At 36.9% G+C, this 72089-nt stretch overlaps 1 pseudogene; it reads left to right on the plus strand.

Annotated features, from left to right (window-relative positions):
* The first annotated feature begins 20241 nt into the window (after nt 1-20241).
* Nucleotides 20242-20885, plus strand: LOC114039671 (annotated as a pseudogene).
* The last annotated feature ends 51204 nt before the right edge of the window (nt 20886-72089 follow it).

Genomic DNA, 72089 nt, shown 5'->3' on the forward strand with positions numbered 1-72089 from the left:
ACTTAACCTCAACTGCCTCTTCGAAAGGAGTTACTCCAAAGTTTCAAGCTTGAGTGAACTTAACAATGGTAATTCCATCAACAGAAAAAAAAAGTTACACGGGAAATAAAAGTTTTGAGTGGTAGATTATTTGTTTTGCTCTGGAGACGTCGGTAGGACATCCAGATAGTAGCACCTTTTAGGCAACTGGAAATAGGGCACTAGTGCATAGGGAAGGAATCAGAGTTAGAAATACAAAATTGATCGTTCTTGGCATCGAGTTGAATAATTGACAGCTGATAGTTGAAGATACAGGAATGTGTGAAGTCAAGGTAGACAGTATAGAGAGATGTGAGAAGATGGCCAAGGATAGAATACTAGGCAATGCCTATACTTAACAAATTGGGAGAGGAAGCCAAACCAATGAAGGAGACCAAGCAGTAACAGTTAGAGATGTATGAGAAAAACTGGGGGAGAATAGTATCATAGAAACCAAAGAAAGAGAACCAAGCAGAAGTAGGCTAGAGGCTAGTGGGTTCAGTAATCAGTAGACTACTGGTGATCTTGGAAAGGGAAAGTAAAACAAAATCAAACAAATCTTTAGTATAGGGATAAAGAAGCTAAATTATGTTGTATCTCTCCAATCCCTGACTCCTCCACCCTCAGTAAAATATTGGCTCCTTGAGGACAGACATTATTTTTAGTTTTATTTTTATATCCCCAGCATTTAAAAGTGTCTTGCATGTTTTAAGCTATTAATGAACATTAGTTGTCCTGGATAAAATTGTCTTGGACTGCAGTACATGGGGCTGATTGGGTTATTCTAGGGGTAGAAAATGAAGCTAAAACTGATCTTTAGTCTATCTATCTATCTATCTATCTATCTATCTATCTATCTATCTATCTATCTATCATCTATCTATCTATCTATCTATCATCTATCTATCTATCTATCAATCTATCAGCACTTCAGTAGCAAAAGACAGGAAGAAAATAATGTGATAGCTTGAGGGGGCAGCAGAGTCAAAGAAAAGAAATATTAAGATAAGAGACTCAAGATTATTTGTAGGCAGAGGAGGATGGTCTAGTAGCAAGAGGTAAATTGAAGTCAGGGTTGGGGTGGGAATTGATGCATGGGGTCTCTTGTTGAAGCTAGATAGAATAAATGGTTTATAATAGACACTATGAGCATGGTTTTGTGACTTATTAAAGAAATAATCAACAACTTAGGGGTAGGAACAGAAAATTTGAATAAGAGGGTTATCCATAGAGGGGGATCATCAAGGTGGGATCTGGAGAAGAATAGGAGGATAAAGAATTCAAGGATGGCTGTGGACTCTGCAGGCAGGGAAATGAAACCAGGAAGGAAAAAAAAAAAAGACTGGGATATGAGAGTGAGGGTAGGGGAGCAGCTGGATGGGATAGGTAAAAGTAGGATTTTGAGTCAGGAAGATCTGAGTTCGAACACTTCCTTACACGTTTACTAACTGTATTACTCTGGGAAAATAACTTAAAAACTATCAGGCTCAGTTTTCTCATCAGTAAAGTGGGAATAATAGTAGCACTTACCTTCCATCCCTCAGAGATACTCTGGCTTCCTTGAAGATTCAGCTCAAATTCCTTTTGCAAGAGGCCTTTCCTGCTCCTTGTCCCCTCTCCAGTGCCTTCCCTCTAAAATTACCTGCCAATTGTTCTGCACATATCATGTATTATACATTAACTTACAAGTTATGTCCCCACTTAAACATGAGCTTCTTCAGGGCAGGGACAATTTTTGCCCTTCTTTGTCTCCCCAGCCTTTAGCATGGTACCTGCATATAGTGAATACTTAATAAATAGTTGCTGACTGACTATCTCACAGAATTGTTGTGAAAATGAAATGAGATCATTTTTACATATATACCTATATGTGCTTTACAAATCTCAGAGCACTAGATATATTATTGTTATTTTTATTATTAAGGAATAGGAGTCTTGATGAAGCCAAAGAGAAGGTTCTAGGAGAGGGAGGATAAGAAAGGGAATCTTCTGAAAATTCTAAAGTATAGATAACAAGGCAAAGGACATGTCAGAATTCAAGATCCTTAGTGATTTCAAGTTCAAAATTTGAATAAGATATGTCCACCTATAATGGAGTTGGACATCTTCATCCGCCCATTTTACTCCATTCTCCACCCTGTTGCCAATGTGATATTCCTAAGTGTGTATCTGACCACATCGTTCCTGTCCCAGGCAGCTTATATGGTGCAGAGGATATAATGCTGAGCTTGGAGCCAGAAAAGTAAGAGTTCAAATCAGGCCTCAGTGACTTACTAGCTGTGACATCCTGGATAATTCACTTAACTGATTTTTGCCTCAGTTTCCTCAACTGCGAAATGGGGATTATAACAATAGCACCTACTTCACATGGTTGTTCTGAGGCTCATATGAGATAATAATTGTAAAGTGGCCAGAACATAGTAAGTCCTTAATAAATGCTTGTTCCCTTCCTCTTTCTCATCTTCTCCCATTGCTGAGTTCCTCTTGGTGTCTTCATTTTGAGGAGGAGCCCAGACTGGCCAGTTTTCATTACTTTGCTGGCTATGCTTCTAGACTTCTGTACTTCAGTACTGTTGGCCAGCCTAGGTACCTATATCTCTGCCTCATTCCCTTTTTCGATTGCCTCCCTCCCCCTTTAAACTCACTTTGGTGTGGTCTTCCTCCAACACAATGTAAACTACTAGAGGCCAGGGACTGTCTTTCTTTTTGATTGTACTTGTATCCCCACCAGTTAGCACAGTGCCTGGCACATAACTAAATGTTTAATAAAGGTTTTGTTTTATTTTTTTTATTTTTTTTTTACTGTGTATCTACTCAATAAACTCTACTGGTTCCTAGTTCCTTTATGCTTTGCTTTTAAAGCCTATTACAACCTGACCATGACCTATCTTTCTGGCTCATTGAACATTATATCCTGTATTCTGCAATCCAGTCAAATTGTTTCTCTGGTCCTCAACACTTCATATCTGAGCTCTGGGCCTTTCCATTCACTAGCCCCCATGCCTGGGAAATCACAAGTGAAACCATCCTTGCCTTCAGAAAATTTAGATCTTAATGGGGAGGAAAAGACATGTACATCCATGAGTACATACAAAATATTTTGTAAAATCTTTCTACTATTCAATACTTAGTGAATTATATAATCTGAGTGCCTTGTGAATATATTACATAGAGGATCACAACAAAACAAAAAAAAAAGACAAATCTTTCTTCTCTAGAGACTAATATAAAATCAGGGAAAAGAGGCTAAAAATTGCATATTTAAACATAATATGGATTATGACTTACACCTGTATGTGGAGAAATAGGTTTTAGACTAAGTGACATCCAGTGTTTCTTACAACTCAAAGAACTTAGGGATGCCTTCTTTTTTGGAAGAAGTGGCTTACTGGGCTAGATGATGTGGAGGATATCAGGATTAATTAATTAATAGCCTCTGCCATCAAGAAGACTATAATCTAATTGTGGGGGTGATAAAGGGGAGCAAATAATTATAATATAAATTATAAAATTATTAGCTCCATCACACAGAGGGTGCTGAGGGATTCAAGGAGGGCTCACTTAATCAGTTTCTTAACTTTTTCTCTCTTCCCAGAAAAGAGAATGGCTTTTTTTGGCCTTGTTGTGCAACTAGTAGGCAATTGCATTTCTAAACTACTCATTTCCTTTTTTTTCTGAAGAGCAAAAAAAAACTTAATATAAAAATAAATTAAAATAAAATAAAATAAAAAATGAAATGAAATGAAAAAAGAGAAGATGGTGGAAGGAGAAATGCTAATAGATTTAGAAGTTTCAGAATTATTGTTGAAGAGTCAAGCAGCTTATTGGTAGAATCCATCTATCAACAAGCATTTATTAAGCCTCTTCTACAGGCTAGGTGCTAGGGATACAAAGACAGAAATGAAAGTCTCTGTTCTACAAACGAACTTCTGAAAGAAGGGCATCCAGGAGACTGCTCTCAGAATAGATTTTCCTGGTTCTGGTGAAATATCCAAGAGTTCCAAGGCTGCTTCTTGCCCTGCAGTGGGCAGAGCTGAAAGACCTTTGCATTTTAGTACTACGTGGTAAACCCTGAATGCTCTCTTAGTCATGGTTCTGACAGGTGAAGGTCGCTGGGAAGGGTCCTGCCTTATTTAAAAGAAGACAGCTTCCATTTGGGCCTCTCTCCTAGCTGCATCTCAACTCTGTGTCAGATAATGATCTCCACTCTCAGGAAAATGAGGCCAGATATGTTAATTGACTTTCATACTCAGATATAGCCATATCAAATATAGATTATACATAGATATAGTCATATCAAATATAGATTTGGTTTCGTCTTCTTATTCTGAACCCAATATTCTTTCTATAGTACTGACATGCATTTCAACATAATTCTTGAAAAGAAAATAGTTCTTAAACTTATCCATGCATGAGAACCAGTCTTATAAGAGAAGAGAATCTGAGTAAATAGAGATCATGATGACATATGTATGTACATACACACATTCACATATATGTATATGTAAATGTAACCAGATTTGTGATTTTATTGGTCTCAGTAGTGATGAAATTCTTTTACCAATGCTGATTAGCACCTTCTTTACAATTTGCACTCTTAATGATTTGCCTGGGGCACTGAGAAGTCAAGTCCCAGAATCACAAAACCTGATATACAGAAGAGACAGAATGTTAACCTGAGACATCCTTACTAGGAGGACAGCTCTCTCTCCACTAGGTCACACAATGATTTAAAAAAAAAAACAATTTTGAATTAACATATTATATAATGTTACTCACCCCTAATTTTTTTTATTAAAGTCTCTCATTTTAGTCTTACATAGAAAAGTCAGATTAAACACATGCTCATGATAACATAATTGGTTAAGAACAGAACCAAAATAAGATCCCAGGTCTTCTATGTTATAATTCTCTGGCAGTATATTGAGATATAAAGAATAGGCTGGGGTTCTCAGATGAAATGTACTGTCCAAATGATATCAAAGTAAAAGATCTAATAACTACCATGGTAAAATCACAAGCAATTAAGAAATTTACATTTACCAACCAAAGCCAATCTATGAAGAGAAATCATGGAGAGAGTTTATTGGATTTTGTGTTTAATGGGGGTATTTGTCTGCATTAGGGCGGGGAGGGGTGAGACAAGGAGGCAGTATTTGTTTGTTAGTAGAACTACCCTCCTAGCAAGCTTGATGTCAGAAATTCATTATCCTAACAGCTGGAAGTACACTTAAATTGGAGTTTGTCCAGAGTAAACATTCTATTCAGTAACAGAACACTCTTTTTCATCCAAGTGTGAGATCAGAAGAGGATCCAAACGTGACTATTTCTAATACTTTGATTAAGGAAGTTAAAAGGAAAAAGAAACTTCAATTAGTGCATACAAGCTATTATTTTTTTTTTCAAAACAAAAAGAACAGCTACCCTATTGCTTTTAATTGTCCTTGCACAGGTAAACTTGTTACTGGAAGACTCCATAAATTAATCAAAGTTTGAATTTAAAACTTTTTAAAAGGAACCATTTCTGGAAAAAGACAAGGAATATAATCTCTGTGTGTGTGTGTGTGTGTGTGTGTGTATGTGTATGTGTGTGTGTTTTCTTCAAATGAGGCAAATGAGGCCCAGATAGAATGAACTATTTGCCTATGGTCATATAGTTAACAATTATCAGAGGCAAGATTCAAACCCGGGTCTTCAGTCTCTGGATCCAGTGTTCCTTCTATTATACCAGGAAGCTAACAGATAAGACCATTTTAACATAAAGCTTCTTTAATTAAAACTCAAAGGAACCAAGATACTAAGATTTGTTTTCTGTGTCAAGCATCATTAGTTCTAGTTGAGACTTGCATTTATTTATTTATAATAATTTAAAATGTGCAGCCTACCCCCCCCCCCATTAAAATGAAGAGAGAATGTCATCATTTGATGACTTTTCCTTCCAATAGCTTGGTTAAGTGAGCAGAGTAGGCAATTTGCCTGGACCATGTCCTAGTTTATATTTGTCCTAGTTTGAATTTGGAAATGACTGTACCTACTTTTACACAGCAAAAATTACTGTCATTACTGTCATTTCAGTAAGCTAAAGGTGACTTATTGAGATGTAAACACAAGCCTCACATTTTTATATGGTTTTCTTTGAAAGGAGAAAATTTCAATCTGTTATTATCAATCAATTAATCAGCAAGTATACTATATGCCAGGTATTATAATAGACACTGGGGATATAAAATGAAAATGAAACAGAATGTGGCCATTCGCCAAGAGTTCCCTCTTCTCCCCTGCTCCTCATCTCATATCAAACAGATGCTCCAGTATCTCTTCCTTCACACCTGTCTCACACTAAGAGGTGGGCTTATTCTTTACCAAGGCAAACTCCTTGATTTGTGTGATCCCATTCCATCCAGTCTCCTACAGCAGATTGCTCCCTTTATTATCCCCATTCTCTCACTTATCTTCCATCTTTCGCTGTCTACTGGCTGCTTCTCTATTGCCTACAAATCCCTTGTATCTCTCTCAACCTCAAAAAAGCCCTCACTTGATCCTTCCATTCCTACTATCAACCCATCTCTCTTTTGCGTTTTGGTCTAGTCTTCTGGGAGACTGACATCTGTGATAAATGCTTCAACTTCTTCTCTCACCCTCTTCTGAACTTTCTGCAATCTGGCTTCCCACCTCCTCATTCCATCAAAACTGTTCTCTTCAAAGTTCCCAGTGATCTCCTAATTACCCAGTCCAATGGCCTTTTCTCCAATTTCATCCTTCTTGACCTCTCTATATTTTTGACACTATTGATCAGGCCATTCTCCTTGATACTCTCTAGATTTTCTGAGTATTACTCTCTCCTGATTCTCCTTCTATCTATCAAACTGCTCATTCTCAGTTTCCGCTATTGGATCTTCATTGAGGTCATGTCCTTTAACTGTGAGTGTCCCACAGGGATCTGTCCTAGGACCTCTTCTTCTTTTTTTTTTTCTTATATTATTTTACTTGTTTATTTCATCAGCTCCCATAGATTTAATCATATCTATGCTGATGATTCTCAAATCTACTAAAGTAGTACTGACCTCTGGTTTCATATGTCCCAATGTCCTTTAGACATCTCAAACTAGGTGTTTTTCAAACATCTTAAACTCAACATGTCCAAAACTAAACTCATTATAATTTCTTCAAAACCACCTCCCCCTTTTAAACTTTCCTATTACTGCACCATCCAAGGTGTCATACTCAACTCCTCACTTTCTCTCACCCACTATATCCAATTTGTTGTAAAAGTCTGTCAATTTCACCTTTGCAACATCTCTTGAACACACTGCTCTCTGTTGATACTGCCATCACATTGGTATAGGCCCTCATCTGCTCACACTTGGATAATTGCAATGGCTGGTTGCTTAGCCTGCCACAAGTATCTCTCCACTCCAGTCCATCCTCCACTCAGACACCAAAAGGATTTTCCCAAAGCCCAGTTCTGATCAGTTCACTCCAGGGAATCCCTATCACCTCCATGATCAAATACAAAGTCCTCTGTTTTGAGTTCAAAGCCCTTCATAAGCTAGTCCCACCTCTTGTAAGAATGGATTCTTACATCACATACTCCTCATTATTCAAGTACTCTTTTGTCCAGTAAAACTTGTCTTTGTGCTGTTCCCTGAACAAGATACTCCATCTCAGCTCTTGTAATCTGCTCTGGCTGCCTCCTGGGCCTAGAACACTCTCCCTGGTTTGCTTTAAGTCCCAGGTAAAAATCCACCTTTACATAAAGCCCTATCCAATTCCTTTAAATTTTTTAAATTCTTAAAATTAAAATTTTTACCTCTGTTGATGATTTCCCATTTATTCTGTTCGCAGCTTTTTTTTTTCAAATAGTTATTTACATGTCGTCTCCCCTCATTAGATTGGAGTTCCTCTAGGACAAGGATTATTTTTTACCTTCCTTTGCAACTCAGTGCGTGGCACAGTGCCTGATACATAGTAAGAGCTTAATAAATGAACACTTATAGCATGATTGTTGGGTGGAGCCAAGATGGCAGAGTGAAAGCAGAGACTCAAATGAGCTCTCCCCCAGATCTCTTCAAATACCTCTAAAAAGTGACTCTGAACAAACTCTAGAGTGGCAGAACCCACAAAGAGACAGAGTGCGGCAGATTTCTAGCCCAAGACAACCGGAAAGGTCCACAGGAAAGGTCTGTTGCAGGGCCTGAGAGAGGAGAGACCAGTGCACAGAATGCAGCGCATACCCGGCCTGAGCAAAGCCAGAGCAAGCTTCTGGGGACTGAATCAACAGCAATAGTGAGGCGTTCCAGTCTTCTCAGCCCACAGACACCAGAGACAACTTAGAAGGTCAGCTGGAAGGGTCTGTTGGAACTGAGTGAGAGAGAAATAGTCTAGTACAAAACTTCAGGGCGTGCAAGACTGCCCTGGCACCAGCAAAACAGGAACAGGCTTTGGGAGTGACTGAATCAGGAGCAGTAGCAGCGGCAGTGGCGGCAGCACTACTTCTGGAGTATTAACCCACAGACTGAATGTTTGAAAGTCACCTATTTCGACTTCCAGGAGCCAAGGTGGCAGAGTAAGCAGTAAGTAGCTCTCACTCTCCCTTAATGACATTGAGAATCCCAGAAAATACTGCCCCAGGAAAAATTCTGAAATAGTAGAGGCAACAGAAAGATTTGGTACACAGTCTTTTAGCTCCTGAGACCAGGGGGATTAATGGGAAAGGTCCCTCTTGCTGTGGCTGAAGGGGACCAATACTGGCAGGGAGGCATTCCAGCAAGCCAGTGGCAAGCTCCACCTCAGCATCCAGTAACCAGGGCTCTAGCCCCCAGCACATGAAGCCTGGGCCACCGCCCCCGTACTCCAGAAGCAGTGATCAACTTTAAAAGCCAGAAAAAAAGGCAAACAACATGATCAAGAAGCAACATAGAAAAACAATGACCTTAGAAAAGTATCTTGGTGACAGGGAAGATCAAAACACAAATTCAGGAGAGGATAACATTGTCAATATACCCACATGTGAAACCTCAGAGGGGAATATGAACTGGTCTCCAGCCCAAAAAGCCTTCTTGGAAGAGCTCAAGAAGGATTTTAAAAATCAAGTAAGAGAGATAGGAGAAAAATTGGGAAAAGAAATGAGAGATATGCAAGACAGAGTCAATAGCTTAGAGAAGGAAAGAGAAAAATTAACTGTAGAAAACAAGTCCTTAAAAAGTAGAATTGGCCAAATGGAGAAGGAGGTACAAAAGCTAACTAAAGAAAACAATTCATTGAAAATTAGAATTAGGCAATTGGAAGCTAATGACTCAATGAGATGTCAGGAATCAGTCAAACAAAATCAAAAGAATGAAAAAAATTGAAGAAAATGTAAAATACCTCATTGGAAAAAACAACTGACCTGGAAAATAGATCCAGGAGATATAAGCTAAGAATTATTTGTCTACCTGAAAGCCATGATGAAAAAAAGAGCCTGGAAAGCATCTTTCAGGAGATCATTAAGGAAAACTGCCTTGAGGCCATAGAACCAGAAGATAAAATGGTCATCTAAAGAATCCACTGATCACCTTCTGAAAGAGATCTCAAATCAAAAACTCCAAGGAATATTGTAGCCAAATTTCAGAATTATCAGGTCAAAGGGAAAATCCTGCAAGCAGCCAGGAAGAAACAATTCAAATATTATGTGACCATAGTCATGATTATGAGGACCCTGCAGCTTCTATATTAAAAGATCTTGGAGTATGATATTCTATAAGGCAAAGGAGCTTGAATTACAACCAAGGATCAACTACCCAGTGAAATTGAGCATAGTCTTAAGGGGGAGGAGATAGAAATTCAACAAAATAGAGGACTTCCAGACTTTCCTGATGAAAAGACCAGAGCTCAACAGAAAATTTGATCTTCAAATACAAGACTCACAAGAGGCATAAAAAGGTAAATAGAAAAGGGAAAAACAAAACAAAACAAAACATGTTATTCAATAAGGTTAAGCTGTTTACATCCCCACATGGGAGGATGATACTTATAACCCTTGAGAACTGTATCTTTATTACTCTTAGAAGGGATATACATGGACAGAGGGGGTGGGATTAATCTGACTTTGCTGTGATGAAAAAAAAACCTAATGAAGTGGTGAAAAGGAATTGTAATGGGAGAAAAGGAAAGGAGGAAGCAGAAAAGGCTTCACATGAAGAGGCATAAAGATATATTACAGTAGAGGGAAAGAAGGGAGGGAGATGAGCATTGTTTGAACTTTACTCTCATCAGATTTGGCTCAAGGAGGGAATAACATACTCAGGTATAAAAGGGGAAAGAAAAGGGAAGGGGGGATAAAAGGGAGGGAAGAAGTAGTAAGGGAAAAGGGAAAGAAAAGGGAGAGAGCTGATAGAAGGGAGGACAGATTGAAGGAGGTGGTGATCAAAAGCAAAATTCTAGTGAGGAGGGTAAGGGAGAAAAGGAGAAAGAAAAGCATAAGCAGGGAAGAGAGGAATAGGATGGAGAGAAAGACACAGAGAGCAATCATAACTGTGAATGGGAATGGGATGAACTCTCCTATAAAATGGAAATGGATAGCAGAATGGATTAGGAACCATAATCCTACAATATGTTGTTTATAGGAAACACATTTGAAATGGAGGGATACACACAGGGTAAAGGTAAAAGGCTGGACTGGAATGTATTATGTGTCAGCTGAAGTAAAAACAAGCAGGGGTAGCAATTCTGATCTCAGACAAAGCAAAAGCAAAAATAGATCTTATGAAAAGAGATAAGGAAGGAAACTACATCCTGCTAAAAGGCACCATCGACAATGAAGTAACATCATTACTAACGATATATGCACCAAGTGGTACAGCATTCACGTTCTTAGAGGAGAAGTTCAGGGAGTTACAGGAAGAAACAGACAGCAAAACTATACTAGTGGGGTACTTCAACCACCCCCTCTCTGGACTAGATAAATCTAACCAAAAAAATAAAAAAAACCAAGAAAGAAGTTAAGGAGGTGAATAGAATTTTAGAAAAGTTAGAAGTTAGATATGGTAGACCTCTGGAGAAAATTGAATGGGGACAGAAAGAAATATATTTTCTTCTCAGTGGTACATGACACTTACACAAAAATTGACCATGTACTAGGCCATAAAAAACCTCACAATCTAATGTAGAAAGGTAGAAATATTAAATGCATCCTTTTCAGATCATGATGCAATAAAAATTATATGTAATAAAGGGCCATGGAAAGATAGACTAAAAAGTAATTGGAAACTAAATAATGTAATACTAAAGAATGAATGGGTCAAACAACAAATCATAGAAACAATCAATAACCTCATCCAAGAGAATGACAATAAGGAGACAACACATCAAAACTTATGGGATGCAGCAAAAGCAGTTCTCAGGGGAAATTTTATATCTCTATGGAGTGACTGTTACAAATAAACTACTCTATTCAAAGGTATAGACACTGTTCAACACCTCCTTTGCCATCTGTATTGCATTAGATTCTGGGAAACATGCTCTCTACCCTCTAGGCATTTATACTCTAGCTGAGGTGAGAGAACATATGCTAAATTTATTTTAATTCAGTAAACTCAATTTTTTTAATTTTTAATTGATGCCATCATATTCTTATCCTTCTTGTGCTTCCCTATCAAGCCATCCCTTGTAACAAAAAAAAAAATTAGAAAGAAAATACAAAGCTATTCAGCAAAACCAGTCAGCATATCTACTATATTTGAAAATCTATACATTATTTGATATTTATGGACTTCTACCTGCAATGAAAGGAAGTAAGTACATTTTGTTGGGACTAAGCTTGGTCATTATAATTTCTCTCTCTCTCTCTGTCTCTCTGTCTCTCTCTCTCTGTCTCTTGTTTATATCTATATATATACAGCATATACATACAACATACATATATATATATATTTCCTTCTATATATGTATGTGTGTTTATACTTCTGTTAATAAACACTTGTTAAAAAAGATAACTGAGCTTGCTGACAGGACTTGGGTCCAAAAGCCATTCTAGCCATGTGCTCTGTGACCCTGAACAATTCACTTAATCTCTGTGTGCCTTAAGTAATTTCCTAAGATTTATCTTGGAGGGAGTTCTCCCGCTAGAGATTCTCTAAACTGATGAAATCATATATTTTTTATTTATTATTATTTCATAACTACCTGTAATGTGCAAAGCTCTGTTCTAGATGCCAAGGGAGCTATATAGAAAAATGATGTATGATTCCTGCCTTTAGGGAGCTTAATAATTTAGTGTTTATAATAAGATCATACATGAAACAGATACATGCATTCAACTATAATATGAAATAAAATAGTGAGTACATAAAAGTACAACTACAGTGTTCAGAGAATAAATGTAAACAATAACAATAATACCCTTCATAGACTTTCTCCTTTTTGATTCTCACAAAAATTCTGCAAGGTGAATATTGCATTACAATTTACCTTTTACAATCCATTTTATAGATGAGGAAATAAGTGGAGGCACAAAGAAACTCAGTGATTTCACTGAAGTCACAGGGTTATGAAATATTGGGTATAAAATTCCAACCTACTGCTTTTGACCCAAAGTGCAGCGTTTTCTCCAACACACCATGTTGGTTCAATGTTATCGCCACACTTAGAGTTAGATAACATTGATAAATACATAATATTATATGAAAGATTATATAAATAGATGTAGAAAGGGAAAGGAAGAAGGAAATAAGCATTTATATAGCATTTGCTATGTGCCAGCCACTGGGCTAAATACTTTCTACAAATATTATCTTATTTGTTCCTCACGGAAACTCTGCATGGCAAGTGCTTTTATTATCCTAATTTTACAGTTAAGAAGACTGAAGCAAACAGAGGTTAAATGACTTGCCCAGGGTCACACAGTTAAAAGGCTGAAGCTGAACTCAGGTTTTCTTGACTCCAGGCTCAGTACTCTATCCACTGTGCCACCTGGCTGTACATAGGGTAAAAAACAAAAACAAATACAATATATTTATGTTAAAAAAAAAGAGAGGGAATATATATGTCTATGTATGTATTGTGTCTATAAAATCGCTTTCATATGTATATACTATGTTGATTTGAGTACACATGTGTATTATACACATGCATATGTGCATTTATTACAAATAATCACACATATATATGTGCATATGCGTGCATATGTCTTCAATTAGCAAATTCCTCTGGAATAGGGCTTATTACAGGCATCTCTTTTATTGAGTTGCTTCTTGTAGTAAGGATCTTTTTGTTGTTGTTTTTTCAGTCATATTATGTCATGTCCAACTCTTCGTGACCCCATTTCAGTTTTCTAGGCAAAGATACTGGAGTGGTTTGCCATTTCCTTCTCCAGCTCCTTTTACAGATGAGGAAACTGAGGCAAACAGGGTTAAGTGACCTGCCCAGGGTCACACAGCAAGTAAGTATCAGAGGCCAAATTTGAACTTCGGAAAATGAATCTTTCTGACTTCAGGCCCGGCACTGTACCACCTAGCTACCTCAGCAGTAAGGATCTCAGGTTATGTCTCGATGTGGCTTTTCCTGTGCTTCTTCAAGCTCATAATTATTGTAGTTGTTTAACATTCATTATTAATATAAATACCTTTGGGAGGCAACACGGCCTAATGGATAGTGAAGTGACCTTGAAGATCTAGGTTCAAATCTTGTTTCTGACACATACCATTTGTGGGACTTTCAACAAATCACTTAATCTCTCAGTGTCCAAGGCAAATCCCTAAATGAGGGATTGCCAAACTGCAATAGTGAAAGGAATTTACATGTAGGGAGCTAGCTTCACTTAAAAATCATAGATCGATATGCCCATTCTGCACATATGAACTCAAGGGTAGTTATCTCTGTCTCATAAATTACTTCAAAAAATAATGGAATTCTTCTCAGATTAAACAGGATCAAATTAAAATGTGCTTTTGAAAGTAATGTATCAATCACAAAGGAGCCATAGGGTAAAGATGTTAGTCAAGCAGAGAAATCTTGATTTCAAAATGGTTTCCCTGAAGCCCTTTAATTTAATTTTTAAATTTTTTTTAATGGCAGTGCTGATATTCACCTTCAGTATCCCAGGCCTTGTTTACCCAACTTGTGAGAATTTTTCTCAGGAATGTCATTGCCACAGTTAAGGAAAACCTTCATTTTCTTTTGTTTTCCTACTGGATGCAAAGTTATTCAGTTGGAGAGGTTTGATTGAATTGCTAACATAGAAAGGTGGCTAAATCAAAACTGAAAATGCTTGAAAGAAAAATGAAGCTTTCTAACTTGTAATAAAGTCACTTCGCTGTGTGCATGCTAATTTAAACCTAAAAGTGTTGTTTTTCCTTCTCTTTTCTTGGCTTTTCTTTTAAGCTACCTTTTCACATTTGAAGTCACTGGGTTTCAGATTTGACTCAATAGGCCATTTTGTCTTTCAGTATAAAGTAAGCTCATTGAAAGAGGGTAGATTCATTTTTGTCTTTGTATACTCAGATCCTGACACAGTGCCTGATGCATAGTAGGTACTTGAATTGAATTAACAGAGAATAAAGTTCAACATTTTAGAAAGAGCTGCAATTTTGTCAGTATGTATTCTTCTTCTGCTACTGGAGACCGCTAATGAACCCTCCCTGGCCTCTATTAAGTCCCAGCTAAAATCCCACTTCCTATAGAAACCTTCCCTAACATCTCTTAATTCCAGTGTTTTCCTACTCAATTATTTCCTATCAATCCTATCTGTTAATTTGTATATATTTGTTTACATATTGTCTCCTTAATTAAATTGTAAGTTCCTTGAGGGCAGGGACTGACTTTTGCCTCTTTTTGTATCTCCAGCTTCTAGTATAATACATGGCACATAAGATTGATAAATATTTATTGAGTTGATTTGAATTGAATCCCTCTCCAACTCATTAGCTGGTCTTAAAGAATTATGGCTAAAATATTAATTGCCCTTCAGCCTACCTGGTAGTGTGTCTCTCCCAACTTAGTTTGACTGGTCCACATAAAATAACTCATACCTGGGACCATAGTCAAATCCTTTCTGGCTAGACTTTGCAGAAGTTGAGTATTGAAGACACAGTCTTCAAAGATCTAAGGAGTGGCACCTCTAAACTATAAGGAAGCATCAGAGTAAGGTTTTAATAAAGGTTCAGGGAAGAACTCAGATTATTTAAAAACATATATAATGCTTCAGATTTTGCATTTGTGTCAATATGAACATTAAAATTTACATGTATAATGCTGATATTCTATACATTTATAATTTGCTTTAATGTAAATCTATTCATTTTTCATTTTAAAGTCAAGGTTAGTACTAGTGCTTTTTATTTTTAATTTTTCTCACTTCCATCGACAGACAGATGTGTTCAAATACAAATAGAGCTAAACAAAAACAGTATAAGTAAAATCATAAGTAAATATCATAAGAAGCAAAGAAGAAGAGAGCTTCAGAAAAAATGGGAAGACTTATATGAACTAATACCAAGTAAAGAAAGCAGAAGCAGGAGCATAATATGCAGAATTTTATGGAAATGAAAGCAACACTCAAAACATGTCTTTGATTAAATGCAAGGACTAGTCTTGGTCTTGGGTACCAGTTGGTTAAATACACTTCTCTTCTTATTTGAGTTGGGAAATGATAGGGGACAATGTTTCATATGCTATCAGACACGAATCATTTTTTCTTAACAGTTTTTCTTCATTATGAGAAAAGATTTCATGTGGGGGGGAGGAGGTTAAGAAGATACATTGCTGAATGACTGGAGTGGGACAAGATATTAAGAAAACTTTACAAAAATGACAAGTGAAACAAAAATACTCAACTAAAATAACAAACTTTCCTCCCCAAACCAAATATAGAAGAAACAAAATATATAAAAAGCAAAATCCTAAAAATAAACCCCCAAACATTAAAAAAAAAAATCCCTACCTCTGAATAGCTCTAATTGTTAGAAGTTTTTCCTTCATATCTTGGCAAATTCCACCCCTTACTGTGACTTCTTCCTTATAGGGACAAATAGAACAGATATCATACTACTCCATGTGATAGCAATTCAATTCAAGTACTTGAAGAGAGCTATCATATCATATGCCCCTTGACTCCTCTCTTCCCTGGGCTAAATAGCCTCTGTTCTTTCAACTGATTCTCATATAGGCCTTTCTTTCCTATCCAACATAAAGTCAATATCCCATCTCACCTCTCTTTGTTCCATCTCTCTATCTTTTCTCAGAAAACCTTCTGCCTACAGGCTCCTACCACCACAGAGGAGCAAGCCTTCTCCCTAAATATGGATCAAATTTCAAGGTTTCTATAACACATTTTTTTAGGGAGCCCTTCATTAATTCTTTCTGTCATTCAATTGAACAAACATTTATTAAGTGCTTTACTAAAAGGATTATGGGCAATGGGAACTTAAATATCTAATGTGCTTACTTTTTTTCCTGAACCTATTAACAACTGTCTTGTCATAAAGCTCCAACTACTCTGCAAAATGGACTTTCCCTAGTTCTCCAACAGCCATTAGCCTGAATAGCACCATTTATGAGAAAGAAAAATAGGTAACATTCATGCTACAAATATTACCATTAACTCCATTCTGTAGGAGTATGATGAGAAAACTAAGGCATATGAGGTTATGATTTACAGAGGATCATATAGTAATAATAACAATAATAGCTAGCATTTGTATAGTGCTGTAAGGTTTGTAAATTGCTTTGCAAATATTTTATTTTATGCTTAGAGCAACCCTGGAAGGTAGATGCTAGTATTATCCCCATTTTATAGATGAGAAAAAGTGAGACAAAAAAAAATTTAAGTGACTTGTCCCGGGTTACATAACTACTATATCTCAGAGGTGGGATTTAAACTAACATCCTCCTGACTCCTTGTTCAACAGTCTATCCACTGTGCCACCTTGCTGTCTCAGTGATAAGGTATAGATTCTTGGGGTGCTGGGACCCTGAAGTCATGGCACGAAGGGTCCTGCCCAAATGAATTTGACCCAAATCTTCTTTTAGCCAGAGAAAAAGTTTTATTACAGATGGACCATACAGGCCAGACTCTTAAGGGATCTGAATATTGGTGACGTCCTTAAAGAAGAGAGGGCATGAGGAAATCTCACCGTTTAAATGGGGGCCAGGGTGGATTTTATATACACTCAAGTGATTTGGGCAAACAGAGAGGGGCTGGGAAGAGTATCTGGGTGACTGGAGGAGGAGTTTGGGGAAAATGGGAGTATCTGGATGGAGTAACCCGGAATAGACCATGAAAGGGTAGACTTTTATTAAGGTAGCAAAGAACTGGAAGGAAGAAGTTGATAAGATCAAAGGTGGGGTCAAAGACTAGGCTTTTTCAAAGAGAGATGGGGAGAGCCAGTCCTTCAGAATAAGAAAAAGCCAGTTGATTGGAGTATAGCCTCAGGCAACCATTTGAGACCAGAGTGAGGTCAAAGAAAGTTTAAGGGTTTTCTGGGGCCTGTAGACAAATGGGACCCAAATTCCTTTTGGGGCAAAGGGCAAAGGTCTCGGCTCAGGCCACACCCCATCATCATTAGTGCTCATAAATGTCAGAGGAGGATTTCAAACCCACTTCAAGTCTAGTACCCTACATGTTTATTAACAACATTGCTTCCCCATGAAAAGAGTCTAGTTGTGAAGAACAGAGGTAACACAATAGTAGTGGAAGATTTTTCTTTTTCTTTTTTTTCTTTTTTGTATGTGAAAAGTTGAACATTGTCCTACTTTTTTTTTATTAGAACCTTGTCATCTTTAAAATATAGGAAGCACTGCCAACCTTGTTGATTTTGCCCTGAGAGGAGAACATAAAGCTTTCTAATACTTAAGGTTAAGGATACAGTGTGGCAGTTTATGGAGTCACAGTCATCTCAGTTCCTTGACTGTTACAATAGCTTAAAGGTCATATTTGGTACCTCATAGTTGAGATCTTAAGGTTCAGTATAGCTAGGTGTATTGAAAGCCAGAATTAGCATCTCAAAGACCTGAGTGCAAGCTCTGACTCTTATACAGACTCTCTGACCCTCATCAAGTCATTTAACTTCTGAATGCTCTAGTCAGTTCCATAGGCTTAGAATTGCAAATGAGTCAATAGTGACCTCCTTAAGTGAAGGAAGTTTCCTAGCTTTTGAAAATATGAGTTTTGGCCTAATAAAACTTCAGATCATGGTTTAAAATACTAGCAAATGTTGCTGTTGTTGTTGACTTGTTCGTTTATTTTTTATGAGACTTGACAATGTTAGTCAATGTTGAGTGCAAAGAAGTTACTCAATATATGCTCATGAAATTGCATTGGATTATTTTGGTAAAATCCAAAGTTATCCACTTGAGAAGAATTGCAAAATAGTACTTATGACAGTTAAAATGGAAGGGTAAGGGATAGTAACTTCAGTGTTATTTTCTGTTCCTCTCTACCTACCTCCCTCTACATTTTCAAGGCAGTTAAAATATATTGCCATTTCTAACTATATAGCACCTCTTAACTGACCCCTTTTCTCCACTTACACAGCTACAAACTTAATTCAAGCCCCCATGATCTTTCTCTTGGGCTGTTGCAGTAATCTCTCAATTAATTTCCCTACCTCATCCTCTCCTGTCTCCAATGTATTTGTTTTATTGTTGATGAGTCATTTTTCAATTGTGTCTGATTCTTCATGAAGCCATTTGGGGTTTTCTTGGTAAAGACACTGGAGTGATTTACCATTTCCTTTCCCAGCTCGTTTTATAGATGAGGAAACTGAGGCAAACAGGGTTATGTGACTTGCTCAGGGTCACTCAGCTAGTAAGTGTTTGAGTCTTCCTGACTCTAGGCATCATCTACCTGCCCAATCAATTTGCTACAAAGTACTTTTCCTTAGGCACAGATTTGAATGTCACTGTCCTACTCAAAAGTGACTTAAATCCTTTAGCAGCAAATATAAAGCCTTCTGTTTTGCTTTTAAAGTCTTTCATGTCATGACCCTAATCTATCTTTACATTCTCTTCCTACACTAAACAGTCTTATCACACACAACATTCCATTTCCTATCTTCAAGTCATGGCAAGATGGAGACATAATATGAACAAAAAACTCCCATATTGCATATTTGCTGCTCTTCCCTAGAACTTTAATCCTCGTGTCCTGCTTCTTATGGTTTAACTAGGTCTTCACACCTCTACCCCTTAGCATCCTTATCTTCTTTTTGGCTCAGCTCAGGTCACTATTCTTCTTTGAAGCCTCTAACTGCCTCAAGGCTGTTGGGTATCTGGCCTCACTGGAACTTCTCTTAGGAAAGCACAATAGTTTGAATATATATACTTAGATTTTTTTCACCTTGGAAAAGCTATTACTACACATGAGTCAGAATCTAAACATTCAGACAGTTCAGAAAAGTAGATTGATGATTATTGAAGAACTGATCATGTTTAGCCTGGAGAAGAGGAGTGGGGTTGGGGAATAGACAAGGCTTTGAAAAGGTGCCACATGGAGAAGAGATTAGAAATGGTTTATTTGGCCCCAAAAGACAGCAACAGGAACAATGGAGAGAAGTTGCAAAACGTAAATATAAACCAAATAAAGGCAAATTTAAATATCAGGAAAATCTTCCTCACAATTAGAGCTATTGCAAGTGGGGTGGGCTGCCTCTAGCAGTTGTGGCTTTTACCTACTTGGAGGTCTCCAAGCAGAGACAAAAAGGTCATTTGTCTCGTGTGCTATTGAGCTAGATGGCAGCTGAAGTCCCTTTGAACTCTCTAATTCTGTGCTTCTGTTATGTGGTAGTGCACAATGCAATTTCAGAATAAATGTGGTGTAACTTAATCATTCTTGGAAATGAAATGGGGATATATAAGCTTGAATCTCAGTTCTAACACTTCCTAGATACCTTAGTCTGAACTTTCATCAGTAAAGTGGGCATAGCACCATTTGCTCAATTTATATTGCAGCGTTATTAGGAAGATCAGATGAGATTGTGCCTTTGAGAGGAACTATTGTATAACTTTTTTTGTTTGTTTGTTTTGTTTTGTTTTGTTTTAATTCGTGTTTCTACTCCTTTTACCATGAGCTACTGTAAGAAACCTAAGAGTTATTTGGGGTCTTGCGCATGGGCACGGGCAGCAGGGCTGAGCTGAGGTAAGTGCGGGCAAGGAGGCACCAGCGCCAGACGAGCTATGGACGAGACCCGACCAGATCTAGCGCCGCAGCACCTGTGGGACCACCCACCGCCGCCGCATCCCCCTCCCCCCATGGAGGCTGCCAAGGAAGGTCATGAGGGACAGGACACCTCCACAGAGAATGTAGATGACTCAAACCATGATCCGCAGATTGAGCCCATAGTGTCTCTTCCCGATCAGGAAGTTAAGACCCTTGAAGAAGGAAAGAGCTCTTTAAGGTGCGGGCCAAGCTGTTCTGATTTGCCTCTGAGAATGACCTTCCAGAATGGAAAGAGCGAGGAAAGGGTGGGAGAAAGGGACGATTCGCCTCCTCACAAGAAGGGACAAAACTCTGAAGATCTGTGCAAATCACTGTATAGCACCATTGATGGAGCTGAAGCCCAACGCAGGCAGTGACAGGGCCTGGGTCTGAAACGCACGCGCTGACTTTGCTGATGCAAGTCCCAAGCCTGAACTGCGAGCCATTCGATTAGTAAATGCAGAAAATGCGCGGAAGTTTAAGGCAAAATTTGAAGAATGCAGGAATGAGAAAGAAGAAAGAGAAAAGGGAGCAGGAACAGGCAAAGAAAACACCGACAAAGTGGTGGAGAAGTTGTTGGAGCTATCTGTGAAGGAGAAGGAGAAGGAGGAGGAGGAGGAGGAGGAGAAGGAAGGCGGCCTGAGAACCCAGAGGTGTCCGAGAAGGAGAGGAGGACCAGGACATGTTACTGCAATAAATCATGTCGTGGGCCCTACCTTCTTTTCTTTTCTTTTTTTTTTCTTTTTTTCTTTTTTGTTGTTGTTGATTCATTTCATTTTTTCCCTCTAGAGACTTTATAAAGAACTGAATTCCAGCCTCCAAGTTGTTTTCTAAGCTTTTACCCTTTCGAAGAAGTCTTCAGCAAATCCATTTCCAGTCACATGTACTGCACTCAAAACATTATTTTCCATAGTGAAAACATTCATAGTATATCCAAAAGAGTAAATAAAACATTAGAAAGCTGAAAAAAAGTCTTAAGTACAAACTATGTGCCAACCTCCATACCAAGCACTTCACAAATATCTCATTTGATCCTCACAATAACCCTGGGAAGTAAATGCCATTATTATCACTCCTATTTTGTTGTTGTTGTTTGTTATTCAGTCATTTCAGTTGTGCCCTATTCTTCACGACCCCACTTGGGGTTTTGTTGACAAAGATGCTGGGGTGGTTTGCCATTTCCTTCTCCAGCTCATTTTACTGATGAGAAAACTGAGGCAGGTAAAGTTTAAGTGACTTGCCTAGATTCACAGACCTAGTGAATGTCTGAGGTCAAATTTGAACTCAGGTCTTCCTGACTTCAGGTTCATTGTTTTATCCACTGTGCTACTTCACTTCTACAGCTAAAGGAAATATAGTTAAATTATGTTCATTCAGATTTTAGTTTTAAGAAAGGCTTTAGCTAGATCCTTTAGCTAAAGACTATAGGGAGACTTCTACCTATCTCTTGGTCCCAGAATTCTTTCAGTTTCCCTCCCCTTGTTTCTCCTCCTTTAGGTAGATGTTTCTCGACAGTCTCACAAGTGTAAGACATGGGCCAGTTCCTTTTAAACCAATAGATTGTTCCATGTTTGATTCTAACTGTTGCTTCTTGACCTGCATAGTTTCCTCAAGAGACAAGGAAAATGACCTGGTACTTCCATCTCTTTGAGGACTTGCCAAATTTTATTGCAATCCACACAGTCGAAGGCTTTAGTATAATCAATGAACTCCCTTGCTTTCTCCATAATCCGGTGAATGTTGGCAATTTGGTCTCTAGTTCCTCTGCCTCTTCTAAAACCAGCCTGCTTTTCTGGTAATTCTCAGTTCACATATTGCTGAACCCTAGCTTGCAGAATCTTAGGCAAAACCTTGTTGGCGTTTGAAATGAGCATAGTTGTTCAGTAATTTGAACATTCCTTGGCATTACCATTTTTAAAGATTGGGATGTAAACTAATATTTTCCACTCTAGTGGCCACTGTTGACTTTTCCAAATTTGATGGTATATTTAGTACAGCACTTTAGCAGCATTATCTTTTAGGATTTTAAATAGCTCAGCTGGAATTCCATCATTTCCACTACCCTTATTGTTAGCAATGCTTTCATAAGGCCCACTGGCTCTAGATCAGTGATCACATCATCTTGGTTATTGATCTTTCTTCTATAGTTCTTTTGTGTATTCTTGACACTTCCTCTTAATCTCTTCTGCTTCTGTTAAGTCCCTATAATTTTTGTCTTTTATCATGCCCATTTTTGCATGAACCATTACCTTGATATCTCTGATTTTCTTGAAGAGGTCTCTTGTTTTCCCATTCTATTGTTTTCTTTTATTTCTTTGCATCACTTATTTAAGAAAACCTTATCCCTCCTTGATATTCTCTGGAATTCTGTACTCAGTTGGGTATATCTTTCCCTTTCTCCTTTACCTTTCACTTTGATGAATAGATGTTAAGGATTAGATCTAGTAGACAGAGTACCTGAAGAGCTATGGAAAGAAGTTTATAATATCATAAAAGAGGCAGCAACAACAACAAAAAAATTCCAAAGAAAAAGAAGAGCAAGAAAGCAAAATGGCTATCTGACTAGGTTTTACAAATAGGTGAGGAAAGAAGGAAAGCTAATATTCCTAAGCCTTCCCAAAATGTTCTGTTTGGCCTTCAAAGTCCTTCATAACCCAACCTCCTTCTACCTTTCAAGTCTTTTTATACCTTACTCCCTGACATGTACTCTTTTATCCAGTGTTATTGGCTTCCTGGCTGTTCTGAAAACAATGCAATATTCAGGGGTGTATGGACTGTACAAAGAGGATTAGTCCCTCTTATGTGAGGGCTTGCCAAGCCTTTTTCAGGGTTGCTCATCCATTTTTGGAGTCCACCTTTCAACCAACTCTCACCTGTGCAAGAAGTTGTTGCATATGCTATACCATGATAAAAAGTGTCATGGCAGACAGGCTGAACCAGGTCAAAGGTAACCAACAGGCCTCAAACTCATCAGAGAGTTAGGGGGATGTCTACCCCAAACATGTGAAGACTTCCCTGCACAGAATGGGGTGATGAGAATAAGCTGTTCCAGGAGCCATGAAAGTGGCTAAAGCAGGCACTATGGAAAGCTTAGAGGTTGGTCAGACGTCAAACACAACAAGGTTATCCACTGCATCCTGGGCAATCATCAGTCATCTTGTCTTTTGCCTTGCCACTGGACTTCATTGACTCTGGAAGAGAGAATGAGGCTGATTACTTTGTGCAATTCTGCCTCATTGTTCATCTTTGAAACAAAGGATGATGCACAACAGAATTAGTGTATGAGCTGTTGTACAAAAGATGATTAGGGAAATTCCCTGACCAAATTGATTATCTTGCCACAGTGGTGTCAAACTCAAATAAAAATGGAACCACTAGACCATATATAAGACTCACTGTGGTCTACATATTGACTTTGTTTTAAAATATAATATTCTCTATGTTTTATTGTATTTTTATTTATGTTGTTAAATATTAGTCAATCAGATTTTAATCTGATTTGGGAGGCACTTGAGTGTTGTGGATGTGGACAGCCAGTCTGACATCTCTGGTTTACAGGAGAATGAGTCTTTCAGAATATATCTTTATATGGAGGAGGTGAATATATCCATTGACACCTCATTCAGAAAATTGAGGGATACCTACTACATGCTCAGAAACCTCTCATTTAGTGTTAAATGCTGTGGATTTCAGATGGTTTGGTTTTGGTTGTGTTGCAGAGCAGAACCATTCCTTTGTATAGGACATATGAAAAAGGGGATCATTAGTTACTTTTTTTTATCACTTTTTTCCCCTCCATCTCAGAGAGATCCAGAGAAGGCTGAGCACAGAGTCCAAATTCGATAAGAACAGGTTTTGGTCTCTTGTTAGGTAGGGTGGGATCTGCACAATGACACAGTCCTTGAAAGGATCCAACAAAAGAGACAATTAACAACCCCCATCCCCACTTCTTATTAACTTCATTACTGACAGAGCTATGGGGTGGTTTCAATCCACAACAGCCTAAACCAAGCATTTCTTCTTTAATCCATGAGACTTAAAGAGATGTCTCCATCCTTATTTAGTCAGTTTACTTGTCTTAAACAAAGTCTGTTTGCCCTCTCACTTTGATTCAAGGTCTATTTCAAAAGAGCTCTCAAGAATCATGCCTCTTATACCATATGTTATTGCAAGTGAAATAAAAGAGCCCAGAGAGGGGAAATTAGCTTCACCAAGGGCTATAAGGTGCTGGTGAGCAGACTCCTTGATCCATAATAATTTTGGAGATAAATGGCACAATGTTGGCTGATGCAACTTCTAGCTTCTAATGAAGCCTACTTTGATGCCCAGCATCAAAGCAGTATTTTTGGATAATAGTTTGTTCTGAAAGACAACAAAGCCAGATCCCATGAAGCCAAACAGTTTTCAAGAATATAGGCATTGTGAAGAGGGGTCAGGGAGTCTAGTCTCAGCCAAACTCTGTTCTTTTCTCAAAATAAACTCCAAGTCAGTCTGACAGTATTTATATCACACTGCTGAACCCAGGATTTTTTCCCCCTTGTCAATGTCAATTGTCATCAGTGATCAGCTGTTCCACGGGAAGAAAAAGAAGAATCATCTCCATCCTTCCTCCCACAGAGAACAGATTGCAGTGTGAGTTGGGAAATACTTATGCATCTTTACTTTTGAAGCTCTCTGAATGGGAAAAAAAGAATGAGAGAACAGGACTAAGATATATTTATTTTTTAATGGATGATAAAAATGAAATTTTCCCTTGGGGGAAAAAAAGAAAACTTCACTTGCCATTCTCAGGCAGATTCCCATTGTGAATTTTGTTGAACCTGTTTCCTTTTTGGCACTGTATTATAGGCTTTAGGAAACATTCACCATTTAAATCAGTCAACAGACTGAGGGTAGGCATGTTATTTTGAAATGTACTCAATTTGCCCTTCAAAAACACTACTGAAATTTTAATATCAGGAACACAGGATCATAAATTTGTAACTGAAAAGGACCTTGAAGGGGATCTAATCTGAAACTAATGACCTAGTGCAATGAGTCCAACAATACCTGACATTTCCTTCCATCTCTCTTATTTTGCACAAAAGGAAACTAAATTCCATGGTTAAGTAACTAGTCCAAAATACGCAGTGTCAGAATTGGGATTTGAATCCAGGTCCTCAAACTCTGAATCTAAAATTTCATACCTCCTCCAAAACAAGGATTTCATTATTGATGATCATTAGATCAAGCTCAAAGAGGCATTTAAAATAAACATCTTTATTCAGGTTTTTGCCTTTTTCTAAGAGAATTAGGGAAATCTATTTTTATATGGTTTTGTGGAAGCTAAGATATTCTCTTGTCTAGCACTCTGATTTTGTAGATAAAGCAATGGATCCCCAGTAATATTATGATTCATGTAGACACCCACAGTGGGAGTGCTAGTCATAAAGCCCATTTCTTATGACTCATAGTTCAATGTTCTTTCTAGAACACCAGAGGACCCGTGATATGATTTCTTTCAAAGGGAAAGGATATGAGAGTTGCCCTCTCTTAAACAAAAAAAAAAAAAGCAAACAAAAAAACTTAGGGAATTAATGCTTTTCCTGATCAGCTGTTCTCCATCTCTACCACAGATGGAATGGTAGGAAATAGGCTTACCTGGAGCATTATAGTCTGGGATTAGACATAAATGAAGAAAACTCCCGGTGTTATTGGAGGTGATTGCCCACTATAATGAGTTACTTCTATAAGCTTTGCAATTAGGAAAATCCACTCTGTTTTTAAGGCCTCTCATCAACATGATTTTGGCTCTGTAATGGTGGAATCTAAAGGATTGTCCAACATATAAGTGTATTCCAACTTCTGACCTAGCTGGGTGGAAGAGGGTAAGCTTAGTGCTGCATGCTGCCAGCAGAACATAATTCTGGCTGCTGTTTGTGGAACATGATTCTAGGTGAACTGAATGTTGCCTGACCATGAGAGGCGTAGAGTTGATATAAGGGGTTAGGAGAGGAAAGACACGTCTTTCTTCAAAAGAAAACATGAATGTTTCTCGACTCTGTTGGGGTCTTGAGACCCACATGGGGGGACAAAGATGGATTTGGGAAAGCAGAGATATAAGAGGAAATCTTTGATAAACTAATTGTATTAGTGACAAATAAATTAAAGACTTGGAAAATGAGATCATTGTGTTTTTTTTTTCCATAAAGGGGGATTGGACTAAATAAATGATCTAGTGCAAAGACCTTGAAAATAACTGCCATCTCCTCCATTACTTATTGCCTACCACTTCTTTTCAAAGGTAAGAGAGAAGTGGTCATTTTTCATGATACCAATAGTCTTATCCTCAACTTCTACTACCCTTTTTATCCAAACTGCCCTGTAGGGCTCTGAAAAGCCAATATACTTGTCACTCCACTTTCTAGACAACTTTTCATCTAATATCACTGTCTTTTTCCTCAGTTATCCTGTTACTAAGAGGTAACCTGACCATCAATGAAAGAGAACTTGCTTCAGTGCCAGGAATACATTGGTTTAAGTGACCTTTCTGACACATGTTGGTTGTGTTACACTAGGAAAATCCTTTAACCATTACTATGCTAGGCCACTCTACAAAATTATAAATTCCTGAGAAGATGCCATATGCATTAATTGGTAAAGGAAATTCTTCCACAGGTGCTTCTTATGCCATTGAAATCATGGGTCCAGTCTTTATCCATCAGTCCTATTAATACTATTTCCTTCATTCATCTATCCTCTGATTTATATATAAGAAGTGGTATAAACCACATTATCAAAAATGGGACCAGATAGAAAGGCCTGGTTGTGTAATCAGAGCAAGAATAGCAGATGAACAGTCAAAGGAGTGTATTGGTACTCAGGGAATGATAAGAGACCTAGAGGAAGGTCTATAACAGGTTAGGAGTTCTCTGTCTAGAAAATATATAAAAAGACATGGACAAGAATTTCCTAGAAATAGAAAGCATGGATAGGAGTACGTACATTACTGGAGTCATAGAGCAATTATCTTGTCACGTATTGAAGTATTTGACCTTTGGGTCAAGCAAGTATTCTGATGCCAATAATTCCTGTCAATAAAATAGGGAGATGTTTTGAGATTGATCATAATAAAATATATTGGGAAATAAATACCTTAGGCATTTCCTAAGTGGTCATAGAGGTATGGAATGTGAGAAGGGAAGGTATAATTGATTGATGAATTTTTGATGTATATAGTTCTTTTTTTCAAAATTATGAACTTAAATATAAACACAAACAATTCAATTAAATAGGAATTATTTTTAATATGAGATAAATATATAATATACCAGTATATTTAAAATAATATTAATATCTCTGAATTTTCAATGCCCTCTAAAGGGGAAGCAATGAAGAAACACAGCTGGTGGATTGTTTTTTTTTACCTTCATTAGAACTTGGCATTTGGATTGAATTTGGGCTTGAGAAGGATCATTGTTTTACCTTTACTCATCTCTAGTGCCATACCATTCACTGTATTTTTTTTAAATAAGGTCAGTATTACCCACAGAGCCAAAAGGAAATGAATGGTTTATTGAATCAGAAAGGAAGCCCTGAACTTTACTCAGAAATCTATAGTGGCTCTCTTCAGGGTGGTCAATCAGGCAGGACCTTGCTAGTGAAATTTGCAGAAGAACTTATGTCAAGAGAGGAAAGTACTTTTATGAAGTAGGCTTTAAATATTAACTTTCTATTCTCTCTGCTTTAAGTCTATCAAGAAAACAATGTTAACTTAAACAGTATTGAAGAATGTAGGAACTATAATATTCTCTCAGTCTCTTCTTTCTTTTCTCTCTGTCTGTCTCTGCCTCCGTCTCTGTCTCTGTCTTTTTTTCTCAATCTCCACTTGAAATATTTGGAAAAATATGCTAATTAATTGCCAGCTTCCAAACTCACTCCCAGACTTCTCTAATTTATTCTATTCTACTCTTTTTTCCAACCCAATTTCTCAGTTATCTCCTATATTACCTGTTCCTTTCATTCTCTCAATTTTTAAGTGCTTTTTTCTTTTATTTATTTCCTTCCTTAAAATAGTTACTAATATTCTTATTGTTTTTTTTAACTTCACCAGTACCATATCTATTTTTCTTGTCCATAAATTTATATCATAATGTTTGAGATATGCTTTTATATTTGAAATGAAATGTGAAATGAATATTCACCTATGTTTTATTTTCTAATAGAACGAAATGTCCTTTAAGAACACCTCCTATAAGGTTGCAGAATGAAAGTAAATAAGTATATATGATCATATTAAATACTTCTCTTGCATAGTTTTTTAATGACAATTAGGCTCACATTTCCCAATACATTAAGGGTCAGTTGTATTGGCTTTCAGTAATAGGTAAGGGACCAGGAGATATTCAATATATATGAACTTTATTCTTGAACAAGTACTATGGAAATGACTGAAACATCAGTTCTTAGCATTTAAATAATACATACCACTAAGTAAGTCAAAGATAACTCTGTAACTGCACCACCACCCCAAAAAAAGAAAGAAAATAAAATAAAAGTCTGCACACATATATACACATCATCTAGAATGTATTATGCATGTGATATGAAATGGTCATTAACACAAACAATATTTTCTCTAAGATATACACACACATATGAAATATATTCAAATGTTCCTACTGTAATTCAATCAATATACTTTTATTATAAACCTACTATATGCCAGGCACTTTGCTCAGTGATAGGTTAAAAAAAGGCATAAGATCGATCCTGCTCTCAAAAAGCTCAGTATAATGGAGAACACACAAATAATTATGTACAAAAAGAGATATATACATTAGAATTAGAGATAATCAAGAGAGGGAAAACACTAGCATCATGGGAGATCATGAATGGCTTTTCATGAAGGTGAGGTTTAAGGAAGCCAGGTAAGGCAGGAGGCAGAAATGAGGCCTGTGGTTATCCAGTGAAAATAAAAAGAGTAGGGAGATGGACTACCATGTTTATGGAAAAGTGAGGAGGCCAGTGTTGCCAGATCTTAAAGTCTGCGGGAGTAAGTAAAGCATAAAAAGACTGAAAAGGTAGAAAGGAGCCGGGTGATTAAGAACTTTGAATGCCAAACAGAGGATTTTATTTTTGATCCTGGAGATGATAGGGTACCACTGGATTTCACTGAATGGAGGAGGGATGACACAATCAGATCTGCATTTTAGGACAATCATTTGAACAGTTTAAATGGAAGATGGATTGTAGAGAGGAGAAACTTAAAGCAAGAGACCAATTACAATTACAAGCTATTACAATAGTGCAGGCTTGAGGTGATGAGGGCCTGTACATTGTTTATGGCACTGTCAGTGGAGAGAAGGGAACACACAGAAGAGATATTACAAAAATGAAGTTGACAGAACTTGGTAACAGATTGGTCCAGGGGAGTGAGAGACAGTGAAGAGTCTAGGATAACAGGTTGCAACACTGAGTATATGGGGATACTTTCAGCAATAATAGGGAAGTTCAGGGGATAGAGAGAGTTTTAGGGAAAAGAAGATGAGTTCAGTTTTGAACATGATGAGTTTAGGATATTTATAAGATATCCACTTTGAGAAGTCCAGTAATCATTTGGAGATGTGGGACTGGAAGTTAGGAGAGAAGTTAGGGCCAGGTTGGATTTGAGAAACATTAACATAGAGATGGTAATTGAATTCACAGAACTGATGATGTCACTGAGTGAAGTACCATAGAAAGAGAAGAGGGAGTGGGACAGAGCCTTGGGAGACACCCACAACTTGCAGGTTTGAGCTGGATGAAGATACAACAGAAAAGATTGAAAAGGAGCAGTCAGAGGTAGGAAGAAAATCAGGAGAGTGTAATATCACAAAAACCTAGAAGTCCAGGAGAAGAGGGTGATCAACTATGTCAAAGCCTTTAGAGTGGTTAAGAAAAATGAGGACTGGGGCAGCTAGGTGGCACAGTGGATAGAGCTCCAACCTTGGAGTCAGGAGGACATGAGTTCAAATCCAGTCTCAGACACATGACACTTACTAGCTGTGTGACCCTGGGCAAGTCACTTAACCCTGATTGCCTCACCAAAAAGCAAAAAAAAAATGATGACTGACAAAAGGCCATTAGATTTACTGATTAAGAGACCATTGGTACAGATTAGGAATATCAAGGGAATTAATGTAGGAAGGAAGGGGAACTAGCAGTTCCAGTTTGGCAAAACTGATGAAAAACAGAAAGGAGAAATGTTAAATGGGCTATGGGAAAACATATACATTAGCACAGTTTCATAAATTTTGCCAGCTTCTTCAAGCATTAAGTGAGTAGGAATGAAGGGACTTCCAAGCCATGATAAGCAATTAGATAGAGGAGTAATGACTCTAGAGAAGAAGACAATGTAGAGTTGAAATATATCACTGAGGAATCAAGATGGCGAAAGGAGGAGAGTATAGCTAGTGTAGGGGTGATGGCCTGGGAAAGAACTAAGCAGTTGCAGGATGGTGAGGGAGAATAACAGGCTTTGGGATCTCAAGATGAAGAGAGAGGTGGAATGACAACAGATTATGATCAGATAATAGAATGTCAGAGTTTATAAGCATGGAAGCTTTGCATGAATTTGTGGGTGATGTCATGATCAAGAGTATGAGCATCTTCCTGTGTAGCTGTGTTGGAGTGGAGGAATAGGTCATGGAAAGGGGTAAGTTGAGGAATTGGAGGTTAGGGTATTTGAAGGAGTACTAATGTGTGTGTGTGTGTGTGTGTGTGTGTGTGTGTGTGTGTGTGTGTGTGTGCTGAAGTCTCTTAGTAAGAAGGCAGAAGTTTGGCAAAGAGAGAAAGACTATTCTAGGCACTGAACTTATTGAGGAAAGAAGGGGAGTGTATTGAAGGTCAATAGATAATAGGCACTAGAATTGTAATTAGACAGTCAATAAGCATTTATTAACTGTCAAACACCGTGATAAGTACTAGAGATACGGATTGACAGTGTCATCAGGAGAGTGCTAGATTGCAGCGAGAACTAGAAGATGAAGGAACGGGAAAGGAAAAGTTTTAAGTTCAAAGTTTTTTTGTTTCATTTTGTTTTTTTGTTTTTTGTTTTTACTGATGAAGCAAGCATTACATAGAGCATATTAGAAGGGGACAGAGAAGGGGATGTAATAATTGTGGTCAGGATTCAGAATTACTGGGATGGGGAAAATACAGCCAAATAACATTTCTTAGTCATTGAGGAATGAGTTCAGGTGGATTATCAACATTCTTAGTGGTTTGGTTTCAGGATGGAGTCCTCTTAGGGTGTTAGACAGTTAGGACTAATGGGTGTAGACAATGGAATGGCATGGTGTTTTTCTTCTTACTGATTCGTGGGGAGTCTCTTGGCCCAGCAGAGCAGGCTAGACCGAGCCTGGAGACCAATAGATGGAATGTGATGGAATGCCATCATATATTTAAGAACAGACAAACTAAAATGACCAGTATGAAATGAAATCATGTCTTATTTATTTTAAAATAAGTCTCAGAGATGATCAATAACTAGAAATTTTGAGGTCCGGGACAAGTAGTATCAAATATATCTTGCAGTCAGCTTTTAATTAATGGTGTGAGTTTAGTGCAATCCTATGAAAAAATAATTTATTAAGAATCTACAATGTGCAAGGCCTTGTGCTTAGAATTGAAATATGAAAGACCAAAATGAAAAATATGCTGGTTCTCAAAAACATTACATTCTGCTAGGAGAGGGGATACAATTTTTAAATATATGCATATATGTGTATATGTGTGCATATATAAATATATGTGAATATGAAAAATAAATATAAATATGTACAACTTGCATCCAAGGGATCATGAAAGACTACCCGTGAGAAGTGACACATTAATTGAACTTTGAAAGGGAAAGAAAGAGGGAAGGGAAGGGGAAAGGAATAAGCATTTATTTAATACCTACTACATGCCAGGAACTTGAATGAAACAAAGGTACTGAGATTTTATTACAAAAGTGTGGGCTTGGTTCAGGCTCCACTTTCTTCACAGAACAGGACATTTGAAGCTAAAATAAATCTTAGAGATCTCATTTTACAGATGAGAAAATTGGTGATAAAAATGTTTTGACTTGCCCATTATTACATAGGTAATAAGTAAGAGGATTTGAAACCAAGTCTTCCTGCATTCTTAAAGATAGGAGCAATTTTGTTCTAAATAGGAATCATAGTTACTGGCTGAGTAAGAAGAAACTCTTTAACAGAGCCCAGAACAGTCATTTCCAGTACAGGTTGGTCTATATGGTATCCAGGGAGCAAATCATATTGAATTTTTACTGGCATATTGAAAATAGAATTATTCTGTCTTTAGTTGTCTAACTTTAAAAATATTCCATCCTTATCTCCAGAATATGTCTAGGTCACATATCCATGAGATAGAAAATGAGCTGATACTTTTAAAGTGCTTTGCAAACCATATGGCATAGTATAAGTGTTAACTATTATTAGCTATTATTATTGATAGGCAAGGGACAGATGTAAAGTAATACACGGATGATGTTGTAAATTCAAATTGCCCAAGACATAAGGTGCTCAGAGATCCTAGCATCAGCCTTATTGCATGGCAAAGACCCTTCAAATACACACTTACATAATAATACAAGACCATGTTCTCAGTAGTAGCTTTATGCTAAATGATCAAGGCACTTAAATCTGCAAATCTTTTGAATACTCATTATCCACAACATTCTCACTCACAAGCTCATAAATATGTTATATCAAGTAGCAAGATTTTAAAAATAAAATAAAATGTTAATATTATGCTTATTTATATTTGATGGTCTCATTCAAAAAGGATTTTTAGTACTATTTTTAAGATTTCAAAAATAATCATTTTTAAATACAGTAAGCCATTATTGTACAATAATAGATATTTTGTTAAAAATGAAAGACTTTGTAATTGAATCATCCTTCTCTGCTGTTTAACTTATTCTAAAATGAGTGAAAGGAAACAAACAAAAACATGTTTAAGGACTGAGCTTGATAAAGTGGAAAGGATTCTAAATTTTCAAGCAATATTTTAATCTCAGTTCTACCTTTTCTTACCTGTGTGTCCTTGGGTAAGTGACTTGAAGTCTTTGAGTCTCAGTTCCTTCATCTGTAAAATGAAAATATGGGGCAAAATGACCTCTAAGTTCCCTTCTAGCTCTATAATCCTATGATGATAAAAAAAATCCTAAAATAATAATCATATTGTCATCATTTGGGTAATAATAATAATGGCAGCTCACATTTATATACCACTTTATGGTCTGTAAAACACTTCACATACATTATATTGTTTGAGCCTCACAACAGCCCTGTGGAGGTACATACAAGAAACAGCATCATTTCCATTTTATGTATGATAAAACTATCATTGAGAATATAAGAAAGCCTAGATTTAGTCCCATGATTTTTTTTTCTATCCAGAGATTACCACTGGGAAAATGATGTACTCAAATTAAAATGCCTGTAGACATTCTTCTGCCATAAGTACAGTAATGACTAAGTAACAATAGTGTGAGTGAAGTGTAAATGGCATACTTATGGTACATATTTCTTGTAATTTACCTTCCCCTGACCCCATTTCTAAATCAGTTGACAAATCTGATTTGGAGTTTGTCTCTAAAATACCTCTTGCATCCACTCTTTTCTTTCTTTTTTTAATTTAATATTTTGTTTCCCCAATTATATGTAAAACAATTTTGACATTCTTTTTTTTTCAAATTTTATGTTCCAAATTCTTTTTCTCTCTCCCTCTGCATTGAGACGGCAAGCAATTTGACATAGATTATGTATGTGTAGTCATGCAAAACACATTTCCATGTAAGTCATGCTTTGAAAGAAAACACAGGAAAAAAAAACAACAAGAAAAATAAAGAAAAATATCTTCAATCTGAATTCAGCAATTCTTTCTTAGGAGATGGACCATACCTTTCCTCATATGTCCTTCAGAGTCATCTTGGATCATTGTATTGCTGAGAATGACTAAGTTATTCACAGTAGATCATCATACCACACTGCTGTTACTGTGTACAATGTTCTCCTGGTTCTGCTCATTTCATTTCACATTAGTTCACCTTAAATCTTTCTAGGTTTTTTTTAAGAGCATCGTGCTTGTCATTTCTTATAGCATAATAGTATTCCATCACAATCATATACAATAACTTGTTCAGTCATTCCCCAATTGATGGACATCCCCTCAATTTCTAATTCTTTGCCACCACTAAAAGAGATACTATAAATATTTTTGTACATGTAGATTCTTTTCCTTTTTTTTATCTCTTTGGGATACAGACCCAGTAGTGGTATTTCTGGGTCAAAGAGAATGCATGGTTTTATAGCCTTTGGACATAGTTCCAAATTGCTCTCCAGAATGGTTGAATCAGTATACTACTTCACCAACAGTGCATTAGTGTTTCAATTTTCCTACATCTCCTCTAACATTTGTCATTTTCCTTTTCTGTCATATTAACCAGTCTGATCACCCCTTCTTTTTACTCTCCCAGTAGAAAGCCCTCATAACCTCTTACCTAGATTATCAGTCTCCTTGTCTCTAGGCCTTCATCTCTCTAATCCATTCTTCACAATCCTACCAAGCACAATAAATTTCAAAATGTGCAGGTCTGACCCTACCATGCCTGTTCTTAAATACATTCAGTAGCTCCTCATTGTCTATATAGAATAAATTAAAATTTTCTTAGCCTGGATTTTAAGGTCATTGCTAACAAGGATCTAAGTTGCTTTTCCAGTTTTGTTGTGCAAAGTGTCCCCAAACTCTTGGTTCTATTATAAGCTAGAAAACTATTAAAGCTAAAAATGGCACTAAGATTTTGGGACTATGTTATACACTTCTGTTCTTCATTCACTTTACTTTCAAGCCGAGCAGACGACTCACTCTTTCATGATTTTTTATCCTAGTCTTTCCTATCCCTTGATGCTTTTGTATCAACACATACCTGAATTAATCTCCCCTACCCCCACCCCCAGCTTTTTTCCTACAGCAAACCGATGGCAATGTGCTCCATTGTCTTCTTAGAGCACTCTAATAAATACTATCCCTCCCTTTTTGAATCTCTCACAATACTCTGTTTGGATCTCACCTTTGTACACTTAATATATTATAATTTGTGTCACAATGTTTTTTTTTCACTTGTTTCATCCCACTACTAGTTTACACTGACTAATCAGTAGTTTTACTTATAGCTCTAAATACACTATGTAATCATGATGATAATAATAGCTAATATTTATTTAGCATTTAAAAGTTTGCCAAATGTATTATTTATATATTACCATTTCGATTGAGATATAGATCATTGCAAGTATCTTCTCCTCTTGACCAAATGGGAAAGGGGCCCATGGGCACTGCTGCTCTCTGTGTGTACTAGTACGAGCGCTGTATCTTGTTCTGGGGCCTAGTGATGCCCCCATGTGTCAGGATCTAGTACTGCTACTGTTCTATACCAGGGCCCAAAGACTTGAATTTATAGGAACATCTAATTTAGGAATGCTGTTCCTTCACCCATTCTCAGGGAAGAGACACAAAGCAGAAGAGACAGCCAGAGTCTAATAGGCCAGGACATGTGCTATAGCTGCCATGTGCAAAGTCACCATTTCTTGTCAGCATGTGGAATTATGCCTGGGGCCTACTATAATGGAAGGATGGGAAAAAGCCTGTGTCTAGGTCTTCCTATATGCCAGGCACTGTATTAGGTGGTTTACAAATATCTTGTTTGATCCTCACAACAACTCTAGGAGGTAGGTGCTATTATTACTCCCATTTTATAGTTGAGGAAGAAACTGAGGCAAACAGAGGTTACTAGCCCAGCGTCACACAGATAATAAGTACCTGAGGTTGGATTTGAATTCAGATCTTTCTGACACCAGGCCCAGGTTTACTGTCTACCAACTACCTCATTAGAGTGCTAGCAACAAAGAGAGCTATAGCCACAGTTTTAGAGGAAGAGAATAGCTCTTTCTCCTTTTAAACTGATGTAGCACCCTGGGCCTCAGAAAATGGGGGCCTTGGGTGCACTTGGAACATTTGTCTATACCGCTGATTTTGGAATGTACTCTGGGGTCCTGAGGAAATTCAAACACTGTTCCTCTAAGTGCTTCCTTCAGGTCTCTGCACCACAACATCTCAAGAACGTCTGCATGACTCAGCTCTCAATGGCCTCCTAAATGTTGTATTAAAGTCCCAAGTTATCCTTTAATCATAGTTACAAGACAATCTTTAAATTAATAGTCTTCAGGGAGAGCCCATACCCATCCCAGATAGTGTGCCCTGAATTAACCATAAGTCCCAATACATGGTTATGCAAATTTAACAAATAGTTTACAACTTTATAATCCTCAGGGCATGATTCTTACAAAAACAGGGAAGAATAAAATAATATCTCTTTTTAGTCATTGAATGTCCCTAGACAATTAATGTTCCAATATCACTGGATTATTGGGGCCCTCACTTGTTATTTGACTAGAAATATGACCATACTAGAGTATTCAAGGCATCAGGACATCCAACCATCTGGGTTTCCTTTTCCTCAACTTTGTTTCTCCCATATTTCAACCAAGAGATTATTCCTATCCAATTCTATCAAGTAATACCAAATGTTCAAGGTTAATCCTGACTCAGGTCAGTCCATTGACTCAAGTTTGAGATTGGAAATAAATTAAACATTGAGAACTCATCTAATAACAAAAAGGGAATTTACTTGGCAAAAGTATGGAAAGGATATTCTACTAGGATGTAGCATTGATTCAATCAGGCTCAGTTTTCTTGTCTACATATTTGTTATGGCAGCACAAGTCAGAAGGCTTTTTGTTTTTGTTTTTTTCCCATGCCTGACAGGAGATGACTTTTGTGCTTAGATGAGCAGGAAGCCACATCAATGTTTCAGTGTTTTTTATCTAATTTTTGAGGACCAATAAAGTCTCAAGAAGAGTTTTAATACCTGTTAAGGAAAAACTAGGCTAACCTTCATGGAATAGATTTTTTTCCTATGATACTGTGTCTTCATGTCCAAGGGTCTTCATAGTAGACTTTTTGTACCAAAAAGCAATTGTTTTAGAAAAACATGGGGGAAGCCCCTTTCAGAGACCTACATAGCTGCAAATTTCATTTCTATAAGGAAAATCATGATGAACAGGGATTCCAATTCGATAATGAAGGAAATAACCACAAGTGATACATCGACATTAAGCCCTCATTAACTCTGCCTTGCCTTAATACCTTCAAACTTACCTTGAGTTCTTTTTTTGTGTACTAGGGGTGGGGAAGATAGATGGGAGGATGGGTCACTTTCATTTGCTTTTCAGAAGTGATATTTCTAATCTTGGCTGAGTGGTTTTATTTTCCTGTGTTTTTCTTTAGATAATTATTTGAGCTTTGAATTTGCTTATGATCATTCATCTGAATTATGCAATTTGGGGGTAAATTGGCATGATGGCCTCATCATTAGCAGTTTCTAAGTGATGTGGTTATTGAGTCAGTCCCATTTCAGTTTTTATGTCAGCATTCATTATACTGTTTTCCCTGATTGGTGCTAATTTGTTTACACCCACAAGTTGGCATAACTATCATTTTCCAGGATGCAAAATATCAACACCAAATAATTTGGTATATTGCAGCTTCAAAATGGCATCAGTTTCTTCTATGCATGTGTGTTATGAGGATGATAACTCACCCATCACATAAATTATGTTAAAGAAAACAGACTAGTAAGTTTATTTTCCCTAGGTTTGGCATATATCAATCCTGTGTTTTTGTTTGTCTCCACAATTTAATTTAATTCAGCAAAAACTTACTAGACATTTCTTCAGTTGATCAGTCAGTGATCATTTATTAAGCACCCACTGTGTGCTAGACACTATGCTAAGTGCTAGTGATTCAGATTAAAAGCAAAAGATAGCCCCTGCTCAAGGAGCTTATAGTCTAATGGGAGAAACAACATGTGATCAATTATGTATAAACTAGAGAAATACAAGCTAAATTGGAAATAATCAACAGAAAGAGGGCACTACCATTAAGGGCAAACAAGAAAAGCTTCCTGTAGAAAAGTGGGATTTGGTACTAGAAGGAAGCTAGGAGGTGGAGTTGAAGAGGGAGAGAATTTCAGGCATAAGGGCAAGCTAGTAAAAATGCCCAGAGTAGGGAGATGGAGTATTATGTGCAAGGAACAGCAAGGAAGCCAGTGTCACTAGATCTCAGAGTACGTGGAGATGAGTAAGGTATAAAAATGGAGGAAGGATCTAGGTCCTGAAGGGCTTTTCATGCCAAAGGATTTTATACTTGATCATGCAGGTGATAGGGAGTCAATGGAATTTATTGAATGTGGTGGGAGGTGGCCAGAATTGTACTTTAGGAGTATTGATTTGATAACCGAATATTGTATCGAAGGGAATGAAAAGACTCAAGGCAGGGAGACCATGGAGTATACTATTGAAATATTCAAGTCTTGATGTGATGAGAGCCTTTATTGCATCAGTGACAGTGTCAGAGGAGAAAATGGAGCACAAGGAAGAGATGATCTGAAACTAAAAATGGCATAACTTGAGAATATATTGGATATTGGGAGTGATGTGGAGTGAGTATATGAAGAGGAATAACTTATGTCATAAGCCCGAATGACTAGGAGGATTTTGGTGGTCTTTTTGACAATAAGAGGGAGGTTTGGAGGAGGGGAGGGTTTTGGGAAAAATACATTAAGTTCAGTTTGGGATAAATTGGTTTTAAGATGTCTCTAGGACATACAATTTGAGAAGTCCAGTAATCAAATGAAGATGATAGACTGGAGGTCAGGGGAGAAGTTAAGGCTAGACGAGCAGATTTGAGAATTACCAGCATAGAAGTAATAATTGAATCCATGGGAACTGAGATCAACAAGCACAATGATATAGAGGGAGAAGAAAAGAGGGCCCAGGACAGAAACATCTGGGTGATATGAGATGAAGAGGAAGGGTAAAGAGGAAGGTCTCAGTTAATAGTGTTAACTTTTTTCAGTGAGATATGAGACAAGGATCTCAGTTGAGAAAATAGGAAGAAGGGCAACCTTCAGTGGTTTAAGGAGGGATGATAAGATTTGGAAAAGCTGCTCTGGTCAGTGGGATAATGACTCAAAAGATGTAAAAATATTGCCTTGCTGCAGTGTAACATAAATTTGTAGTTGATTCAATCAACACAATTTTGTGATTATTTCCACCTTTGTTCGACAGCACATGAGTAGGAGGAGCAAAGAAGATGGTGGGAGCTTGGCAGGGCAAGGCTGGTGATAGGATAAGGAGGAAATGGATTCAAGAGAAGAGGACAATGTAGCATTGAGCTGGTTCATCAAGGGGTCAAGACTGGGAAAGAAGGAAAGTAGAGTTAGTGTATTAGTGCTGGCCTAAGAAAGAACTGAGAGGTTGTAGGATTGGAGGTCACAATCAGGATGAATAACAAGATTTAGAGTTGCAAGGCCAAGAGAGAGGAGGGATGAGAAGAGACTCTGATCATAGAAATGAATTTAAGAGTTCATGAATATGCAAGTGGTGTATTTGTAGGTTATGGCAAGATGAAAGAGAGGGCTATCCCTTTGTGTAACTGATGTAGAGTAGAGGAGAGAGACATAGGAAATGAGTAAATTGTGGAACTGAGAGGTTAGGGTATATGAGACAATATCACTGTATCTAGTATGAGGGCTGGAATTGAGGAGAAAAGACTGTGAACCAGGCACTGAACTTGTTAAGAAAAAAGAGGAATGTCCTAAGTGTTGAAAGATTGGGCAGTAATTAGAGTTTGAGTAAACCTCAAAGGAGGAGAAGTTAATGAATGACTGTGGTAGATAGAAACATTGAAAATGGCAATGGAGAACAAGGAATATCTACTGAAAGGAAAATACAGTGTTAGACAATGAGAATATAAGAAAAAATATGTTTATATTTATAATAATTTTGTTAGTTGGAAAGCATATTAGAGATTATCTAGCCCAAACTCTAACTGTATGTGTCAACTAGACAGGAAATGGCCTCTAACTTGTGAATGGCCAGTGTCAAACTAAGCAGGCTAGAGATTGGAGAGTCAGGAATCAAACAGAAGTTTAACTTGTTTTAGAGTGAGGAAAACACTTGCAAGAGGAAGCTGCTCCTCCTGAGAAGGAAGGCTTATCAGGCTGGGGCAAAAACAAGGCTTATATACATGAAAGGACTGAACAACAACACAATCATTCTTAGGTCTTGAGTAAACAGTTCCCATGGTTGACATTTCTTGGGCATGAGTCCTGTGGGAATAGTCTCTCAAATCTTAAGGATCTTTGAGTCTTGTGATCATTCAGCAGGGTACAGGAACAAAGTTAGTGTGGTAGGAACAGTAGTGCAGTAACTGGTTCAGTTCATCTGGCAGTTACAAGAAACAGGGATTATGAGCATGTCAAGGGATGTGATGGATGGCTTTAGGCTTCAGCGAATTGGCTCTCAGGTCCCTAGGAAATAGGGGAAGCTCCAACAAATCTAAATAGTTATTGATTAATATGCAAATCATAAATCCCTCAGTGAATACTTGGTGCTGGTCAAGGCAATACAGTTTGCCAGAGGGTGAGATCATCGAGAGCACAAGGGATTGTTGTTATGCCAAGCTTAGGGCACAGGCTGTTTGCTAGGCCTTAGCTCTAGGAAACAGGGTGTGTCCAAATACCTTGACATTTCCTCCTTTTGGCCAAAGGGTTAGAAGGTCTGAAAGAACCGTTACTCTTATGGCCAATAAAGGAGAGGCAGATATAAGCCAAGATAGCATGAGAGATCAGTTGGGCTAGGATGAGATGTTGCACAAGGGGTTATTTCCTTAAGGGGACCTATTGGGGGGATGCATCAGGTATCATTGCTAGTCATGGTTTGATTGCAAGCAGAAAATACAGGGGGCCAAGAATGTAGAGGGAGAAAATGTCAATACATGTTTGAATCAGGGCCTTGGGCACATAAACTATACACCTATGTTTGGCATCTGTGGGAGTACCCAGAAAGACCTGATAGGGGCCCTTAAAAAGAATGATTGATTATCCATTTTTAGATAAGACATTTGGTTTGCTTGAGATGTACAGCTGTGATAAAAATCCTTGCATCAACCTTTGGATTTGAGTTTCTTGTTAGCATAACATAAGACCTGAAACAGCACATAGAGATAGTCCAGTTTCCCAGCCACACAGGACTAGGTTCAAAAAATGCAATAAAGTTTATATTTTTTCTCACAATTTCCATAATTACATAATTACATTAAGTCAGGTACAGATCAAAATACTTAGAGGGTTCACAATGAACTAGTTCTGAAAAGAGAGATTTATATGTCACCAAGGTAACCAAGAAAACTTAAACATAAACCATGCAAAGCAATATAATAATTACCACCAATATTAGCTAACATTATCTCTCCTTGTATCCTAGTAACCCATTCTCAATATCCATTTAACCAGCACATCTTGAGTCCCAGTTATCTCATGGAGTTACCTGGTTCCTAGATATCTTTTCTTTCGGACAATAGGCTTATCCTCAGGGCAGCTCTAAAAGGGGCTCTGCTTTTCTGGTTCCAAATCTACAGGTTCTGGCTTAGTAGAATCTAATACAGTCACTAAAATTTGGTTCTCCAATTTTGAAACTTCAGAGAATTTCAGTTTATATACCATTTGCTATTTCTATCCTTACCTAAACTTTATACCTGATAAAAGAATCTTTTAAAAATGTACAAGCTACTTTCCTATTTCTTAGCCAGCACCAGATAGTTTCGATACTTCTCTTATTGCTATTGCTAGGATTTCCAATACAATATTGAATAATATTGGTGACAGTGGGTATCCTTATTTCACATTTGAAAGGAAGATTTCTAGCTTATCCCCATTACAAAATGCTTGCTAATGGCTCTAGATAAACTTGCTTTTTATCAGTTTAAGGAAAAACACATTTATGCCTATATCTTCAAATGTTTTTTTTTTTTGTAGAAATGAGTGTTGTGCATTATCAAGAACTTTTTCTTTTCTCTGTTTTTACTCTTCTGATTTCAGGAATCATTATCATATTTGTATCATAAAAGGAGTTTGGTAGGATCCCTTCTTTGCCTATTATTTAAAATAATTTATTTAGTAGTGAAATTAGTTGATCTTAAAATGTTTGAAAGAATTCACTTGTAAATGTGTCTGGTCCTAGTGCTTTTATCTTAAGAGACTCATTTATGGCCTGTTCTTCTCCCTTTTAAAATTATCAGACAGATACTTTAAAAATGGGAAAAAAAATTTTACTTTCTTTACCATTATCAATACAATTTATGCGTAAAATCCAATTAATCCTCATTTAATAAATCCTTAATCTACTTTTGAGAACTTATTATGAAAACACACTCAAAATCTGAATTTCCATGACAGATAATTTGGAAGCCAGTCATATACATACGCATGTAATTCTTAAATTCTATAAAACAGTCTAGTCTTGTTGCTTTTCTCAAAATTTACTGTTTCATTTATTAAGAAAATGTTTATATTACATCTTTGTCTTTTTATCTTCTCTAATCATTTCCACCTTAGGATGATATCATCCTTATATTTTAATTTGACCCCAAATATAGGTTAGAATTGTAAGATGTTCATACTTGAATCCTATTATAGTAACTCAGAGGTGTTCCAGTTTCAATCTGTTATTTAGTAGCTTTAATATTGAACTTACAAAACTTCTCAGTTATAGAAATTTGCTATGAAAGAAAAAAGAGGGACAAAGTTATAGCAATGCCACGTATCATAACAGAGGGAAATACTCCCTCTGTTGGAGGGAAAAAAATCCCTGATTCCAGGCCTGAGTGATATTTGACAGCCAATCATGTTGTCACAGAGTGTTAAAGGCAAGACTTAGGATTAACCAGGTGAGGAATTTTCCTTGTCTGCAAGGAAATAACACAATAGGGAAATAGGGTCAGGAGGATCCTACCTAGGCTGTGTCCAAAGTTTTCTCCAAAAACTTTCCCAAGCCCAGATATCCATCTTTATCAGTTCCCAGACTGCAGCACATGCCATTTTCTACTATTGGCTTCATGACAATTCAGACAGCTATCCCCCTTAATAAAAGCTAAAAAATAGTGAATTACAGTCCCAGGAATTTTAACTTAAATAGCAAAATTTCACTAACCACAACTTAGGTATTAAATAACTTTCCTGATGTTTCCCTAATAATTAACATTTTCATTAATCCTTTACAAATAAGTTAAAACTACCCATATTCTGGGGCTTTAGACATACAGTGAATATCTGAAAGTTGACTCATTATAAATATGTTGAAGCTACATTTTTAAACCACCTTATACTTTCATAATAGCTAAGATTTTCAAATGAAAATTTGCTATTATAATAAATAGTAATAGTAGCAGCAGCAGCAGTAGCAGCATCACCTGTTTCACATAAAAAAGCCTCATTAAATATTTGACAGTTTTGAAATATCCATTTTTTTCACAGACTTTTTAAAACCCAATTCATGTATAACAACATCCAAATAAAAAGGGAAGTTTTGTCTAACAGCAATTCTGTTTTACAGTGGTCTCTAAAATCTCACAATTTTGATTTAGAAATACAATACAATTTAGAAACACAATAATAACACAAACAATAAATGTCAAATGACATCAGTTACATTTCCAAATTATCACATATAAAAATTGTTGCTCTTATTACTGTTGGCATTTTAAAAATCACTTTAGAGTTATCAGGTATAGAATAATTACATTCAGTTAAAGAAATAATGTAGTGCTTAGCATATGCCAGTTACTCTGTTAAGCACTTTATAGTCATTATATCATTTTGATTTTAAAACAACAACCCTAGCAGATGGGTATCATTATTTTTTTTTCTCTTTACAGATCAGGAAACCGGGGCAAATGGAGATAAGATAACTTGCCTAAGATTACACGGCTAATAAGTTTCTGTAACTGGAACAGAGAAGGGTGGGCTCAACAAGGGCAGAGCTGGCTGGTTCCCCCACCTGATACTACCACACTAGGCACTGCCTGCCAGGGGCACTCAGGCAACATCTGGGTGGGGCCTGCTGAGGGCAAGGTCCACCTTGGCTACTACCTGAGATTTGGGGGATGTGGCAGAGGGCACTGCCTAGGGGCTGGGGTGGCTGGGTTTTAGTTCCTGGTGGCTTGGCAAAGTGAATGATGGCCATGGGGCCTGACCCTCACCACATCCCTCCTTCCATGACAACTGCAGGCTCTGCTGGGGCTAGGGCCACTTGCAGCTGCTGGCCAGGGTGGGCAGGATGTGTTACACCCTGGGTGATGCCTCCAGGCTTGCCTAGAGGAATAGGTTGAAGGATGGCCAGGGGCACAGAGCTGTTTGGGCCCCTACCAGTGTGGGATCCTGTTGTAGCTGCTGTTCCCATTCTACCAGGTGGGATAGAATGTAATTCAAGTTTCCTTATAATTCTCCAGCATTCTCTTTTCTTATACTGGTTTGAGATGAGAGGGGTTAACAGAGAGACATGGGCTATAATGGTCTTATTAGTGATACACACATGACTCTGGGGGAAGGGAATGAGGAAGGCAGAAGGGTTTACCGAATATACCCCTCTTTGTGCAACCCCTCCCCTTGCTATCCCTCCCTGGAGCCACATCATGGGAAGTGATTGGGGCTGTGGGGAGGGTTCCTCAATACTTTCTGGGGTGCTTTCCTTTTTTTTAGCATCTACCCTAGCCTTTATTTTACATTTTCTCTTCCAGTGACCAGTTTTCTAAACAAACTCTTAACTTGTGTGTCTTGTTGATTAAAGGAACCTAACTTTTATTTCCTAATGGTACAGAAGGGACTCAGAGACTAGTTTCACCCTCTTCAGCTAGCTGCAGTCACAAGAAGGAATGCAATGTCAAAATGTTACTAATCAGACTTAGATTAATTTATTTAGAGATGGGGGTGAAGATTTAACAAAATAGTCAAGGAAGGGTTAACAAGAGGTTGCTATGAGGTACCAACCATTTGCCCATTTTTTTTTCTTTCACTCTCTTCTCTCTGGTATTACTACCAAACTAGCTTTCCTTCATTGCTCTAGAACAATGAAGCTATTAGTCTTGCCAGTTACTTTTAAAAAGTTTTATAAGATTTAATCCTTATTTTTTTCTTAAAACAAATTCTACAGAGTGATACCCCAAAACTTACTAAGATGTTTTTGAAGGGAGTAAGTTTTTGGAATTACTCCAAAGTCTCAAGAATTCTCTCTTGCAATCTTAAAATGATTAGTTTCCAAAGTCCTTAATGATTAATTTTCATACCTCCAGAATCTGCTAAGATATTTTTAGTGATTCTACTAACTTTGATTGTCTGCCTTTATCTCTGTAATTCCAACTTGACCAATGTTGAAATGACAGTTTAAAAAAATGTGCCATGCAGGTTCTCTCTCTCTCTCTCTCTCTCTCTCTCTCTCTCTTTATAACCTAATCTCCTGTGGAAAGCCTAAAGTGGGAATTAGTTATGCTTATTGCGAGAACTACTTCAGCTGCGAAAGTTCATTAATTTTTCCCAGTGTTCCAAATTCTCTGGCTACAGACCTTAGAAGTTTTTCTGACTGACTGCATTTCAAATCTTTCATGGTAACAGAATCTAGCTCATAACATAAATATGACATAGACATTCTACATTTTGCAAACACAGACAAAATGATGAGACAAATACAAACAGCAAAGCACATAAATCTAATTTTACCTGATTGACTCAAGACACACAGAGATGAGACATGCAGAAGAAAAAAAGCCAGAGGCACACACAGAACAAAGGCACACAGAGGCCAAATGCAGAGGTGTGCCATTAAACACCCAGAGCTAAAGTATATAGGAAAAAAAAAAAGCAACAACAACAAAAACAAAACAGAGAATCACAACAGAAAATTTACAGAGGTTTGCAGAGGGAAATCGAGATGTGCATAGGTTGTCCTTACCAGAACTGGGTCAAGGGAGAGGCCCCAGAGTTTTCCTCAGAAAGAAAGGTGAGTTCAACCAAAGGGTGGACCCAGAGATTAGACCAGGAACAAAGAGCAAAGGACTCACCAGATAAGGGGTGGGTTGGACTCCAGAGAAATAAATCTCCAGTGGTGCCTAGTTCATTCCCACTGGTACCAGAGTCCAGTGACCCAGTTCTGTGACCAATCTCAATTCTGACACCAATTAATGTCAACCAGACTGGAACTGGCCTCTAACCTTTGAGTGGTGAGAGCCAAACAAAGCAGTCTAGAGACTAGAGAGTCAGGGAATCAAAGAGAAGATTAATTTATTTCAGAGTGAGGAAAACACTTGCAAGTGGAAGCTGCCTCTCCTTGAAGGAGGGTTTAACAGGCTGGGACAAAGATATAGCTTATATACATGAAAGAGCTGGACCAAACATAATCATTCTTAGGTCTTAAATAAGTAGTTCCCATTTTTTGGGCTTGGGTCCTGTGAGAACAGTCAAGTCTTAAGGGTTGTCAAGCCTTGAGCCTTGTGATCATTCAGTGGGGTACATAACCAGAGTTTGTGTGGCAGGAATAGTAGTACAGTACCTAGTTTGGTTCACTTGGCAGTTATAAGAAACAGGAATTGTGAGCATGTCAAGAGATGTGATGGATGGCTTTAGGCTGTAGCATGTTGGCTCACAAGTCCTTGAGAAATAGGGGGAGTTTCAATAAATAAATTCCCCAGTGAACACCTGGTATTAGTCAAAGCAATATACTTTGCCATAGATTGAGATCATTCAGAGCACAAAAGATTATTGCTATGCCAAGCTCAGGGCTTTATTTCTGGGCCTTAGCTCTGGGAAATAGGATGTCTTGAAAACTCTTGATATATGAATGTTGAAACTCATGCTCCATTTTTAGTTGTTCCTTATTACCTATGGGATAAAACACATCAGATTGGCACATAAGCTATTTTCCTCATGTGACATTCCATTTTCTGTCACCATGTTTTTGAGCATGTGGTCCCCATCTCACCCATGTCTGAAATGTGCAGGGACTGCTTTGTTTTTGTAATTACATTCTCAGGGCCCACAACAGTATCTGACAACAATAGGTATTTAATAAATGCTTGTTGAATTGAATTAAAGTAACTTCCCTGATTTAGTGGGTAGTAAGTAGCAGAGCTGGGATTGATCTTCTGGCTTCAGATCCAGTGCTTTTTCTCCTATTCTGCTTGCATTTGCTCTCCAGAAATGTACTGTCTAATAGGAGAGATATGCCATCTATACAGATGTATAGACTACAAAGCAGGACATGAAAACATGCATGAGGACAACCTTCTCTGAGAGCGGATCATTTTTGTTTGAAGAGATAGAAAAAGTTAAATGGAATTTTTTTTTTTGAACAATCTTGTCTGATTTCATTAGAGCTACTTTTGTATCTCCAAACTTCCTGTAGCCTATGCTTCTTCAGGACTTTTTCCATCTCTGTGGACATCCTAGAACCCTGAAATTCATTGAAAGCAGGAGATAAATGAAGCAGAGTCTGTGTCACTCCACCAGATTAGAGACTGACATAACTCTCAGAAAAGACTAGAGTGGATGTTTTCTTACTGCAAGTGCACAATGGGACCAGATAAAGGAATGCTGTCTCTGTGTTTCAATATTCTCTTCTTCCTTCTTTTTCCTTTATAATTCAGACTTTCTGGGTGATGGTGATATGGGAGGCAGAGTGAGAAGCTTTGGTATCATGAGAGTTATGAATAAAATGCATGGAAGCCCATGTATCTGAAAGTGGCTCTCACCAAAGAGCAGAGATGGAACCTGGAGTCCTGAAATAAAAAAAAAAAAATCTAGAGATGCTGAGATTGCCAGCCATTATGAATCACAGAGAGTTGATGAGCCTTGGGATATTGGGGTTTTTTTTTTGTTTGTTTGTTTTTGTTTTTGTTTTTTTTTCTTCCATGAGAATGAGATAGAAATGACATGTTCCTTCCACCTTTTCCTGTCCACAAGCCTGAGATATGCATGAATTGCAAATGTTTCTTATTTACAAAGAAGATCCAAAGAAGATGGGAAAAGGGGATGGTTGATGAAGTAAGCTTACATATTCATTTTTAATGTATTTCAATGTTAACTATGTTACAGCTCTCCAGGTAGCTCATGAACTAATCTGTGAGAATATTTTAGAGGTATGTCAGTTTTGCTAACTGTGAAGTACAGTCATAGGGACTTTGGATCTTCTGAACTTACACGGTTGCCACCTGGACATGTCTACCCTGGAGGACTCATTCACCAAACATCAAGATAGAATAAAGAAAGAGACAGAGGCAGCAGGGTGAAAACCTGTAGGGCTGGTTTGCTGGAAAGCTGGCCTCATAGACAGGAAGACAAAGGTTCAAGTCTGGCTGTGTGGTCTGAGCAAATCACTTGAGGTCTCAGGCAGCTTCCTAAGGCTAAAAGTTATAGGAAAGGTGGCGAACTGCAATTAAATATTTAGTATGCATAACAAGGAGGGTTCTCTATACAAATTAAAGCATAGGTCCAGTTTTTATTCTTCCTTTCTCATGAATTTCTAGGATAATCAAATAAGTCAAATTTGCTAAATTTTAGTTAATGCAGACAGTGGCTTTATTCAGGAGGTTATTTCAATAAAAGTCAATGATCTTATCAGTGACATGAACTATTTTGTTCTTTCTTTCCTTTTTAATGTAGTACAATTTAAGATACTAGAGGATGGGATTTCCAGGTCACAATAGCAACATATCAAGTATATTTTCTCCAGTTCTCACAACCTTTCAAACATCTCTGAAGTAGGAATTAAGCAGAAAAGATAAAGCACTTTTATCTGTCTCCATGGTCTAAGACACCAAGAATGCTAAGGAGGCAAAAAGATGAATTAACAGCAGAGAAGACTAATCTTTAACCTGTAACAAGCAATTCAGCCTACCTTCCCTACCACCCACCACATTCTGATAGGGCTGCACAAGATGACCCATGAGCTTGCAATAATACTCAACTCTGTTTCCCCACCTTCTCCTAAGTACCAAACAAACAAACAAACAAATAAAGAAACTACAAGGCAGAGGGTTGTTCTGGGATGAAGTGAAGTGTGGCAGTATCCTCCATTACAACAGTACTTAGGAAAGAACTGAGAAATAGAAAGAACTGAGGAAGGATGCCAGTATGCATAGTATGTGTGGTATTCCACTAAGCCTGAGAAAAAGGGGAATATTCTTCAGCTCAAGCCAGTTATATTCCTTCAAAATTCATTTAAGGCAGAGACCTAAGCTGGTGAAATGTGAATTAATTTAGGTGAGAGAAGGCTTGGATAGCTTTGGTATGATGGTTAGAGTACTTAACCTAGAATCGGCTATGTGACCCTGGCCAAGTCACTTAACCTTGCTCAACCTAAGCTTCCTCATCTGTAAAACAGAGATAATAATAGCACCTAACTTCCCAGGGTTATGGTGAGGATCAAATAAGATACTGTTTATAAAACATTTAGTACAGTGCCTGGCATATAGTTGATGCTTCATAAATGCTCATTTCCTCCCTCTCATACTTCCTTGCTTCCCTTCTTGCTTTCCTCATTGCTTCTGTCCTTCTCTTCTTCCTTCCTTCCTTTCTTTCATCCTTCCTTCCTTCCTTCCTCTTTCCCTCTGCCTTCCTTCCTTTTTTATTTCCTTCTTTCCTTTCTCCCTCCCTTTTTTTCTCCCTCCCTCCCTTTCTTCTTTTCTTCCTTTCTTTCTTCCTCCCTTTCTTGTATAGCTTCCAGGAAATCATAATCAAAACAGAAGGAGTCAGAAACTAATCAATATAAGAATATAAATTTAAAAACAAGAACAAAATTACAAAAAATCTCAAGTAGAAAAAACTTATAAAAAGATACACCAACAGGGGAGATATGAATAATGGAAGGGAATATGGTCTCCAGATAAGCCAATTGAATCCATGGATCTGTGAACAAATATTATGTGACAAAGAAAAACTAATCAACACCTGATGAGGCAGAGGATGATGTGGATTCCCAAGAAAAAAACAGAACTACAGTAAGGTGTTCCTGTCAGGTTTAAAAGAGAAATAAAAATTATGACAGCAGGATTTGTGGCCTTCCTTGGGGAAATGAGGAGCACAATAAGGGGAAAATACCTTGAACCAGAGTAGCAAAATTCATCAATTGTATAAAAGAGAGAACAACTGATTGGGAATGCAAATACAACAGTCTAGAGGAAGAGAAGAGAAGGGAAGCAGTGTTAAAAGAATATGATTTCCATGCAAGCAACATTTTTTTTTTTATTTTAGAGCCAGGAAGTATAAAAATAACTTAAAGATTATAGGTCTCCCAGAGGAGCATGACAAGTCAAGAAACCTAAACACCATGAAGCAAGAAATAATGCAAGAATACTGCCCATAATTTCTGAACACAGAAAACAAAGTATCAAACAAAAGAACCTACAGATCATTTCCAGAATACAAAACAAAACAAAAAAAAAATGGAACCATAAAGGTTACCTAATAGAAAATGGGGGGAAATGATCACAGGAGGGTAAAATATAGTAATGAATCTTCATAATCAGGTACATAAGAATTCTTATCATTCCCCTCTATCAGCTGTAGGAATTGTAATTTCTAATAGTGAGACACAATAGAAAAAGGGGGTCAGAAGGCAAAATCCCCTAATATAGAAACTAGAAGAGGGAATCCAAAAGATGTACCTTATAAGCTTAAATTTAATGAGAAAGTCATAGACTAAAAAAAAGAATAAGTAAGTATGAGGATTATGATTCAAAGAATCAAAATCTAGAGGAGACAGAAAAGGACGACAATGATGAGAACAAGGGAAAGTCATAGAAAATGAAAATTGAAATGAAGAATCAAAATATATTGAAATGAGGAAGAGAGGAGTATTTGACTTGACTACTTAAGGGAGAGGATAAAAGGGTGGGGTAAGTAAGGTAACTGGATAACAAGAAGAAAGATAAAGGAACTTATAAGTTAAGCAAAACCCCAAAATGAAGGAATATGGTTACTCATGGGAGTTAGAGCTTTATGATAAAGGGAAGAGAGCCAGTGGGAATAGGTTGCCCTAAAGTACATTATTTAAAATAATTGAAGAAACAAAGTACTGTGCTTCCATAAGGAAAAAAAGAGAGAAAAATCCTAATTTGAAAAAAAAATAGAGACAAAAGGATGAAAATATAAAACTAACTCATAATTTTAAATGAGAATGAATTAAATAACTCAATAAAAAAGCATGAGTGACAGATTGGATAAGAAAAGAAATGCCATCTGTTGCTTATAAGAAGTTTACATAAAAATCAAAGATATATACAGAATAAAAATAATGGCATGGGGAAAAAATTATTATGCATTAAATGAATCCAAAATAAACAGAAGTTGCAATCATTCTATCAGACAAAGTAAAAACAAAAAATTACAACATAAAAAAGAGATAAACAACACAACCACGTTATCCTGAAAGGATCCATAAACAACAAACAAATATCAATATTAAGTTGATATACTCCAAATGTTTTATTTAGTATTTTAATTTATAAATGAAAAGTGAACTTAATTACAAAAAGACAGACAGTAATTCAATAGTGGTGAGAAATTTCAATATCTCTCCCTCAATGTTGGGCAAAAATATAACAGTAAGATAATCAAAAGGAAAAATATATAGAGAGAAAATTTAAGAAATTGTTGAACAAGCTTGAGCTAAAGACAAACAGAATCTTCTAAACAAAAGGCCTAAAGCATATATATTTTTCTCAGGAGGATACAGAACTTTTACAAAAATGGACAATGTATTAGAACACAGAAATATTAAAAACAAATATAAAATGATAGAAATATTAAACACATTTCTTATAGACCATAATGCAACAAAATAGTAATCAGTTCAGGAAACACAAATAAAAGACATAGAAACAATTGGAGAATGACTTTACAATGACATTCTCAATTGTGAGTTGGTCAAAGTATCAGTAACAAAAATCCTTACTATAGAAGAAAATGATAAAAATTAATGATATTAAATATTTTGGCATGTAGCTAAGATAGTCCTTAGGGAGAAAAATTATCTTTCTACAAACATATGTAAACAAAATAAAAATGAAATCAAAGAACTGAATGTATATTTAAAAATTAAAAAGGTAACAAATAAACAAACATAAAAGAAGCATAGAAGAGGTGTTAAAAATTAGAGGAGAATTAGACAAGCTGGAAACATCAACAATGACAGCAAAATACCTATGGAAATGATAAAACTAAAAACTGGTTCTTTCAAAAGACTAATAAAATTGATAAAACTTCAGTAAATATGATTAAAAAGAGTGCAGAAAATCAAATCAACAAAGGAATAAATAAACAAGGTGAAATCAAGACAAAGAAAAAATCAGAAGCTACCATATACAGTTAATTATATGCTAATTAAATAGACAACACAAAAGAAATAGAGGCATACTTGCAAAAATACAAACTACCCAAACTAATAAAACAACTAGAGATCTTACATAACTCAGTCTTAGACAAGGATATAAAACTCTTTGTAAAAGAACTTCCAAACCACAAAATTTATTAGATTTTATGAATTCAAATTCTATTAAACCTTTAAGGAACAATTAGTACCAATGCTAAACAAATTATTCTCAAAATCAAGAAAGAAGGCACCCTACCAAATACCTTTTGAGACAAATATATTTTTAATACCTAAACTAGGGAAGAATAAAACACAGAATTATGGACTAATTACATTATTTAATATTGATTTGAAATTTTTAAACAAAATGTTGTCAGATAACATTGATTCATTAAAGAAATTATTTTTTGTGACCCAAATCTGGCATATAAGTAATTATCATATATAAATATGCATATAAATATCTACCCTTGCTAAATATTTATATATCTTTAATGCTAAATTAGATCATGGCAAACTACATATATAGAAATACATGCATGTGTATATACATGCACACAAATGTGTCTATAGCTATATGTATATGCATGTACATTGGGATAGGTAAGTAGCACAATGGATAGAGCATTGGGCTTGGATTCAGGAAGACTCATTTTCATGAGTTCAAATCCAGCCTCAGACACTTACTGGCTGTGTGACTCTGGGCAAGTCACTTAACCCTGTTTGCCTCAGTTGCTCATCTGTAAAATGAGTTGGAGAAAGAAATGGCAGACCACTTCAGTATCTTTGCCAAGAAAACCTCAGATTGATGATGAGTTAGACACAACAGAAATGACTGAACAACAATAACAAAACACATGTATATAATATATGTGTTTACTAATTATCTGTGTATATATATACACATATATAATATGCTAATTGTTTATATCATGAAATAAAGTCAAATCAGAATATTGCTGCTGTTTCTCCTCACAGTCTACAATATTGGCAAAGATGACAGAAAATGAGAATAATCAACGTTGGAATGGTTGTGGAAAGATAGTCATACTAGTGTATTGCTAATGGGGCTATGAATCAAAATGGGACTGTCAATCAATTATTTGGAAAAGCAACTAAAATTCCCTTATTTTTTGATACATTGATACTACTACTAATACTTATACTCCAAGGAGACCAGTGATAGGAAGAAAATACCCATATCAACACACAAAAAAATATAGAAACATTTTTCATTATAGCAAAAAATTGAAAACAAGTAGATGCCTATCAATTGAGGAATAGTTAAACAAATTTTGGTACATGAATGAAATGGATTATTACTGTACTGTTAGAAATTCAAAAAAAATGATGAATATAGAGAAGTGTGGAAAGATCTACATGAACCGATATAGAATGAGGTAAGGAAACCCAATGACTACACCAATATAAACAGAAAGAACAAACACAAAAAATAAAATGTGAATTTTGCATGGTTATGAAAACAAGCAGAACTCCAAAGAGAAAACACTCTCATTCTACTTCTCCCAGAAGTGAGAAGTCCATGAACGTAGTACCTTGTACATATTTTCTGGATTTTTTTATGTCTTGATGAGTTATGCTCACTTTTCCTCTTTTTTTGTTTTAAAAATATTTGTTATGTGTAATGGTTCTTTGAAGTGGGGGAGAATATATAGGGAGAGGACATAGGGAAAAATTGTATTGATATAAAAAATGATCCTTAAGGGCAGACATTTCTGTTTTTATCTTTGAATCCCTAGCATCTAGTATGGTCTTGGTGAATAATATACACTTAGTCAATTCATGCTGAATTAATGTGATTCTTAAATGTTATATCTTAACCTTGGGGGCAGGACAGAGGGATAATGGGGGAACCTATGAATTTCTTGTCCTTAGCTTCTTTATTCTTCTTTCTTCATTTTTCATCACATGTGGTTCCTCCGTCCACATGAAAAGTCAGACCCTTACATATGGGTGCTCCGTCCAAAAGAATATAATTTTTGATCAGTTATGCTTTGTAAGATATCATGGGGTTTAGGGGCTAGAATTATTTTCTAATCTCCTACTTATTTTATGATTTTTCCCCCCAAAATCTGGGACAATTAACTCTTGGTCTTGTGTAGGTTTTTTTTTTAATTTCTTGACATATAGCTTGGAAAAAATAGGTTTTTAAAATAGTTACTTGACTACCTTTAAACTCAAATCACTTTAGCTTTCATTGAATGGCCAATAATAGGTCCCAGCCCAAGCCTTACTAGCTCAGTGTTTGGTTATGGTGGCTAGGAGTGTGTGTAAATAGCAATTATTTTCTGTTCTGGTCAGAAACTCTGAGGGTCTTACCCTCCCAGATTGATTCTTTTATGAGGGCTAACTAGGTCATCATTTGTCTCAATTCTTGCCTAGCCCTTGATTGCTGAATGGGCTTTGCCTCAGACAAACTGAAGGTGGGATAGAGCTTAGCTAAAAAAGCCAAAGTTTTGGCCTTATACAGCATCCTGGGCCATTGCCAGTTGTCTTGATTTTTGTCTTGCCACTGGATTCCAATGACTCTGGAGGAGAGAGTAAGGCTGATAGCTTTGTGCAGATCTTCCTAACTTAAACCTAATTCACTTCCAAGTCAGAACATCACTTTCATGATGTCATTGGTCCTCTTTGAAAATGAAGGATGAACAACAAAAAATGAACGAACAACAACAATGTTGTCCTTAAATGCTTGAGACAAAGTGAAATGATTACATATTTAAAAGAATATATAAAGACTTGAAAGCAGTCCACATTTAAATCTCTATTTTTTTGGACTTTCTAAGATGAATTTTGTATGCATTTTATTCTTCATGCAACAAAATGTATATGTATACATGCAAATATGATCATTAAAAGTAAGGACATCAAAAATGCAAATATTAATTTCACTTGAAATAGAGGAAACAAAACCACAATAAATGGCACTTTTATACCAGTAATTGTTAAAGATGCTTCATAAGATCATTTCAAATTAGACTATACCTTTTCATTTTAAAGTTTTATAGATTTTCAAGGGAGACCTTTTCCCCTTTCCCCACCATAAGTCACACTCAAGAAGCAGGATGCTGACAACACCGCAGCAGGCAGTCTCCACTTTTTTTATTTTGTTTTGTTTAATATCTTCATTAAAGCCATAAACAATGTTTCACTGATAACTTGCGACAGCCATGTGAATTTATTAGCATCCTTAATCAAACACAATGCAAAAGAGGAACATAGGGGCTTGGAGAAATTTATTGAAATTGGTCTTAATTATAATTCACTACATTCCTAGTCAATTTCACAGCAGGCCTCAGTCTTTTAAGAGAACAGGCCTCTTCCCTATCACTACTGTAGCCCAATAATGCACCATGGAGTAAATGTTTGGTCCAGTTATACTCTGGAGTTTGTGCTTAGAAAATAGGTTCTCTTCTCTTTGATTGTTTTTAAAATTGTGAATGAAGCCTAGAATTCTTGTTTATAAAGCTCCTTGAAACACTGAGGTTGTTTAATTAATGTGAGTTCATCATAATTCTTAAGATAGCAATGTGGTATTGAAAATTAGCTGATGTCACATTTCATTGAAGAATCTATTATCCTATTTTGACTAATAAAGAACATGACAACATTTTTAAAAATCACCCTTTTTCCCTACAATTCTTGAGGACGAGATCGTGGGATCATGTCGAAGGGACCTTAGAACACATCTAGCCCAGCTCTGTCATTTTAGATTATGCAAGAGCCAGCTTTTTTATGCAGAACCTCTGAATCTAAACCTAGCCGATATTCTCCTGTAACAATCTCCTGTAATATGTAGTGGCAAATGCTCCCCTGAACACTCTTCAGAGTGAGGACACCCGGAATTCTCAAAGGCTATGCCAATGGAACATACTTTTTGTTCTATTCTGGCCTGCTGGAAAGGCTTCAAAAGCTGGCCCATCATGCCAAAGATTATATCTGCACTGAGAAAACCAGCTGAACTATGTAAGCAACGGTTATCAGCAGTAGCGTATCATTTAATGAGGGAAAGGCAGGGAAAAATCAACAGTTCATTTATTTTTATTTTGAGGCAGGAACCTTACCTTCTTTCCTTGGAACTAGAGATTGAGAAGCATGTGGAAAAAAGTTGAGCCCGTTAGCAATGGAAACTCAAGTGGACTTACTGGAATGATGGCATCATGAAGTTAGTGCCCCCACACACACATACATACACATGCACACCCACTTTGCCCCATAGAAAGTGTGTGTAGCTTCATTTTAATTCTTTGGTCTCATTATAACCTCATTAGGTGAAATGAGGTTATAATAAGACCAAAGAATTAAAATGATTTTCTGACTGTAAGTCAGGTGGTGGTTAAACTTGGGAACCAATTTAGCTTTTAATAGGAAGTTCAGATGAGAAAGAGTTAACAGAGGAGTTCTAAGAAGAAATCAAAGGGCAAACCTGATATCACACCTTCTTGTGTAGATTGACTGAAGGAAAGAGCTTTTCAGTCTTTGAGAAAGCTAACTAAGAATGCCACAGAGGCCTTCAAAGCTTTTGGCTGGGAAGCCTGATTGAGACAGCTCATAAGGCCTCATCTTCCTTGCATGAAAATGCCTACTGAGGGGACCTGTGGTTCTCTGTACCAGAAAGGATTTATTATCCCAATACCTGATTTAGATAGAAGACTGAGCTCCAGGTGGATTTAAATATAGCACTTGAGGTAAGGACTGTAACTGAGACACAAAAAGTGGGTAAAAAATGTTTAGCCTTAATACTTGATTATAAGTCTTATTAGTCACAGTAGTTGAAAAAGGTAACTAAAAGACCTGATTGAAGAATTCTAAGGTGTCTAAAAGATCTGGTTAAAGAGCTGTGAGCTCAATATCCCCAAGTGAATGTTGCTTCAGGGTATTCAGTGGCCCTGAAAATAACTGGAGTTGATGACCAGCTAGAGTTGGGAGTAATACCTGACAGTAGCACTTGGTGGGAAGAGAGCAATGATTGACAGAGAAAAGATGAAAGCACAGCCTAGCAGGGGAAGCAGTGGTGTGGGGAGGAGGTCCAGCAGAAAGCAGCATATTCACAGCAGGAGACAGAAGCTTTGCACAGTTGGAGGCCGAGTTGCCTTCCATGTGTGTGCTTGGTTACATATTTCCCACACATGCATTCCATCATGCATGAATATCCATATGTTCTTTATATTTGGTGTCCCACACACAATTTCTGCAAAGATACACTCTTCTTACTGAATATGTGTGTTTGTGTAGGAGAGTAAGTTCAAAAATTTTCAAATGCTCAAATGTAGCCATGATTTCTCTGAGTTGGATGTTACTTTCAGTGACATAGATCATGTTGGTGGTAGATCTATTGGTGCCTGCTGCTCTGGTCAACTATTGTCCATTTTTTCCCATAAAATGCCCACAGAGCATCCACCCAATGTGCTAAAGGCCTTCCTTATTTCTCTTGACATTGCTGGGATATAAGGAGGACACTTGGGCCTGGATCCACTTTTTCTTTCTTTTCTTTTTTTCAAGGCAGTTGGGTTAAATGACTTCAGGATCACACATCTAGTAAGTGTCAAGTATCTGGTCTAAGACTGGGATTTGAACTCAGGTCCTCCTGTCTCCAGGGCCCGGTGCTCTCTCCACTGTACCACCTAGCTGACCCCTGCATTCACTTTTAACCTCTCCTTCTTCATCACCCATTTGGTTCCCTTGTTATGGCAATTGATTTACATGGGTTCAACTTCTATATAAAATTATTATAATTGTGGCAATGTCAATTATGCTGTCCATTACACATTTTTCACAATAAATTACTTTTTAAAAATAGTTTTTTTTAATTAAATTGCCTCAGTTGTAGGCCAGGTCCTTTTTTCCTAATTATTATTAATTTTTTTCTAACTTTTCTAATTTTTTTCTTTTTTCTAATTTTCTAATTTTTCTACTTTTTCTTTGCTCTAACAAGTCAATGACTTCGCTCTGTACTTGGACATTAACAAACAGAAAAAAGACTCGTGGATATGGGATTCATTTTTGAATCAGGTTTCTTTGTACAGAGGTAATGGTTCATGGGAAAAATATTTTATTGTTATTTTATTCCCAGTGCCATAGAAATAAAATGCCTTTGTTATAAACTGAGGGGGTCATTTTTTTTCTTGACTGGTTAAAAATAAAACATATCATTGGGTCTCATAGGTTATGCATTACAGGATTATAGATTTCAAGCTGGAAGGGACCTCAGAAGTCATCTCATTCAATTTTACAGGTGAGGAAACTGAGGCCCAGAGAGAACAAGTGACCTGCCTGAGGTCATTCACACAAGTAGTAAGTAGCAGACCTAGGATTTGAAACCAGGTCTTTTGGCACCAGATCAAACTCTTTCCTTTCTACCATAGGATTCTTAAAGAAAATACTCAGAAACTAGGGTGGGGAAAGGGAGACAGAAAAGGCCATTGAGTATAAGTCTATATTTTGTGACTTTATGTTAATTTCATAATATTATTAATTTTAAAATATTAGCATGGCTACTATGAGAATAACATAGTGGTGAGTGCTAAAAAGATGAAACATTTAGGTAAGAATACATTTATGCTATGATGTAGGAGGAGAATAAGACAAGAAAATTAATTATGGTATACAACATTACTTTATAAGAATAGGGTTTTTTAAAGGTATAGACCCTACAAAAAGAAACATTTAGGGAAGGCTTCATGGAACAACTAACATTTGAGTTAAACTTTTAAAGGATTGAGAATAGAGTCAATTGACAGAATAGATCCTAGAGTTTTAGTAGACTTTCAATGAGAGGAAGGCTCTTCCAAATTGTTCTTGAATATTTTTAAGACATATTTTCTTTGATTAGAAAAGATTTAATTGGTCTTCCACAGGATAGAGACTGGGGGCCATCTTACACCCAAATTTCCACTTTTCACACTCCTCAGTCAGGGTCCCTGCATTTTGATTGACCTGAACAAATATTTGTAAAGACTTGAATTCAATTCAAACTCCTGCCAGCAAGGAGTTTGAATTCTGCTTGTTGGCAGGTAATTTAATTGAAAGAGTGTTGGTTTTATAATCAAGAAGATCAGAGTTCAAATCCTGTCTTAGACATTTACTAGTTATGTGACCCTAAGCAAGTCACTTAATTTCATCATCTGGAAAAAGGGGATATAGAACCTACTTCACAAGGTTGTTGTGAGAATCAAATGAGATTATATAAAGCACTTCGCAAATATTAATGCTATTTCTATATCTATGTCTATATAGATATATCTAAATCTATATAGATCTATATCTATAGTTATTTATAGAACTGTATCAACCTATCTATAGACATATCTTTATTACATATTATAACTACATTATATATAAAGGGATATAAAACATACATTCATATATTCATGTAACATACATATATGTTAGCTAGCTATTATTACTAAGGGGATGCAGAATTTACAAACATAAGTAAATAGGACATAGTATCTGAAGGGACAAAGCATTAACAAACAAATGTGTGGGGAGGATCAGAGTTCACCTGAGTTGAGCCTTGAAGTAAGATAATGATTCTGAGAGTTGAATTTGAGGACAGATTTCTTTCTAGATGAATACATATTGATGAATGATGGAATGTCAATTTGGGGAAATGACTAATATCCCAGTTTTTCTGGAATGTAGAATATATGAAAGGTGAATAATGTGAAATGAGATTGGAAAAGAAGATTGGAACCTGACTATTCATGGCCCTAAATAAATGGCAAGTAAAGGAGCTTTAATTTATTCTAGAAGCAATATGGAACCACTGGAGTTTGGAACTGGAATAGCGGCATGGCCATATCTGTGACTTAGGAAGATTAATTTGGCAGCTGTGAAGCATAAATTGGAGAGGGAAGAGATTGGAAGCAACAAAACCTATTAGATGGCTACTGCAATGATCCAGACAATAAATAATTAGGCAATGTGATAAATGGTGGTGGTCATGGGAGTTGAGGGGAAAATGTTATGGAAGGAGAACTGGGAGGACTTGGGTTGGGATTGGAGTTGCTGGAGTTGATAGTGATTTACCCCTAAGTAATTAGATATGCCAGGATCACTTTTGGGTGTATTACGTTTTGGTTAATGAATCATGCATCCACCTTCCAATAAATCATCAATAATACATTGTCTGGGAAGTTACTTTTTGCTACTGCATATACAGTTGGAATAGCAATGTTTAATACCACTATGTAGACATAAGCAACACTTTAAGATTATCCTCTCAGCAATTAAGCAAAGTTGTTTAATGAGAAAAACCAGTAAATTTCACTTTGAAACTCTTGAGATATGGTTTGCTGGGGCTGGAGAGTGGGAAATGGAGGGGGAGAAGAGGGAAATACCTCTTGGAGATTTAACTTTAGTTGATACATTTAAAAATGGAATCCAAAGAAATACGAGTAGGGCTTTTTTATCATCAAAAGCTGATGTCCTATTAAGGTCTATTAACTTCTTCCCTTATTAATTCATTGACTAAGAAAATACCAGATGCTATTATTTGGGAAAATTTGAGTGACAAAGCCATTGCATCATTGGCAGTTTCAATATTAATTAAATAACAGTTCCACTGGTGTTAGAGTGGCAGGGAAACTTGAATAAATTAAACAACACCTTGGCAGGAGATAATACTCTATCTTACCCTGTTAAAAATTACTGATGTCTTTTACTTCTTGTATCATCATATTTATCCCCAATATGCTTTCCCCTCTTGATCCCAGATAACTTCCCATATAACAAATAGTATTTTTAAAAAGGAACAAAAAGAAGTACAACTGATCAGTATGTTAAAAAAAGTCCCCCAAAATCTGCATTGTGTAATAACTATGGACTTCCCACCTCCATAGTTAAGTTGGGGGCTTCACCCTCTTTTTAATGCCGAAAGGTTCCCTGTGGCCACATATACCTCACGCGGGCAGTGTTGGTAATAAACATCAACCAGGAAGGTGCAAAGAAATTTTCAATGTTGTTTCTTGATAGAGAAATCTCTGTCTACAGTAGAGAGATTGGCAACCTTGGGGATAAAGTCTTTGCTTTTGGCTGGGCCTTTGCTAAAAATGAATATACCTTATGGAATCTTCATTTTATTCTTCTGATAGATCACAAAACCAGGCCATGCTTGGACACTCTAAAAGTTTCAATTCTGATCTGTAGAAGTGGTCATGACATTGATAAGATTTGATTTTTAAGATGTAAGATCTGGTCTAGCTCTAAATTTATGAATCTTCAGGTAGTAGTGGTAGTCTGGGTGTAAGGTAGAGAATGGGTCTACCTATCTGTCGATGCTTTATACTGGAGATAAGAATTTTTGCTTATTGACTCAGAGGAAGGGAATGCCCAAATTAAACAAAATAGTATGGTTTTATTTTTTAATTGAGGAAGAATTTGTGATGTGAAACAAGAGAACTCAAAGAATCCATTTGCACTTCCTATGAGATGTATTTGAAAATTACTTAGGCCTTTGGAACCCAAAAAGCTACCAGTCACTGTCTATTATCTCAAAGAAAGACAGGGAAAGGATCTCAAGAATTGCATTTGGAGGCCCTTATGATACTGTAAAGCTTTTTTTAAAAAATTTTATTATAATAAACTTAAAATTTTTTGGTTTAGATTTGTGATTTTATTGGGTGTTGACATCTCTGATGATGAACCAGCCTTCATTAATGTAGATCAGCAAGCTCTCTTCAAATTAATAGTTTCCTGAGGGGACTGAGAAGTTAAATGATTCTGCCAGGGTACACAGTCAGACAACCAGTATATGTGTGTGGGTAGAGGGTGTGGGTGTGGGAGTTGTGGTAGTTGGGATGCCCTGACCTCTACGCCACACGGAGACAGCAGACACAGAATTGAAAACAAAATAAGACCAAAAAAGTTATTTGAATGTTTTACAGAGATACTTTTAGGACAGTAGTTTACCCAAAGAAAAGACCTAAGATGCTAAACCCCAGAGTGTTAGGGGTAAGCTGCCAGAGCAAAAGAAGAAGAAGAAGAACAACAACAAAGTGTACTAATGGGAAATAAATGGGATTGGACAAACCGATATACAAAGAACTCTACCAAAAAAAAGTCTGATATCTCAACCTCTCCGTCAGTCCTTCTATCATTTCCTTCAAAGTCTTAAAGACAATCCAATTAAGTAAATGCAAACCTGTTGAATATAATAAAGAAACAAAAAACAGTATAGCAAATCAGATCTATGGGCAGATCAGCCTCTATCTGAGAAGCCCTTTGAAGAGGTGAGGTGGGTGAGTAGATAATTGCATTCCTGCTGAGGTCTAAAAGAGAAGCTTTTTTCCCCATAATCATTCCTAACAGACATTAGCTCCTGACAGGTGAGACCTCATCTTCAGAGAGAAGGTGCTGTCCCTGGTGATGGCTTTTGTCCTTCACATCTTGTCAATGAACCTAGGGGAGAGGGAATGCCAAGAAGACAGGTGCTTATCTCAACATAGATCATGAAAGCAGGAGAAAGAGGCTGAAACCAGAGTGAAAACTCAGGAACAAAATCATCAATCTTGTGTGTGTGCCCGTTAGTGAGTGTCATTGTATATCACATCAGGAGGAAAGCAGAGCTGCAGGTGGCTGTCAACAGACCAGTATTTAGAGAGGGTCCTGAAATTAGATTTGCAGGTAGAAAATTTTGGAGGGAAAAATGGAAAATGTAATTACCTGGAGAACACCGATTATCAGAGAGTCTACAACATGGGAGAGGAGGAACAGGGCTAGTTTTTATTATAGAAAATATGCTCATTTTATTATAAATATGAAATTTTACTTTATTAACAAATGTCACTAAATAACACTTTGGTAGATACCATCAGCAAATAATATGCTTTATTGTGATTATTTTTCATTTTGTGTGTCAAAAATTCTATTTATTCCATGTAAAAAAGAAATAAATTAAATTCAACAACTATTTATAAAGCACCAATTACATACCAAACATTGTACTAGATGCTAAGTATACAAAAAGAAGCCATTTCTGGCCTCAGCTACTGAGAGGGAAGATAGAACATGTATACAAACAGATTTGAAAAAAAATACTGACAGTTCTCATTTTTACCTAACATGAATATTTGGCAGACATAGGGAAGGGAGGGAGGAAAGAGACCTACATAATTTTTATTAGAAGACAACTTGATCCAGTGACCTGGATCCAGTTTCCACCGTTCTTCTACTTTTACTTGGAGGTTTTTTGTTTTGTTTTGTTTTGTTTTTGGTAAGGATTTCTATTTGTTTGTTTGATGGTTTGTTTCTGGGCAGGAGTGGGGTGGGGACTGGGAAAGGAGACAAAGAAGCACAAAGCTTGAAGGGGCAGGAGTGAAGAGATACAGCAAAAGTTAACATAGGTGTTTTTTTGGGGGAACATGGATTTTTTTCAGAATTTTCTGCACCAAAGTAATGCAGATTTTTAGGAGAACTGTCTGTATATATGAAGTAGTAGAGTGAAAGAGAGAGAGAGAGAGAGAGAGAAGTACAGAAAGACAGACAAAACACTAATAACAAGGCAGCCAGAAAAGCCTTGTGTTGGAGATAGTACTTGGGTTCTACCATGAAGAAAGCAAGGAACTCCAAAAGATGCAGGTGAGGAGGAACTACATTCCACATATATATGTATATATAATACACACACACACACACACACACACACACATACATACATATATATAGGGGTGGGGGTGTGACAATGAGGGGTGGGTTATGAAATTGCCTTTTGCAAAGGCAAAGAGCTTGGCTTACATAGATTTAATAATAATTAATGCCCCTTTTTCTTAAAAAGAAAATACATGCTATTTGCCCTGGGAAATAAAGTTATCTTTGCTTTTGATGTACTTTAATGCAAACAAATGGTAAGATGATAATGCTTTTGCTACTTCCGTCCCGGAATTGAACCATGTGGTTGTTGCTGTTCAGTTGTCTTCAACTCTTTGTGACTCCATTTGAGGCTTTCTTGGCAAAAATACTGTAGTAGTTTGCCATTTCCTTTTCATTTTACACATGAGGACACTGAGGCAAATAGGGTTAAGTGGCTTTCCCAGGCTCACGCAGCTTGTAAGTTTCTGAGGCGAGTTGAACTCAGGAAGATGATCCTTCCTAACTTTAGCACCCGTGCTCAATCCATTGTGCCATCTAGCTGCCCCACTACTTCACACAGCCACCACCTGATTCAGTGCTTTATCACCTCTCACTCATATTGTTATAGTGATCTTCACTTTGTGTCTCTGTCTTGTCTTCTCTGCTCCAATAAATCCTCTACTCAACTACCCAAGTGATTTTTTTTTTGGTGAAACAATTGGGGTTAAGTGACTTGCCCAGGGTCACACAGCTAGTGAGTGTTATGTGTCTGAGGCCAGATTTGAATTCAGGTCCCCTTGACTCCAGGGCCAGAGTTCTATCTGCTGTGCCACCTAGGTAACCCTCCAAGTGATGTTTCTTAAACATAAAATTGACTGTGTCCTTCCTATACTCCAAAAGTCCAGTTCTTTTCTATTGTCTCTTAGATAAAATATAAACTTTTCTGTTTATCTTCTAAAGGGTTATACAACCTGGCCCCAATCTATCTTTCCAGCCTCATTGTATACCATTCCTTCTTATGTGATTCTCTCTGTGATCCAGCCAAACTGTCCTCTCTGTTCCTTCACGTATGGCATGGCATGCCTTGATGCTGGCCCTCAGCTAGTACAGGGATAAATTCTTTCTTACCTTTGCCTCCTGGGCACAAGACATAGCTCCGCCTTAAAATGCTGCCTTCTACAAGAAGCCTTTCCTGATTATTTTCCCTTCAGTTTCACCTCTCTAACTCTGTTTTATATCTCTACATTGTATTTATTCTCTGTATATTTATTCTATATATGCTTTTAAAGAGAGGCAGAAAGGAATAATAATGATAACCATAATAATAGTTGGTACTTATATAGCACCTTAAGATTCGTAAAATACTTTACAAGAATTATTCACATGGCAATTCTGATCAATAGGTGCTTTTGGTATCTACATTTTACAGATGAGGAAACAGAGTTAAGTGACTGCTCAGAGTCATATAGCTAGTAAGCTTTTGAGGTGGGATTGGAACTCAGGTCTTTCTGACTTAAGGGTCAGAGTTCTATCCATTGTGCCATCTAGCTGTCTCTCTAATAGATAGCATGCCAGGAAGACCTGGGTTCAAGTCCCACCTTTGACAATGCTGCTGTGGTGATCCTGGGCAATTCACTTAATCACTGAATACTTTGACAGCCCTGTAGGAATATAAGTTACTGGGAAGATGCTGACCCATATAGGAGTTCCTGATACCAAAGAAATCACTGGTGCAGTACCTATTGCATATATTTATAAATGTGCTTGTATTATGCCATAATATAATATAAGCCCCTTGAGAATAAAGATTGTTCCATTCTTTATATACATTTCAGCACAGTGCCCAACACGTAACAGGTACTTAATAAATGTTTGTTGATTTATTTTTTGATCTTCTAAGTACAACAAGCAAACTAATTTAACTGGTGTCTATGGTACATGAACGCAAATTAGAAGCAAGGGTATACTGGAGCCGGCTTTAAATGACTGGTGAGGTTAGATTGTTATCTTTTTAGTGTGAGCATTTACACCTCAGAAATCTGCAAATCCTGCAATTCAGGGCTTGATTTATTGATCTGGACATAAGAAAGTAATGGAGACAATGTTAATCAGATTAAATTTAAAAGTATGTCATGAGTACCTTGTTTCCTTTTCATTGTTGTTGTTTGTTTTGTTTTGTTTGTTTGTTTGTTTGTTTTGTTTTGTTTTTTAAAAGCCGGGCATTGCACATTTACCAGTTCTCCTCTGATTAGAAGTTAGAACTGGAAAAAAAAATTAAGACTTTTAGACCTGGGATAGGACCATAGAATTTATCCAGGTTAATGCTCTCATTTTACAAGTGAGAGAACTGAGGCCTAGGGAGGTGGAGTTGCTCATATGTGTTCTTCTGCCACAGAGATATATATGACAGAGAAGGTGCCAAAATGGACAGTGTCAAATCTGGGAATGGGAACCAGTTCTCACTCTAAGTCCATTCTTGTATTAATGTGCCTGTCTCCATTTTTTGGAGAAGTTGGGGACTACAGGTGCTAAATGCTACATATTTTGGTATGCGTGGTGGTTGTGTTAGTTGATTGTTTTTATTTATTTTTCTTTATTGTATGGGAAGATTGACTGGGTTGGTGGGTAAATTATTTAAAAACGATTATAAAGTAAAAATAAAAGGCATCAATAGAACTATTTTTTCTTTAAAGGACACCCATTTCATCCTTTGATTAATTGTTTCTTACTTTGTTACGTGAAAGATTTCTAGTATGGTCCTAGTATCAGATTGTCTATTTTCTAAGGATCAACCTAGTTCCTCACTGAGAAGCTTTTCACTGGTAGCTTGACCACACCGGGATGATTATTTTTAACCATGGCAATTCATGGAACACATTTGAATCATATCAATCTTGATGTTCTTTTATATAAACCACATTGGAAGAAAGGGGGAAGTTTCAGCTAATTGTAATAATAGCTCAGATATTCTTTAGAGAGGCAAAGAAAGGAGATGACATAGTGGGTTTTAACATACAACCAGAGGCTATCACAAACATTATTTCCTGCAACATTTTATCATTATGTTTTACAGCACTAATGATAAATATTTGCAAAAGACGACAATGAAAATAATTATAGATAATAGACCCTTCCATAAATTCTTATTGATTCATTCACTGTGGACTTCACTTAGAGCTATAGCTAGTGATTTTGGTAGTTCAGGCACTAAATGGTACCCTCAAATCAACTTTTGTAATTCATGATGTGAATTAATTAAGATAAATTCAGTTGAGCAGGTAAGATTGTTCATTTTATGTAGTGGTTTTTATATGACTCAGAGTGCCTATATTGAATTTTTATGTCTTATAACTCTTATAGACCTTGAATAAACTAATTTTATCCCACCCCCCCCTTAGCTCCTCTGGGCCTAAGTTTTCTAATCTGTAAAATGGTGGCTTTGGTCTTGATGACCTCTCAATTCTCTTCCAGCTCAAAAATTTGTGATTATATGATCTTATGATTGTTCCGGCTGGATGGACTTGTGATTTTATCGGTATAGATTTCCCCTAGTATGGAAACTTCACCTATTGATATAGATCCACAGTTCTTCGGTCATTTGTAGTATTTAAGAGATGCCTAGGACACTGGAAGATGAAGTTGTTTGGCCTTGGTCACATAGCCAGTGTATGTCAGCAACAGGATTGGAATCCTAGTATCCTTAACTCCAAGGCTATACCTAGGAATGTTATCTCTCTTGCTTTAATAATAACTCACTTTAGGATTTGCTCTATAGGATTTACAAAATATGTTGTCTGTAGCAACCTAGTAATACAGACACCACAAACAGGACTTTCCCCATTTTACAAAATAAGAACCCAGTTACATGATCAGTGAGCACAGCCCCTTGCCCATACCCCCTTATGGACCAGTGTATGTATGTAAGATATATGGGGGACCAGTAGGAGACAATACATCTAGTTGGGATCAGAGAGATGGGATCAGTAAAAAAATAACACTTCTATACAGGAGCATGGTGACACAATACTGACAAACAGATATAGAAAGACCATCAATGGAGGAAGGCAACAGATTCATGAAGTATTATCCCGCATGCCAAAAAGAAGAGTGGCTATGAAATTAAGAAAGGACTTTGATGTCATGAAGTGCTGTGAGCTGTAAGCCACATGTGAGTCCTCATATTTTAAGTTTGTACCCATAACCATGGACTGGTGTGTTTTTGTGGGAAACTATGCTTTTGGGAAGAATGTTTATACCATTTTTAACATATAATGTTAATAAATGCTTTGTACTAAAGTTAATTAAATCTACTGGCTGGTTATGAATGGGAAGCGCACTGGTTGTAGGCTTGTGAATAACAGTACTGGGAATACAACCTCTCAGTGTTACCTCCTGGTAAACAGCTGCCCTGTGGAACCTCAAAACTATAAGTGAAAGTCTGAGTATGGGGAAGTAAGCACAAAGAGGATTTTACATTAATCAAATACAAAAACCTAAACACTAGGTTTAAATCAGGATACCTTTGTATATATTTATTACGTTTGCTTAGGATAATCATAGTACTTATTTTTGTATGAGATCCTAGAAATATAGCTATAATTATAAATATCTTTATCAGGAGAAATTGACACCAAATCAAGGACACTTAATCTGGCATCCATGAACCTTTCCCTTTGGGGATTCATGGATAGATTTGAGGGGTTCTGTAAATTTGGATGGGGAAAAAGTGCATCTTCATTTTCAATAACCTCTAATTGAGATTTAGCAACACTATCCAAGTCATCCATGACATAAAAAGGGTTAAGAACTCTTGCATTAAAGGAACCATGGGGAAATCATCACACTCAATACAACTGGGAGCATAACAGGAACTCACAGGGCATATACAGATCACTGTAGGGCAGTAAATCAGGGTAGGACCAAAGAGGGATTGTCACCAAGGGAGCTGTTGGAAGAAACATTAAGTACTGTTTACCTTCCTCAAAATCAACCAATTAGCAATCATTTATTGAGTGTTTCCTGTGGGCTAATGGCCAGGTGCTGATGATACAAAGACAAAAACAGTTCCTGCCCTCACAGAGCTAACTAGGTGTTATGCTAAATTCCAAAAGAATTTCAAATGCTCTCAAGGGCCCTGTATATTTTAGTACCCAGGTACAAAGCCCAGATCAACTTCTGCTAGTTATGTTTATGTTTAGAACTCTTTGTAACCCACAAGAGGATATTTTTTGCAACACTAAATAAAGCCTAAAGAAAATCTCTCCATTTTTGCATTTGGCCCCTTCTAGGCACAAAGATGAAGCATAACACCTGGAGTCTGAGAATGAAATGAGTTCAGAAAGCACACCCATCCAGAGCTATCCAAAAGCCCTCTGTGGATTTCCAGTTTGGTTGAGAAAATGGTATATAAAAGACTGGAAGGGGTAGTTTCAACTCCCCCCATTCTCAGTTATTCTTTGTTTCTTAAAAGCCTAAGCATCTATTATACTTTCATTGAATTTCTCTTGCTAATATTACAAACCTTCAGAAAGGTTAACTATTTGGTTTTAAATGGTCCAGCTTTAGAAATGCCATGTTCCAGAACTGAGTGGCAGAAACAGTTGTCTCCCATAGTGACCAAGTGTCTAGAAAATGAACTAGCATTAGGTGCAACAGCAGGACCATTTGTTCAAATGCTAACTGAACATATGAATGATTTTCCCTAACAAGATCTCAAGGGAATTGACTTGCATCTATCACCTCTTGCATCTTAACTCGAAGGTAACTATTTTAAACTCATGCTCCAATGTGCTCAGTCTTTTGCACGCACACGTACGTGTGAGCATGCCGCGTGCGTGAATGCGCTCGCACACACATATGTCTGGGCCCAGAAAAAAATGATAATAAGGGCTCCTGCTAAAGAAAAACTGAAAGAGAATAGGTGATTTCCATTATACCTGAAAACATGAGAGCATTGGTTTTATTCCTATATTTACAATTTGGTTGGACCATTCAGGAAAAACAACACCGGCTATTCCCTAAGATCTAACTTAAATGAGCTACCAGATATTTCACTTTTATAAAATTAGAGCTCCTTAGAATTGACTAAGACAACAAACACTTCCTTTTGCAAACATGGGTTTGAAAATTGAATTCTGAAGTTATCTTTGGCATCAATTAATGTAAACTTATAGTATAATGATACCCCCATTTATCCTAAGGTCAGGCTTCCAGCAATCTCTACATTGTGGAAGACAAAGAGGAAGTTGGAAATCATTTTTTTAAAGAAAGTCTTTGAACCAAATTAGCTATCTCAAAATCCTTGCACTTTAGTCCATAAGAGAAGCCTCAAGCAACCTTCAGGCCAAAGAGGAACTTAGAAATATGTGCAAAATTAAGCTTGCTGATTTAAAAACCTTAGGACAGCAGATTAGAAGAGCCAGAGCACAGGAACTGCTAGAAGCTGAAACATTGAGAAATGAAGGGTGTCAGTGGGAGAGGAGATGGGATGTAGACCCGAATTGCCAACTATAAAGTGAACATCTAGTTCACTTAACTACATAAGACATTGGATTTACAAAATATCAGAGATGGGAAATTGAATGCCTTGAATGGAAAGTATCTAGAAGGCCAGGTTAACTGGAAGGAAGAGTCTGTGAAGGTCAAATAAATGACATAAGACTAGAAAAGTATGAAGCAGGTTGTGGACTTTAAATGAATACCAGTGTGATGACTTTATATGTTATCCTAGAAGAAATAGAAAGCTGCAAAGAGTTTTTTTTTTTGAAAGAGGAGTAAATGGGTCAAATTTGTGTTTTCAGAATATCATTCTGGCAGCTATGGGAACTATTTGGTGGATTGGTGATTAATATTTCTAAAGATAACATAAGTCTCTTTGAATAGTCAAATTACATTCATTTTACTCTACTTAAGGCATAATGATTTATAATAGTTCCATGAAAATAGTTAGCATACAGTAAAAAATGTGGTGCTTATAGGGATAAATTATTTAGAGAATTTAGTTATGTGACATACCTCAGCCCTTTAAATGCCAAATAAAACATATTGGTGCTATTTTATATACTTTATAAGCTCCAGAGCTGGAAAATAAAAAAAAAACAAAACTTAAAATTGGATCCATTTCTTTCATTTAATAGATTATGAAACTGAGGCTGAAAGAAATAAAGTCACTTGCCCAAGGTCACACTAGTAGTAATTAATGGACTTCTGTGACTCAAAAAAAATCAGTGCTCTTTCCAATATATCATTAGCTGGGTTCAGTAGATCACAAATCACTTTAGCAATATGGTTAAAATACTGATGGTTTGACCATTCAGTCACTTTGGACCATGTGTAAAGACTGTCCTCCAGTGTCTCTCAAGGACTAATGAATGTGCTGGTCTCTCTGCGTATAACGTGTAACTCTTACTAATAGGTAGCTCTATAGACAGAAGGTGTGTGTAGAATCAGAGCAGAGGACAGCACAGCTTCCTTGGAGAGCTGGTATGGTGCCAAGATAGGAATAAGGGAACAAACAGAAAGTTACTAGAGAAATGGGTACAACTGAGGATTGATTTATTTTCAAACAAAAATGTGCCTTGTAGCAATGTTGAAAAATTGCTATTATCTTTTCTTTTCTTTCTTTCTATCTTCTTTCTCTTTTTTTTTCCTTTGGCTTTATCTTGTCGTTTCAGATTTTTGTCACTGAAATAGAAAGCTATTCTTACGGATCTTTAGCAGTAAGGACAGGTGGCATTTCAGAAAATTAATAGCCACCAGCACATGGCAGGTACGTAAAGGTTTGTAGCCAGCCTCCTAGTGTTTAGGGAGACTAGAACTTGTGTTAATGAGTACTTTAGAAGAAGCATGTGGTGAAGCTATTTTCTTGGCAAACACCAGTGAAACTTTTCTTTTCACACACAGACAAATATTAGCTGATTTGGCTTAAGCACCTCAGAGGACTATTTTAGACAAAGGAATGT

This window comes from Vombatus ursinus, unplaced genomic scaffold (assembly GCF_900497805.2).
Source record: "Vombatus ursinus unplaced genomic scaffold, bare-nosed wombat genome assembly UNPS02012179.1, whole genome shotgun sequence".
Classification (NCBI taxonomy): domain Eukaryota; kingdom Metazoa; phylum Chordata; class Mammalia; order Diprotodontia; family Vombatidae; genus Vombatus; species Vombatus ursinus.